General features: G+C 42.7%; 3 protein-coding genes across 4 annotated transcripts; 1 reads left to right on the forward strand and 2 right to left on the reverse strand.

Annotated features, from left to right (window-relative positions):
* The first annotated feature begins 14,319 nt into the window (after positions 1-14,319).
* LOC128974248 (L-lactate dehydrogenase A chain) lies at positions 14,320-20,712 on the forward strand. The gene is made up of 8 exons (XM_054390803.1): positions 14,320-14,345; positions 15,974-16,109; positions 17,119-17,236; positions 17,938-18,111; positions 18,548-18,721; positions 19,681-19,798; positions 20,214-20,337; positions 20,515-20,712. The coding sequence occupies exons 2-8, from the start codon at positions 15,984-15,986 to the stop codon at positions 20,677-20,679; spliced, it is 999 nt and encodes a 332-aa protein (XP_054246778.1). The 5' UTR covers positions 14,320-14,345; positions 15,974-15,983; the 3' UTR covers positions 20,680-20,712.
* A 1,944-nt stretch (positions 20,713-22,656) lies between these two features.
* Positions 22,657-35,337, reverse strand: TSG101 (tumor susceptibility 101). Of its 2 annotated transcripts, none has more exons than XM_054390506.1 (10): positions 35,254-35,337; positions 31,397-31,481; positions 29,530-29,595; positions 28,951-29,114; positions 28,344-28,470; positions 27,390-27,456; positions 25,691-25,782; positions 24,670-24,872; positions 24,121-24,360; positions 22,657-22,978 (listed from the first exon to the last, which is right to left on the reverse strand). In XM_054390506.1, the coding sequence occupies exons 1-10, from the start codon at positions 35,293-35,295 to the stop codon at positions 22,889-22,891; spliced, it is 1,176 nt and encodes a 391-aa protein (XP_054246481.1). In that variant the 5' UTR covers positions 35,296-35,337; the 3' UTR covers positions 22,657-22,888. The 2 variants fall into 2 exon arrangements, with proteins under 2 accessions (XP_054246481.1, XP_054246480.1); XM_054390505.1 differs by having other exon boundaries at positions 25,691-25,785.
* A 1,059-nt stretch (positions 35,338-36,396) lies between these two features.
* On the reverse strand, positions 36,397-47,700 carry UEVLD (UEV and lactate/malate dehyrogenase domains). The gene is made up of 11 exons (XM_054390301.1): positions 47,645-47,700; positions 46,953-47,015; positions 46,063-46,226; positions 44,996-45,131; positions 43,469-43,593; positions 42,767-42,872; positions 41,794-41,964; positions 40,707-40,880; positions 39,986-40,070; positions 39,233-39,356; positions 36,397-37,575 (listed from the first exon to the last, which is right to left on the reverse strand). Exons 1-11 carry the CDS (start codon positions 47,655-47,657, stop codon positions 37,411-37,413), a joined length of 1,326 nt encoding a protein of 441 aa, XP_054246276.1. The 5' UTR covers positions 47,658-47,700; the 3' UTR covers positions 36,397-37,410.
* Between the last annotated feature and the right edge of the window lie 5,705 nt (positions 47,701-53,405).

Here is a 53,405-nt window from a genome sequence, read left to right on the forward strand (position 1 = left end):
GTGCTTTGTACCAATACTTTCTGCAGAATCAGACCTTCAATGTATTGGATGCCCAATGCCTTAAACAGTCAAAAACTTATCCGTTTGCAGCAGAAGCCTGTACAGACACTGACCCTATTAAAACCACTATCATGCCATTTTAGAGTGCTGATTTCTTAAAAATTATTTAACCACCTGTACTGTTTGCAAGCCTCTCCCCCACTGGTGAAGCAATTACCTTGTGATCTGATTGCTGTGTGCACCAGGAGCCATTTATTTGTGATATGCAGCTCCCTGGCACATGCAGCCATAGCAGGACTCAAACAATGGAGCTACTATTTCAGCCTTGCCTGCTGGCCTACCTTCTCAGCTAAGGATTTTGCCTTGCAGTGCTACTAGATCAGAGAAATTGCTGCAGCCTTCCTTAAGATTCTGCTTCATGCAGTCCTGGGACTTTGCTAACAAACTTTGCTGGCTTATTAAAAAGAAATAATAGAAAAGAAAAAAAAAAAAAAAAAGGAAAAAGAACCCCAGCAATTAAGATTTTGGAAGACAAAGACAATTAGAAGTATGCCAGATGGTAAATTCAGAATTTGTAAGCCAGTCACATAACTGGGAGCTTAAGCCTGGTTTGAGGGAGGTAGTGACAAGGAAAACTATGTCTGTATTTGTGCAACTGACAGCTCTTTACCTGGCAGTATCAGGCACAGAAAAGCCTTCTGTTAACATGCAAAAGATCTATGAGATCTGCTCTTTGGATCATGCTGTTGCTTAGCCTACAAGTCAGACAGATTCCTTCATGTTTGGGTGAGCCTCCAGGCCATCACATCCTGCACTGTTCTCCTCCAAAAGGCAGGGTGGATGCCCACCTCCTTGCACAGACCTGGCAGCCTCCCAAAACCTGCTAACCATCTGCTCCAACAGCACTCCCACACACACCAGCAAGGCAGACTCCTACACCTCGTACAGATTTGGACCAAAGCTGCTCCTCGCAGAGCTCAGCTCTGTCCCCTCCCTTCACACACCATCACTGTCACTCTTGCAGGGTGGGAGGGGGGATGTTGTGACCATCCCCTCCCACCTACTGTCATTAAACCAAATGGCACCTCTGTGGAGCAGCTCAGCCTTCCTGCTCTTTGCTGCTGCAAACAAAGATTGCACAGAGGAGGCCCAAGCACAGCAAAGCTTCTGTAGCATGCGGTGCTGGCCAGCATCGTACAGCAAGGAGCAGCCAGGCCATGGCAGCACAGCTCTGGGCATTCACCACAGCACCTGCTTGCCAGCAAGCACTCTGCAGTGGGAAAAAGACACCCAGCAGCCCCACGTGGCTTGTAGGCACCTGCAAGAGCTGGCTCTGCAGCAGCCCAGGGCTGCTACACCTTGCTGTTTCCACAGCTCTCTCCTGCCAAAGAACGGTTTCTGGTGGTTCATTTCCTGTCTGTCTTCATTCTTGTGGGAACAGGAGCCTGTGGCCTCCCAGTTTGCTCTGCTTTGCACTGGGGAACATGCAAAATCATGTCATGGCTCCAGGGTTTACTAGCCCAGGTCTGTATTTGCCCATGCTGATGTTTTTGGAAGCACGTCTCAGCATTCACCTGGCTCTGAACTGCAAAAACCTTTCTGATCCATGCCGTTAACTAAGAGGGGTGCTAAAAGTCTATTCTAATGCATGTGTCCCAACAGAACAAGGCACCATGATCTGAGCAAAGAAGCCAGCCCCAAGACTGAACCAGGCAATGCCCGTGTGGCTTGGCACTTCCCAGGAAAACTGAAAGGGGAGGCTGACATTCAACTGATCCTGAGCCAGCATCGGAGCGCTGGAAGAGCAGAGTTACGTACAGGCTGCCTGAAGCTGAAGGATTTGTCCTGGAAAGGTTCAGTTTTTAACTTCTGAATAATTCAACCCCAAATCACAGAATGCAGATGCATACTTGTGGATCTGCATCCTTCCAAATTATTTGCCATGCTCCCCAATTGACCCAAGTCATTACAGTAAATTCTCTCAAGACTTGCTCCTTTCTCCTAAACCTGCCCAGGCCCACGCTTCAGAACAAGAAATTTTTCAGGAGTGGTTTCAACTGGAAGCTTTGGGTTTAGATGCTGGTCACAAAAGACCTTTGGATTTCAGACTCCCAGTCTGATATTGCCCATTGTGATTGGGGATAAGAGCATTTCCAAGGATGCACCCACATGGAGACCCTCTCAAATCAACACACTCAGAGCTAAATTCCAGGCTTTAAAGGAAACTCGAATTTGCTGGCACTCAGATCAGCAGTGCTGTCTGTCTGTGCTGTCCCCTTGCTTCTCCTAGCTGTATTTTACTCTGGCAGGTCCATCTGTGCTATTTTCTGTGTCTGGCAGCCCAAGAGGATGAGTGCAGCAAGAATTAAAAGCTGTGTTACTGCACACAAGCATGCAGCACACACAGCTCTGTGCACACACGCGCACTGCTCCTCCTTGGAGTTAACCACTGAGCTTCAGGCAAACCTTAAGCTCCCCAGGGCATCAGTCACTCCCTCCCGGGGGCTCTGGGCTGAAACAGGCTGTGGAGTGGGTGTTGGAGGAGGGAGCTGTTGGCCGCAGAGACCACCCGTGCTTCCAGGCTGAGCACAGAGAGGCAAGCTCCCTTCACTGTCCTTGGGCACATGGATGCAAGACCATGCATGTCAGCAAGTGTGACAGCTCAGAGACATCCCACAGCCCCGAGGCATCCTGCTGTGATCTTGGGAACCCTGCCAAAGTGGAGCTTGCATTTCTAGAGCATCTTCACCCCCACTCTTGCTTTCATGCATGCCCTTCTCTTCCTCCCTCTCCTCCATTGCTAGCAACACAGCATTCTGCTTACTCCCCAGGAGAACTAGGGCAAACATAACCTGATTAACCAAGGGGATTTGGGCAGGAAGGGGCAGCAGGGGGAGATTAGGACACAGAGGAACACAGAGCCTTTCCCTCTCACATTAGCTGTTGCCTATTCAATAATTAAAGCATTCTGCAGTGACTCTGACTTTGGGATTTGCTATAAAAGCTTCCTGCAAACTCTGCCTCAGCATGCAGACATCAAAAGAGAAAGAACATTTGGTCTGACAAGCTGAACTGTCTTTCAGATTCCAGGGTCAGTCAGAAGCTCAGAATCACTTGGATGTGAGCCCAAGGCTCCATTTTAAAACATAAGGCTCCCTCTCACTGTTGATCCTCTATTGACAGTTTCAGTCCAGCCATTACTTGGCAAGGCTGTCTTGGAAGCATGGTTTAGAAGTTAATGAAGGCTTTCTGCATTTCACTTATGGAAAAACCTCCAAGGCTGGCAGCAGCTTCTACAGGCTTGTATGAATAAGCAGCATGTTACACAGGCTCAGACTGCCCTCCAAGCCCACCCTGATATTCTACCTTTCCATCCATTCTTAGAATCATAAAATCACAGAATCATCAGTTAGGTTGGAAAAGACATTGAAGATCATCATCATGTCAAAGTATTAACACAGCACAGCTCAGTCCACCACTAAACCATGTCCCTCAGCACTATATTCTCATTTGCTTACCACAACACACATAGATGCTTCAGGTCAGAGATGCAAAGCTATTCACATGCAGAAAGGATGCCTTCCCTGACCTTCCAAGGAGCTATTTTTGACTGCTCTTATATGCCTAAGAACTCTTACAGAGGTCATGCACTGAACTAACTAGCTTTGAGTAACCTTTGCCTAAGAGATTAAAAAAAAAAATTAAATATCTGTAACATTTCATAGTATTTTAATTCTCTACACAACCTAACCCCCTCTTGATTCCAGATATGGAGATATGGACTCCAGATGATGTTGTTGCAATGGAGCATATTTAAAAGGGAATGTAAGAGAGATGACCTAAGGAAAGCATGTTCAACATTACAGCTAAACATGTGCAGCCAGGAAAAATAATAAGGATCTATCCTTCATCCAGAACTAACTTTCCAAAGTGTATTATTCAGCTTCCTTCACTTCTCAAGATCATCTCATAGAATCAGAGAAGTTAGAATCATGGAATGTTAGGAGTTGGAAGGGACCTCCAGGTGCAACCCCCCTGCCAAAGCAGGATCACCTAGGGCAGGTCACACAGGACCATGTCCAAGTTGGCTTTGAAGTCTCCAGAGAAGGAGGTGACAGAAATGCTGTTTAGCTCCAGAATTCTCAAGCAAAACAGATTTCTTTCCTCTATTGTGTGACTCTAGGGGCACAAAGAGTTGATGAGATTAGACATGAAGGAACACTGGGTTAGCAGTCAACACACACACAGAATGATAGCTCCTTAAGTACAGACCTAGCTCCCTCTGTCTGAGCATACAAACACACCATGGCACATCCCAGCAGACACAGACCTGGGCTCTGGGCTGTCCTATCTCTCACAAAGCCTACTGCTGACATTCTTCCTCCAAACTGACACTGCTCTGTCTGAAAGCATTCCAGCCCAGAAGCTGAGAGCAAAGTGATGTGCCAGCCCCACTGCCCCAGCAGCCAGCCCAAAGCCTTGCTGAGTGGCAAGGAGTTAACACAGACCAAGGGGGCTGCAAATCCCTCCTGTCACTCCAAATATAGTTTGCCCTTACACAGTGAGCAAAAGATCAAGCATGCTGGTATGCTCTAACTTCTGACATCCCAGCACTAAATAGCAATGATCTCCCACAAACACACAAAGAATCCTCCACAGACCATAGCTTGCATAAGGCTGAAATGATGTGCAAGTAGCCAACAGGGTACAGAGAACACGTGAGAGGTGCAGCATTCAGGAGACCCAGCCTTCAGAAATCCAGCTCTTGTGCACATGTCCACTGTCTCCCAGCACCTCACATTTTCATTACGTTGGCATCTTTCAAAAGACTGCCTGCACTGAGATACTGTTCTTAGGGACAGAAATGCAGAAGGTCTAGGGACACAACTGAATCTGGACCAAATCATGAGAAAATCAGCACAAGGCTGGAGACAGCCAAGAAGAAATGGTGCACTTTACCTTTGCCACCAAAGACACAGGCATGCTGTTTCTCCTATTATGAGGCCCAAGCTAGAGAATCATCAGGAGATCAGTCAGGTGCTCATTCCCTTTGCTAACATTCTCTTCCTTAAACAAGACTCATCAGGGTTTGCAAAACAAGAAGGCCATGCCCTGCAAAAGTTTGCTAAACATTTGTGCAATTTCATCCAAATACAGGAACAAAGGGCCCACAATCCAGAAACTCCACACTTTGCACAGTGCTGGGGAAGTGTTCCCTTGGCAGTCCACAGGCAAGCAGCAACCATTCTGTTTCTACTTAAAATTTGAGTGCAAATAAGAAAACTGAATCGAGAGAGACAAGGATCAGTTATTTGTGTGATGTTCTGGAAAAACACAGCCCACTAAGACAAGCACCAGGTTTGGCAATTGTTTTGCCTTACACTGCTTCCACTTTCACTTCCCTGTTTTATTCTGCCCCTTCAGTTGCTGAGCTCTTTGCTGAGGAGAATTGCTCTGTGTGTCTGCACAATGCCTGAGCTGTGAGGCCAGGCTCCCAACAGAGATGTTCTGCTTGGTACCTGCTTGAAGTCTATTGAAGATTCCACTACAGCTGCATAAAGAAGATGAGTCAAAAGACCATTGCACAGCAGCAATGCAGGCTGCACCTCGACCTGCTTTGAAATCACTGCCACAGCTTAGCACTTTGGTACTGAGTCATGGTGCAGCCTTCCACCCTTCAACTAAGAAACATGGGCACTCAACATTTAAAAAGGCACAGAAGAAAATCAAGGCCACAAACAAATATTTCTCAAAAAAAAAAAAATTAGAAATCACCTCCCTTTTCCTCTCAAGCCACACACAAACTCCATGTGACCTCAGGGCTCACACCTATCTTTGCTATGAGGGGGGTGAGGACTTCATCCCCATCTCACAAGACTCAGTAAAGTGCAGACCTCTGAATACTCACAGGGCCAGTGAGCAGAGAGCTAGAGCAGAGAGCTAGAGCAGAGAGCTAGAGCAGAGAGCTAGAGCAGAGAGCTAGAGCAGAGAGCTAGAGCAGAGAGCTAGAGCAGAGAGCTAGAGCAGAGAGCTAGAGCAGAGAGCTAGAGCAGGGGGCTAGAGCAGGGGGCTAGAGCAGGGGGCTAGAGCAGGGGGCTAGAGCAGGGGGCTAGAGCAGGGGGCTAGAGCAACCTAGATGACGGTGTAAATCCCTAACAGGACAAGCTAGGAGAACTTGAGTATTAAAGAAATGGTGTGCGTCTTTATTTCTCTCCACCACCTTCTGCTTATAAAATCAAATTAAAATCAAGCAGAAGGTAAAAGCCCAGAAAGCAGAACTCCCCCAAAGAGATAAGGCAGCACCTTTGCCCTAGGGGATAGCTCCACATCTCCTCCAGCAGCAGGCTCTGCTGGCAGTACATAAGCTATGAGTGGTATGTGAAAAACCTGCCTGCTCAGCTCTCAGGACAGTACCTGCCTTTCACAGTCCTGTGTCCCTCCAGGGCTCTGCCTTCACCCACAGAGCTGCCAACAACCACCACTGCAGAATCAGAGACCTAAAAGAATAACTCATGCAGAAAACAGCCTACTTACCTTTTCCATCTGAGAACGGCAGAAGAGTTCACCTCTGGAACACAGGCCAAAGCCACCCCTCAGGACTGCTGTTACAGCCAAGCCAAGCCCCAGCTGCAGCTCTTTTGAGGAGCCTCAGGTGTGGCCCAAGTGAAATGAAATGACTGAAATGAAAGCAGTTGGTTGCTGGCATCCATTCTATTGCTAAGTTTGTGGAACTGCAAGTTAAACTTCATCTTCCTTCTCCAAGGAATGGATAATCTTTTATTACATAGTCATCTGTAGACACACATATTTTTGATGTTCACTGGGCATTACTGGAGGACACCAACATGTGGGATAGACTGTGAGGCTGTTATGGCATCCAAGCTTCAAAGGGAGACTGCAAAACTAGAATACAAACGTCTCTTGATCTCTGACCTTCCCACTCCAGGCACAGAAATGAGTTTTATTCACCAGGTCCCACAAAGAGCTACAGAAACTAATCCACATGTTGGGAGCTCCAGAAAATGCCAGGAGCTGTGAAAATTACACTTCAAAAGCACTGATGTCTTCAGTGAGAGCCTTGAAGAGAGGCATCCTGCATGCTGAAGTGTGTCATTCACACAAACACAGATCAAACTATTGCCATGTCCAGGACTTCCTTGACCCTGTAACTTTATGCTGCTGAAGTGAGAGCTTCCTTTTTTCAGACTCCCACCTTTAATGCTCCCATCTCCTAACTGGATAAAGCAATGAATTCACATCTTCCACGTGCACCTTTTCTGTAGAGCAAAGAGGGTAGGAAGTTCCTCCCCAAGCCTGTGCCTGCACTGTTGAGTTGTACTCTCAACTTTCTCCAGAGGTTGCATGGCCCAGTAACATCTCAACCACAGAATGCTGAGTTTCCAGCCATGTGACTTGGAATTTTGATTCACAGAAATGTAAGTTTGATCACAGTGATTTCTGGACAGGAGAGAATACATTACCTGCTATCATGTTCAATACACAAAGGGTCAAGCAGGTAAGTCAGTCCTGAAATGCTGGGTAAGTCTCTCCCCCCATAGGTGAGGCAACACTCTGGTGTTAAATGTACTGTGTCCCAAATGGCCTGATTCAGTAAAAAGTTGTCTTTGCAGGACTCTGTAGCTCTTTATCCTGAGCTAACCAGCCTGTGGCATGTGACGTGCTGAGAAGGGATCCTGGGGAAACCAAAACTGACAGCTGCATAATTACTACAAATATTAAAATAAGGGTGAGAGGGTCTCTGCTCCAGAGAGAATGCAGGGACCTGCCTCTGATGTTTTGTTGCTGAACCACCCTGCCCTCTTGAATTGGCAAGAAGCAGTGGCAGCAATGTGCAACCCTCCTCACAAATCCCTCCACCTCCTTACTGTGATTTATAGAAAGTCTCCACTTACTGCAACCTGCCAGCACTCCACCACAAGCTAGGTGACAGTAATAGTTCTGCTGCTGCAGGTTTAGAAGGCAACAGCAAAGGTGCATTGGGTAGCAGTAGGATTAGGGGGAAAGGAGCAAATCTAGAAGTGAGTAGGTTCAGATTGGATGTTAGGAAGAAGTTCTTCACCATGAGGGTGGTGAGACACTGGCACAGGTTGCCCAGGGAGGTGGTGGAAGCCTCATCCCTGGAGGTTTTTCAGGCCAGGCTGGATGTGGCTGTGAGCAACCTGATGTAGTGTGAAGTGTCCCTGCCCATGGCAGGGGGTTGGAACTGGCTGAGCCTTGAGGTCCCTTCCAGCCCTGACAATTCTATGATTCTATGACTAATGATTACATTCCTCCTGACAGATAACAGGAGGCAGGTGCTGAACTAGATGAGGTACCTTTGTGACTTTGTTAGGTGAAGACTGAAGAGCAGCCCTGCTCCATGGGAGTGCCTTTCCACCTCTCTGCCCATGTGATTTATCTGAGCAGCCCATTTCCTGCTGTTCCTGAGTAAATAAGTATTCAGAGTCGCATCAAGGGAATGGGTTTGGCATGGAGAATCCTGCACAGTGACTCATGCCTCCACGAGTAAACTCATTTCCTTAGAGAAGCAAGATAAAAGTCATGCATGCTGCTTAGTCCACCTACCCAGAGTGATCGTCTGAGGAAGTTATTGCAGGAAATAGTTTTCTTTAGCTGTGTATTGAGAAAATCACTGCAAGAAATACAGTTTTATCTGGCTTTACACTGAGTGCGTAACCCACCCCTGCAAACATAACTGACCTTCACAGGGGAAAAGAAAAGCTGGTGTCACTTCAAAGTTCTGCATATGAGGACAGACTGAAAGAGTTGGGGCTGTTCAGTCTGGAGAAAAGAAGGCTCTGAGGTGACCTATTAGTGGCCTTCCAGGATCTGAAGGGGGCTACAAGAGAGCTGGGGAGGGACTTTTTAGAATATCAGGTAGTGATAGGACCAGGGGGAATGGAATAAAGCTGGAAGTGGGGAGATTCAGGCTGGACACGAGGAAGAAGTTCTTCACCATGTGAATGGTGAGAGCCTGGAATGGGTTGTCCAGGGAGGTGGTTGAGGCCCCATCCCTGGAGGTGTTTGCAGCCAGGCTGGATGAGGCTCTGGCCAGCCTGACCTAGCGTGAGGTGTCCCTGCCCATGGCAGGGGGGTTGGAACTGGCTGAGCCTTGTGGTCCCTTCCAACCCTGACTGATTCTATGATTCTATATCAAAACATGTCAGCAAGAAAATGGTCTGCAATCCAAACTATACAACTGACCAAAGGGCTTTGTGGAAGTCTGAGATCTTCAGAAACTGGCCACCATTCAGACGGGTCTCCAGACCGAGTGCTCTGGTGCACAATTAAAACCGGGCGATAGAAACACATGGGTGTGGAAATCGGATTGCATCAGCTAGCTCCTCCTCCTTCCCCACAATGACAGTGCAAGGAGGGCGTGAGGCAGCAGGGGCACTGATCTCTGCAATAGCAGCGTCCTCACCACAGCATCCATGCATCGAAACAGCAGAGGAGAGGCACCTGCAGGCATGTGGACTGTGGCTAACCAGTTGTGTGCAGGGATACCTGCCAGTGTGAGCTGAGGTGAAACTCAGCTTTTAGTTTCCTTAGGAGACCAGTTCAAACGGTTTGATGTGGCTATACTGTCCCAATGTGAAGAACACAAAATGTGGGGGGGCTATGGAACATCAATGAATTTCTTCTGTGTTATCCTGAAAAGCAGTTTGAAATTACAAGAATTCTGCTTCTGGGAGCTTTTCTGATGTTGATAGTTTGGCAAAGCTCACCAAAGTTTTGGTGCCAAGCTACTCCACTTCGGGCTCCAGGCATCTCTGGTTTAGGTAAAGAACCTCCATCATTTTTATTTTGCTTTATGAAGCGGAAGTGTTTCATAATTAACTAATCCCTACAGTACCACCATCAGGTTGGTAGATAAAGACCTTCTTATCTTAGGAGAAATGAAGCCATTAAAGCTGGAGGAAGTTGTTCAGGCTTTAGAAGAAATCAAAGGGGGTGTCAGGACTGGACCATGATGAGCCAGATCCTTCCCTCACACACTGGCATCAAATAAAAGCAAAGCCCTTAATGATGTCAAAGCAAAAGCAGGACTCATCATGCTGGAAATAGCACTTAGGATTTTTAGAGGCAAATTAACCTCAAATTTCAGATAGAGCAGAGAGATTCTACTGACCCTTCCAGGGCTGGTCAGCACTGGTGGCTTTGGGCTACTACTAACCTCGTAGCTGAGCTGTAGCTCATGTGGCCAATACATGCAGGTCATGGTTTGGTGTCATTATTTGTCCCAGCAGCACCATCCTATTTGACATAGTCTTTCATGAGCCAGGACCTGAGCAAATGGCAAGTGTAGAAATTACATATCACCATGTAAAACCTCTTGCATGTTAGCAAAATGGAGAGGCATTTACTGACATTTGGTACATGTTTCATTGCAAACAGCAAGCCACACGTATTTAACTCACCTTGTGTAACTGTCTCTGGACTTCATGTCTGTGATAAAGGTTTAACTGGTATCTCACAGTTTAAAGACAAACAGTGTTTAATAAGAATGGTGCATTTTTTCCTTCTGTTATCAACCAAACCCTGATCAAATGCCACCTGAAGCCAGTAGAAAGGCTCCACTTGTAACTCCTAGGGGAAAAAAATGTGAATGTTTCCACATTCAGCAACTTCTATTGCTTCATTTTTCATGTTTAATCTGCAAAAGCTAACATGGAAAAGAGGGCAAGCAGGCTGAGGAAGAGCCAAGCTTCCTTGGAGAGACATCTCAAACATTGCCATCACTCTATCAGCAGCACCTCCTGCTGCTGCAATGAAAGGCAGCAGCAGAAAAAGAACAGGAAGAGCAGAACTCCTTCTGCACACAAGTGAGGAAAGTCAGCCCCATCCCTACAAACAAAGCTTTAATTTAAAAGAAATATGGCCCCCGTCTTCCAAGAAAAATGCCCTTAATTTGCTCACCCTGTTCTGTTTGTGTTGTTCTGAGCCCGCTCTGATTGAAGCTCTCCGAGGCAGAAAATCAATGTCAGTCATACCAGATGACTGCTTTCCTCCTGAGCATCTGCTGCTGCTACTAAGATCACAAAGGGCACATTAAAGGAAAAATTTGGCAGTTGTGGTCTTCTTCTCAGTTTTGTAGCCCAGGTGAATTAACACCAGCATTATTAAAAGCTGATAGTACTTTTTCTTTTTATTTTTTTTTTTAACAGACAAGGTTTCTGATCTGTTTATCATCACTGAGGACATCTTGGGACCAGGATGGTTTTTAAACATCCTTGCTTGCTTTGGCCTGCTCCACTAAAGGTAGGGCTCCTGATACCTGATGCCTTACATGATAAATTACAGAGGTCTGGTTGGTCTTGGATCTGTTCTCAGTAACACAAGCAACACAAATACAAGCAAGTAAAGATTTTATTGGAACTTACACCTTGAAAACTATGTCCAATTCTATTTTATTTGAACCACAAGATAAGAAGAATGTTATAATTTAATTATTCTCTTAGGAGCTTTGGTCTCACTGTGACAGTAGTGAAATTCCACTTGCTCTACATTAGTTACATGTTTTTAAAACACTCATGAATCTATCCAGCCTTAGAAACCTCTTAGCTTATATTTAAACTCTTCAGAAGTAGAATTTTTTTGTAGGAAGAAAATATTCCTTCTTTATCTTCATTCCTGTCAAATGTCCATTTTCTATCCTGCCAGATGTCGGGAACTCAAACTCTGGATGAGATATTTAGTCCCATTCATGTAAAGCCACTGGAAATACAAATTCCTGGGATGCAGAACTAAACTTCCTAATCCATCCTTGAGACTGCTGGTAGAATGGGATGCTCAGTGAACCCAGCATGATGCAGAATGACAGAATATCATTAGTTAGGTTCCTCCTATTCTCCATTCCATCATTTGGATTCCTTCTATTCTCCATTCCACCATTTGGGTTCCTTCTATTCTGCATTCCTGAAGCATTAGGCCTACTCAGCACAGACCCACACTCTCCCTCCCTTAGCTACCTGCCTGCTCTGGCATCACCCATCTCACAAACATCACTCATTCCTCAAGCAGCAGCAAGGAACAAAGCACATGTAACTTTGTAAAGGATTGGACATTATATTAACCTCCTTTGCTAGCAGTGCTGGTCTTTACAAGAAGAACCAAATATTTGTGTGTTTCTGGCTTGTTTCATGCAAATCTCCTTATTCTATGTTTCAATCATTTTTAGATGTTTTCTCACCTCTTTTTTTGTTTTGCCAATGGAGTACTTCAGGCTACTGTTCCTGTCAGATCACCACAGCAGAAGGGAATTGTCACTGGGATGGTCTGTAACAAGGCATCAGCATACCTTGAACAGCATCGGAAAATTCCTTCAACTGTAAAGCAGAGCTTGGTAGATGAGTACAAGCCTCAGGTGTGATGAGATCTCCACACCATCTGCTCTGATCTAGCATGACCATGGGCCATATTCTATGCTTGCATGGACTGTGAGTGGGATAAGGTGGTGGAGAGACCAGAATCTCCCTGACAACCTCCTCATTTGTATATTGGCTAACTCTAGTGACTAAGAAGCAAACTACAGAAAAGTGACTTTAGAAGAGAGAAGACATCCCAGACAAAACAGAAATGGAAAGGCTGGCATGGGTAGAGAAAGACAAAGGGGTTAATTCGTAATGAAGGCCTTCTGCCACAGCAAGATAAGCACCTCAGAAAGGAAGTCAAGTACATCCTTGAAGACTTGAATAGACATTGCCAAAAATCAGCTAGAGTCAGAGTCCCAAAAGGAAACCATGGCAAACATCACAAAGGTGCTTGCAGCTATGAGAAATAAAAACAAACTGTAAAACAAAAAAGGAAAATAAAGGTAACCCAGCTACTTACACAAGATGAAATTAACATTTCCCTGATTTTCATTAGGGGTGAACATGTGGATCCATGAGGTAAAGATGGATGTCTCAGAGGAAGAGTAGAAAGGAGACAAGGATAACAACAAATGCACACAGATAGCTGGCCAGCAAAACTCAGGGAGTCTACTGTGCTCCAACTGGACGAACCAGACACTTTCAGACCCAGAATCCCAATGCACAGTAAAACACAAATCCAAGTGCAAAGGTTTTAAGTAAATTAACTGACTTGAAGGTATTGCCACAGGACCAAAGAACAGCAAGTATGTAAGTGAGCCACGGTGGAAGCAATCTCTGTCTCTGCTCTGTGCAGCTCTCCAGGAAAATCTGTGAAGGAATGCTTAACTAAAGACATGAAAATCATTGCATAATGGGATAAAAGGTAGCACTGGTTTACTGAAAGACAACTTTATGGGACAACCCTCTAGCACAGTATAAAATTCAAACTTCAGGCATCCAGGAAATATTATTTGTTCTTTGTTAGTATCCTAGCAAGAAATAAGTCAAGAGGAGGACTTGGCTTTACTAACCAACTACAGAGTGAGAGCGAGCTGACAGTGTGGCATGATCATGGAAAAAAAGCTAATCATGGTATTTCCAATAACAACAGGCAAAGATTAGTGTTCCCGTTTGAGGCATCACCGAGAAGACTGCCTGAAACACTCCACACGGCAGCCTCTCTCAAGAGAAAAGCGTGCAAACTGAGACAGACTCCCGATGGCCAGGGCACAGCTCACATCATGCAAAACTGGAAAGGTTTAGCTTATGCAACTTAACAAACAACAAACGAGTGGTAATTTGGTAAGTCAATACATGGAAAGGGGATGTAAATGCCAGAGCAGGATGTGTGTAAAAGAGCTCCAAACATCTATAGATTTAGATGGAAATTAGAAGCAAGTTTCTAGCCGCCAGACAAAAGGCTCCATTCAGAACTGCGGCCGCTGCCCAGACAGCAACAATGAGGCCGGCAGCCGGGGCAAGAACGCCTTCAACTCCCCTTAACTCTCCAGTACCGGTCCGGCTGCCGGTCCGTGTCGTGGCAGCGCACACTTCCGTGCCCTCGGGAGCGGTTAATAACGGGAAATCTTCCCCGACGGCACCCGTTCGCCACGGCTGGCCCCGCCAGACGCCAGCCCCCAGCTTGCCTCTGTCCTCAGGCAACCCCAGAGGGGCTGCGGGGCAGAGCCGGGGGCTGAGCCCTTCCTCCGCTTCCCTCACGGTGCTGAACCTTCCAGAGCAACCATCAAGGGGCCCAGCGTTCCCGCCTTGCCTCCCTTCACCCCTCCCAGGTCCCCGGTACCGCTTCCCCCTCCTCTCCTTCCCTCTTCACCCCGACGTGTCGGCGGGCACGTCTCCACCATCGCGACCCGCCCGTCTCACGTCAGCCGCCCAGCCCCTACTTAAGGCGGCGGCCGCCTTCCCCGCCCCGCCACTACATCCCCAGCCGCGTTCGTGTGAGGACTCTCGGTATGTACGAGCGCCTTCGCGGGATGGGAGGGGGGGATGCGGGCAGCGCTTAGCCACCAGCCCCCTTCGAGGGAATAGATTCGGTGGAGCACCCCCTGGTCCGCTCGGCACTGCGTGCCCCGCCGAGCACCCCTGGGCGAGCAGCTGCCGGGCACGGCCCTGGACTTCAGCCTGGCTCCGCCGAGCACCCCTAGGCGAGGAGCTGCCGGGCACGGCCCTGGACTTCAGCCCAGCACCGCGCCCTGCTCGGCCTTGTGCAGCCGGCGTGATTTTAACGTCCGCACCCCCCGCCCCCGCCCCCTTCCGTCTTGGGGCGGCCGTGCTCCGCCGTCATCATCATCCTCCCCCGTAGCCTGCGGGGATTAACGTGCTTCCCCTAATCGGCGGTGAAGGTGGGGGCGGCTCCAGGGACTTGTTGGGAAGGGTGCTGGAGATCAAGCCGCAAAGGGCTGTGAAGATGGGCTCAGGGATGCTATTAATATACTGCCTTTGCCACTGGCTTTCCCCTAACCCGCTTCTTCCAAGGGAATTGCACTCTAAACCCCAAAATTTTGGGTATTAAATGTAACTAAATGGGTGCTTCTCACCAGCCCTGTACATTAAAGTGCTTATAGTGCAAAGGGAGAACTTGGCACATGGATGTACTACACTGGGCCATGCTTCAAGAGAGTGCAAAAGAGTGACTTATCTTGGTTAACTTTAACTAAATATGGACACTGCTGGCTTCCTACCCCCCCCCCCCCATCCCCCAGTCTCACAGTCTTTACTTGCTTTGCCAATGTTACTTGGCCTATCCTGCTCTGAGCAGGTTGCTGCCTGTTCAGCACGAATTTTAGGATCGTGTTGTGCCTCTGCATGCATCCATCTGAGAGGCCGCCCCTGCCTCGGGCTTTTCAGGGAAGGCAGGATTTGTGCAGCATCACAGACAGGCATGGCGTCAGCTCCTGCAGGGCCCCTGGGGTGAAAGCACAAGACTCCGTCATCGTCCTGCCATTGCAGCACATCTCTGGCCGTCGGATTAGAAGCCATATAACCGGGCAGCTGTACAGCTGAGAGCCAAAAAAACGGAGGGTGGGAGAGATGAAGAAACCCAAGTAGACATCTGAATTCAAAACTATGTACTTTCACTTTAAAACAAACGCATGAGGTTCGCACGGCTGACTTGGGAGGATCAGACCGTGCATAAGAAAGGCTTGCCTGAGTGTTGCACAACTTCAGCTGGGGAAAGGAAAGGCGTCAGGGCACAGAGCACCAGTTTTTCAGGGCAGCAGAATGGAGACTGCCAGGCTGTGCTATGCCCAGAAGTGCTAAAATGGCTTCCTGCACTTAAGTGTAATATGGATGTTCGGTTAGAGCATTCTATTGATGCTGCTGGGGTGCCATCCAGCTATGCAGTCAATGGTTCTCAGGCTGTATCTGAGGGAAAGCAAGCTGAAATCATACATTGCCATGAATAATTTAGCTTTTCAATCATTTGGCTGCTCATGGGCAGCTGGGTGGTTTTGGCATATAATTTATATACCTTTTCTTACTGACCCAGAATAAAGTCCATTTTTCATGATTATAAATATTCTGGTGTCAGTAAAAGCTGCAAAACCTGGAGAAATAATCTGTTGCTTTCCTTGCAGCAAGTGCATCATGTCTCTCAAGGATCAGCTCATCCAGTGTGTCCACAAACAGGACCAGAGTCATGCCCACAATAAGATCAGCGTGGTTGGTGTGGGTGCAGTTGGAATGGCCTGTGCTATCAGCATCCTGATGAAGGTAAGAGTCAAACTGGGGAAGAAGTAGCACAGTTGTGACTACCTGGGGCCCAAAAGAGGAGCAAAAAGTAATTTTCCTTATTAGACTAATTGGGCCAGCACACAAAATGAACTTTTGGTTGTACATTTGTAGAATCATAGAATGGTCTGGCTTGGAAGAGACCTCTGAAGGTCATCTAGTTCAACCCTCCTGCAGTCAGCAGAGGCATCCTCAGCTAGATAGGTTGCCCAGAGCCCTGTCAAGCCTCACTTTGAACCAGGGATGGGGCCCCAACCCACCTCCCTGGGCAACCTGTTCCAGTATTCCACCACCCTCCTAATAAAGAATCTGTCCCTAATGTCCAATCTACATCTGCTCTTCTCTAGTTTGAAGCCATTGCCCCTTGAATCCTATCACCTATTCCTTTGTTTGGGCTTGAAATGAAGCAGCTGTCCTCAAGCTATTGACAGAGAACAAGTATCTGCAGTTCTTGTAAACCAAATTTATCTCAGTATCAGACAGAAGATGCAGTCCATGTTTCATCTTGACTTAAAAGCTACATTTACTTTTGAATGACTTCCAGACTCCTAAGTAGGAGTCCTCTGACACTCTAAACATATCAAAAGATTTAAGAGCTGAGAAGTCACAGTCTCAGAAATAGTGTGCTGTGGAATAATTGTTTGCAGTGTGGACTGGAAAGTGATCCTATTGCTCTGAAGAACTTGTGCTCTGCATTGCATCATTATATTGAAATGTTTATGAACACCTATTAAATGCTTCTTCATCATAGTCCTGCTAAATTGTACAAACATCCCACACAGCGTGGATATAGGAAAGTACAAAATTTAACTTAAAGCTGCTATCCCAGGAGAATAATTCAATTACCCTGGGGACAAGTAAAGTGATACAGAGGGGTAAGGTTGCTTAAATAGTTCACTGCTTTTAAAATAATTGTAACTTCACAGGTCACAAATTGGCTACTTTGCTCAAAGAGGCAGTAAACTTACTATTTGTTCTTGGTCTTTTGTAGGACTTAGCTGATGAACTTGCTCTTGTTGATGTTGTGGAGGACAAGCTCAGAGGAGAGATGCTTGATCTCCAGCATGGCAGCCTCTTCCTTAGGACACCAAAGATTGTCTCTGGCAAAGGCAAGTAGTTTGGTCTAATGTGCTTGTTATTTCCAAATGGAGATAGCCACTTCACATCTCAAACTGGCCACCCAAGTCTAGGACTTAACCTGCCACCTGAATTGCTGGGAGGAAATTTAATTTCTGTTCCTACAGAAATACTACTCAGCTGATTGTTTTATATACCTTGTTAAGGCCAGCCCAACTAGGAATCCTCTTCTAGAGATTACCACTCAGGACAGAGGTTATTTTAAGGACTCCTGCACCTCTAAGAAATGTATTTCACAGCCAGTTAGTCCTCGAATGCATTGCTGACTATTTCTAGGCTGTGTCTGATAGCCCACATTTAGTAGCAAGTGCAAGTAGTCTCATACCTTACTTAATGTGCAACTGCAGTGGCCATAAGGGGTATGAGGGCAGAGCTTTATTCCTCTTCTACACAGCACTTGCACTGGATGCCATCCCAACAGCTACCCCACAACCCACCTATGCCTGAGAAGTACAGACCACCACTGCCCATATTCTTATGGTTGCCACTTGTGCCAAATGAGCCACGGACTTAAAGGTTCAACTTTCTATAGAAGGTCCAGGGTAACAATTAGCAGGAGAATTTCCACACCCTCAAACTTGAGAATTGTAGATGCCAATAGTAGAAGGAACTGAGATCTGTTCTGAACCATGTGTAGAAAGAGGCCATGTTTGACACAGCCTTTTGCCTGCAGATTACAGTGTGACTGCACACTCCAAGCTGGTCATTGTCACTGCTGGTGCCCGCCAGCAAGAAGGAGAGAGCCGCCTGAACTTGGTCCAGCGCAACGTGAATATCTTTAAATTCATCATTCCCAACGTTGTTAAGTACAGTCCTGACTGCAAGCTGCTTATTGTCTCCAATCCAGGTTTGTCTTGTGTGGCTTTAACAAGAGCATTTGTCTTAAGAGAATAGTTTTCTTCAGTAAGGTGACATTAAGTGTACTAATATGAGCAAACACAGGCTTTTACAATACTTATGCCACAAAACCACATAGGAAGAAGTGTTATCTTCCCTTTCTACACTCAGCAGGCTGGTCCAAGCCTGCCTTCAACTTGGGTCTTCAGTTGCCTTTGAAGTGATCATTAGCTTAGAACAGTAAGGGGCACTGATAATTGTATGCATAGCATCAAGAGCCTTTAAACCAGTCATTGTTAGCCCACTGCAGGGCCTGGTGGTGGCTGTTACATTATGCTCTATTCCACGTAACTAGAATCCAGATAATCCTTACAGAAGAACTGAAGATACCATTCTAGTTATCAAACTGCTCAGAGTGGCATTTGTTGTTATTACTCTACTTACAGTGGATATTTTGACCTATGTGGCCTGGAAGATCAGTGGCTTTCCTAAACACCGTGTTATTGGTAGTGGCTGCAATCTGGACTCTGCCCGTTTCCGCCATCTCATGGGAGAAAGACTGGGCATCCATCCTCTGAGCTGCCATGGATGGATTGTTGGAGAGCATGGAGATTCCAGTGGTAAGGATGAAACACTGCTGGCTGTTATTGAAGATTGGAACAGGCTGCCCAGGAAGGTGGTTGAAAATCACCATCTCTGGAAGTGTTTATAAGACGGAGATGTGGTGCTGAGGGACACGGTTTAGTATCAGACTTGGTAGAGTTAGAGAGTGGTTGGACTCAATGACCTTAAAGGTTTTTTGCAACTGAAACGATTCTATGATGCTTTGTTTGCAAGAAAAGCAACAGCAAACATTACTCAAAAACCTTTGCACAGCAGCACCCTATGAATGTAAGTCTTCTGGTGCACAGAGTAACCCTAGATGATCTGTATTTGACCTGAATTACTCTGCTGGGAAAAGGTCACTACTGCAACCTAAGGAGGCTAAAAATTTCCAGGCTAAGTTATTCCTGTAACTCCCAAAAAAACCCAAACTGATGCAGCAAGAGTAAAGGTCTCTGCAAGGGACTCCCAGAGATCTTCACCAGAACTGGTAGTTACTCAGTTGTCTTTAGTGGTATCTCGTGATGACTTCAGAACTATATATAGGAATTGAAGCACAGAGGCAAGTCTAGAGGACAGGAGAAAGAGCAACTTTCTCCTTACTTACTTAACCTGTTCCTCCTGTAGCAGCACCAGAGCAGTAGTATTTGCTTCCTGACTGAGGAGTACTCCTTTGGAATTGATTCTTACTTTGAGAAACCTGCAATATAGAGTTACTGTCATTTTACTTCATGTTGTCTAGATGTTTTGCTCTGGTAAAGGTATAGTCAAATCTTTTGTCATCACATACAAAGGTACTTAAATGCTCTTGGGTTTTCAGCTTGCAATTTTGGCCTTATAGGACATACCACATTTAAAGTCATATCAAAATCACAGTGATGTGTTGCAGATTAACTAGATCTTAAGTCAACTGTTAATTTGAGGAGGACAAAACTGAGTGTTCTTGTGAGATAATTCATTTATGTGCAACCCTTAGTACCTGTCTGGAGTGGAGTGAATGTCGCTGGCGTCTCCCTGAAGGCTCTTCATCCAGACATGGGAACTGATGCAGACAAGGAACACTGGAAGGAGGTCCATAAGCAGGTGGTGGACAGGTAAATACTGGTTGTTGGTTGGTTTGTTGTTTTCCAACATGAGAGCAAATGATAAAAGAGCTATAGTACCTCTGAACTGTAATATCCATACCTGGTTTCATAAAGACCATAGTAGCCCAAAAAGATCAAGACGCAGACATAACTGAACTGGAAAAAAAATAAGTAGAAACGTAGATTTGGCAGAGTTAACTTGTCATAGTTAGGGAAGTGCTGTAATCTCCAACTGTCCAGTTTTAAGTACTCCAGCGAGGAGCAGTGTGAAATGCAAATAGAGGTCCTCACTGCTGAGTTCATGTCACCCCTGTGAAATCAGTTAAGCTTCAGATGTTCCCAAATGGATTAAGGCACCTCCAACAGCCCTTCTTACAAACTCTAAGTATTTCAGTTGATGGTTACCTGTTTGTTGTCTCTGCAGTGCCTATGAGGTCATCAAACTGAAGGGGTACACATCATGGGCTATTGGCCTCTCTGTGGCAGATCTAGCTGAAACAATAATGAAGAACTTGAGAAGAGTGCACCCAGTCTCTACAATTGTTAAGGTAAGATGAAGGAGCTTTCAGCTAAGTCTTGTCTTACTAAGAACTAGAAATCTTGAATTCTGAAGAACAGTGATAACTTCATAGTTTAATTTCAACTAGATTTAGTTGAATGTTGCTTGTAGGATAAAATACATAGACACAAATTCTAGCCTAACTATGTCCTTGCCTACTTTTCAGGGCATGCATGGAATAAAAGAAGATGTCTTCCTAAGTGTTCCTTGTGTACTGGGCAATAATGGCATCACTGATGTAGTGAAAATGATCCTAAAACCTGAGGAAGAGGACAAATTAAGGAAGAGTGCAGATACCCTGTGGGGAATCCAGAAGGAACTACAGTTTTAAATCTGCCCAAGCAGTTCAGTCGTTGCAGCTTAACGGGTTTAGTGGTTTGTCTTACGTTGCACTTTCCAAGTAGGTCAAATCTTTCAATGTACTTATCTCAACTAGAACATAAAAGCTCAAAACTGAACAAATGAGTTTCCTGAAGATAGCATTAGGAAACTATTCTAGGGTTCTCCCTGTTCAGACACCCATGTTCTTAGCCAGAGCTAGATAACCTAGTCAGCCTTGTCCAGTGAAGTGGTATGACAAATCCAGCACTCCAAGCAGCACTGCCTAGGAAACCCTTTGCCTTTTCCTCATCTTGTCTATGTTGGTTCAGAACAGTTAACTATCACACAATGTGAAACCAAAGACTATTTCTTGCAGTTAAAGGATTGTCAAGCCAATTGACCCAACTTTCTCTGCCAGCTGAATAGCTTAAATATTTCACTGTTGGTAGGTCCAAAATGTTATTTTCCTAACACTGCTTGGGAATTTTTGTGTATATTTTTTTTAGAGAACCTTATTTTTGTGTACTGTATCAGCCTAGTGGCAAGTGTCTCCTGAGCATGTCTAAAAAAATGTTAAAGTTTCTGTATGCAACAAAACAGTGACTGTTGAACTGTAGTACCACCACCAAATAAACCACAAACTGTTATTTTTGTCTCCTTGTTTTTCTTTATAAGGCTTTGTAACCAAAATGCAGCTCCACTTGCACCTAAAGCAAACAATTCTATTTCTTCACTTACTCAAAGCTCACTTGTGTAATAATCTGTTACAGGCTCCTGCTGTTTAGGTAGTGAACTTCAGAAGAGTCTCCAAGTAGGAATTTAAATACTCAGAACTTAAACTTCATTCCTGTCTTAATGCAAAGAAACAGGCTCAAGTGCCTGTGTTAGGGGAGTGGAGAAACAGTGCAACAAAGGAAGCATCTTCTTTACCTGTACACAAACTCACCAAGGAAGAAATCTGTCCATATGAACTACTTGGCATCTGTAAAAAGCCAGCTTGGGACTGAGCACAAAAAAGCATTTTTCTTGGAATAACAGCTGTGCATAGAAATGATGACAACACTTACTCCTCAAAGCCAGGCAGGGAGCTTGGACTAGATCTTTTGAGGTCCTTTCCAACCCCTAACATTCTGTGATAAGGAAGAATTAATTGTGTCATTAATACTTTGAAACACTACACCTCATTATGATGAAGAGGGAAAAGCCTCATTCTTGGCTTTCTAGCATTAGGACATAGCATGCAGCTTCAGAATGGAAACACAGCCCCTGATTTAAGAGCAGGGTAGATATTTAGTGTGGACTGCAGCTGGTGATAACTTTGCAAAATAAAGCATTTTAGAGGAAGCTTAAAGTGCTTCTCAAGAAACATCAGTAACAAAGGAAAAGCTGCAGCTACTCTGCTGCTTTCTCTTACATCCATGAGACCAAAATAGCACCTGGAAAGAGCACACAGCAATAGTGACTGAGTAATCACGTTTGATGGTACGAAGTAATTTGCTAAGTTTTCCAAAGGATTCAGAGGACTTGCAAGTCTCATCCAACTTTTTAATATGAATTCCAACCTCTCCAGATCCAATGGTAACGGGAAAAGCTGTAGAAGAAGTGCTGATTTTTGAGCCCAGCTGATTACTTCAGTTTTCAAGCTAGCTTTGCTGAGGCAGCCTGTAAAAGTGAATGGAGGCAGATAGCAGCATGCTGCTGAGAGATAACAGGACCAGCACCAAGAATCCCTGCAGCACTCCATGCTGGGAGATGCTCTGTACAACACACCCTCTTTTGCAGACAGCAGAGTGTTTAACCACCAGGCCCATGTCACTACAGCTCTGTTCCAGCTAACAGAGCCAGGACCCATCCTTCCTGTGGCATTCTGGTGTGAAGTGTTTGCTGCCTGGCCGATTGTGCAAACAGGTATGGTTAAGCTGACACTGCATAAGCCAGGCCTGCTTGTAAAGAAAGCACAATGTAACACAGGGCTGTAGAGGAAGAAAATATGCAACAAGTTTTATTCAGCATAAGTCCACCAGCACAAAGATTACAGGAGTTAGAAAGTGCATTAATAAAAGCTAGTCTTTACCAAAAAGAAAATATATTATTGATTCAAAATATCTTACACTTGAATGATGTAATAACTTATTCTGGGCACCTACTGATTAAGAGAAATATCAAGAGAATGGCTGCTTCACAAGGAAATCTAAACTTCCCCACTGAAGTCTGAGAATTTAGTAGAGATCACTGAGTCCAGCAGTCTTCCTGGCTTTCTGCATCAATGCCCTCAGCTGGAACTGCTTACGGGACAGAAGACGTACATGCTGCAGGAAGAAAGAATAAGGAGAGCTGGCTATTGGCAAAGGTTTGATATCATTGTAATGACACTGCAAACCAAATTTCCAAAGCATAACACATTCCATGGCCCAAACAGGATGTTAAGTTTTCTGGAAACACTGAACACGTTAGGCTGCTAAATGCTAATTTCCTGACTTAAAATGACTTGCAGATGCAATCACTATGGTGGTTTGGGGTTTTTTTTTTTGGTGGTTTTAATTAACTCTGCACATATTCTCAAAGAGAAAAGTAGGAACATGTACTGCAAGGTGAAGTCGGACTAATGTACTTCCCACGAGGCATAGAACGATGCTTGTAACAGTAGATAAACAGAACTAGCAGGCTATGCAAGAAGGAAGCAAAAAGTTTCTCTGTAGTGTGCTGTACACTGGATGTTTAAAGCAAAGCTTGGGTGGTAACTTGGGCAAAAGCTCAACTGTTAGAAAAAGGAAAGACTGGTAACCCTTGTTACCCAGTGGCCCTAGTACAGACTATTAACACTTCTACACAGTGACAATGTTACTCTGACATACAAATGAGTACCTTTATGCCACGTTAAAAAAACAAGAGAGTTTGTAATCTTTTCAAAATAACTTTTTGGGTTTTATTTCATGTGCCATCACCATGCACAGAAGTCCAAATGGAAGGTTATTAGATCAGACATGAAAACTTTCAGCATTAAGGATAGTGAAGAAAGGGAACAAATTATCTAAGGTCTCTGCTAGAGACCCAAAACCACCTGGCTTTCCCTGGTACCCCCTTATGATTCTAACACTCCAGTGGCTGCCTCAGCAGAGGCTTCCACAGGCTGTATGGAATATTCCAAACACCCTTCCAGTTAGTCTCCCCTGAATCAGCATGCAAGCCCAATGGGAAGCTAATGATAAATGACTTTGTCTCTATAATGCTTTTCAAATTGGTCTTTTATCTTAATTCTGAAATTCCTTTTTTGAAACTTACATTCATCCTAACTATTCACATCCTTACAGGATCCTCTTCAGTGAATTGATCACTAACATTAACAAAGATGAACAAAAGAGTTCAAAGTCTCTGAACACATTTAAAATGCACAATGATTTTTTTAAATGATATATGCACAATGATGTTTTTAATATCCCAAGAAACCTACCTTCAAAAAGACATCTAGATCTATCACTCCACGTCTCAGTGCTTCTCCAAGATAGAAGATGGTATCTTCAATTGCATTTTCCTCTGCGTATAAGTTCAGGATCTGCTTGTAAAGTGGTGCTGTAGGAATAATAACTTCATCTATGTCATTATTTTCTGACTGGTTTTCCATTTTCTCTAAGGCAGAACTGAGCTCCTCATCCTTCTTCTTGAGAAGTTCAATGTTCTTGTCAACTTCAGCCTAAAAGCAATGAAGATGTTTACTTCTAAGGTCACCACTGACATTTTTCATAGGGAGGATGGGACCACAGTGGAATACTGTTCCTCCACCACTAGCAATGACATCTGTAAGTCACATGCAGGACAATGCATTTTATGGTCACTGCTGTGTCTGAACACATGCACCTGAACCGGGAAAGAGAATATATATATATTCAAAAAGCAATACACTGGAAGCTTTAGCATTCCCATTATGCTTAAGAATTAATTGCATGCTTTTGTTCACCACTAGGAATATTCAGACACAGAGCAGTGTTTCATCTCAGCTTACCACTTCTTGATCCAAGCGAGTCACCATCTCTTCCAGTTTCTGGTGTCCTTTCTTCAGGTCCTCTTCTGTCCGTTTCAAGGCGTTGAGCTCAGCTTGGGCACGATCCATTTCTTCTTTCATCCTCCATCTCAGTTTATCACTCACTGCTGAGATCAGGGATGCTCGAATGGTATCCTCACTGATAGTTCCATCTCTGCTGGGCCCTGCACAAGAAAATTCACAAGCAGAAAATTAAGTCTCACCTGCACTGGCTTCAGTATAAAGCCAGCCTGACACAAAAGCGTACTTTAGCAATACAAGATGGTAAAATTGTTTCCCATAATAATTTTCAGAAGCAGTGAAGAGACAAGAGACAAGGAGTTTATTCACTGGTTAGGAGTTCCTGTTTAAGGCAGACAATTGTAAATATAAATGTTTCAAATCAAAGCAAAAAAGGTCTGATTTCACTTCAAGAATAGCGTTGTCATGATTTCAGTTATTACTTACTTCACAAAATTCATTATTCTCTACTCATTATTCTAAGCCAGAATCAGCCAACAGTTCTGCATTTCTCCCACCCCAATAACCCTCACTCTGGGAGGTTTTATGCAAGGATCATTTTAATAGTAAAGTAGGACTGAGAAAAATAAAATGAAATCACAGTACACCTAACAATGCAAGTTCACACAGACATGCCAACAGATAGGATGGCACATATAAACATATAAAGGATCATTCTAACACAGCTCAGACAGATTTTCTGTATCTTCTTACACAGCATGAACCCTTAGCATTTTCTGCCACTTCTATAATTAGCCCAGCTTGGGGAAGATTCTATGGCACATAGTGATTAAATACACAGAGCACTAAAACCCTTAACCTTTACTAGGCAGAGTCTGGTTTCAGAAGTGACCTTACAGAATCATCAAACTAGTAGCTGCATCAGAAAGGTGATTCATGGCAGATGATTGAACAGAAAAAGCCTGCAGGACTGTTTGAAAAAACAGGTATTATTAAAAACTTAGGCTACTTTGCTACTCACCAACAGTAGTCACAGGGGGCTGAGAAGGGTAGTACTGAACACTGGTTGTTGCTGGAAATGGAACACCACCCGGATAAGGATAGTTTGGGTAGCTGCTTTGACAAGGAAAGATACACCAATGTTATGTAACTATTTGTACCATCCATGTATATTAACTTTGAGAATATAAGAACAGTTAACAGGATGACTGCTGAACTGCTTTAGGTAAGCCTAAAAATGTGCAAAATAGGGCTGCAAGGTGAAATTCCTTCAGAAATTCTTAGCCCTGCTCTGAAGGATAGCAAACTGTTAATTTGTTGCCTGGAACAACCGTGAGACAAGATAACAGGACAGTCTATAATACCTCTCTAAAATACATTTGCTATGACTTACAAGCATCTGCATGCAGCTAAGTATTCACTATGGCTATAAGCAAACAAAATGGTCGAGAAAAACATGCAAAAGATAAAAGAAATACAATCAGTACCTCTCTAGATATCTGCAGATTTAGTACTTCTTAAAAACTTTGTTCATTCAGGAATGGTTTTATAAAGAAGTTCTTGTGCTAGTTACTTTTATACAAACATTAGGAGCACTTTAAATAAAGATATTTAGGAAGAAAAAAAAATGCTCTAAGAATTTATCAAAACCTCATTTGTCACTTAGAATCATAGAATGGTAGGGGTTGGAAGGGACCTCTGAAGATCATCGAGTCCAACCTCCTTGCCAAAGCAGGATCATCTAGGGCAGGTCACACAGGAATGTGTCCACATGGGTCTTGAAAATCTCCAGAGGAGACTCCACAGCCTCTCTGGCCAGCCTGTTCCAGTGCTCCATCACCCTCACTGTAAAGAATATTTTCCTCATGTTGAGGTGGAACCTTCCATGTTCTAGTTTGTATCTGTGCCCTTCCTAAAACGTATCATTCTGTCTTCCTAATGCTTACAGGAGTTTAAAATTTGGAGGAGGATGATGATTATTTAATTAAAAATGTTCTATATTACAGCAACTCCTTATATGCTCCCAACAAAATCAAGACATAAGTATATTCATAATAAAATGTATTTATTATGATGTGAAAAAATGTAGGTACCCACTAGGAGGCAGCAATCAGTATCTCACTGTTTGCTAAAACAGAACTACAAGTCTTCTGGAAAAGCTTTATCCTCAACCATTATGTGATATACTTAAAGAACAAGTCTTGGTTTATATTAATAAAAAGCTTTGAAAATCATTTTGTGCCCTTTAAATTCTCTTCAGGTGTTCTGAATTAAGTCCATACTTATGCTGGAGTCAAGGTTTGTATTAATCCAGCAATTCACTGTTCTGAGTTGCTAAATACAGGCTTTGATACTAAATACCCCAAACAACAGTAATAAACCCCCCTTAATTGTCAGGGTACTTTTCTTTCTATACCATGTAAAGATATAAACCTTATAAACCCAAATCTATGAGTGAAGGAAAGTAACATCTGGGAGATGGGCAACAATTTGCAAAACATGTTAATCCCCCAAGTATATTGTGTGTGAAGCAAGCAACACTAAGCTAAACCTTTCTCTAATTCTCTTTGGCTGTTCACAAGAATTCAGTCCTCACTTTCAAAACCCCTGCTAACACAGCAATTACACAACAAATCTACCATAAGAAAACATGACTAAGAGTGGATACTGTTCAATGAAACTGTCTTCTATAAACAAGGATGGTTCAGAGGGGTTCTTACCTTGGGTTAGGAGTGCTTCCTGCTGGATAGGCTGGTATTCCACCTGGAATGCCTGGCACATAGGAACCTAAATAAAATAATGATTTTGCCTGGTTTTACTTTCCAGAAGTTTTGTATATTTTAAGATCACATACATAGTAAGCTGCAGTTAAGATGCTTTTCAAAATATACAATACAGGCCATGGTCTCTATTAAAACTATGCTTGTACTGACACCCACTGTTCTTGGAACATCAGAAAAGCAGAATCACCTACTCCTCTTACAGGTAGGCTAGAGCTGGACAAGCTAAAAAGTCCCAAACATTTACCTTCAGCCAGCTATCCCTAATGGTCCCATTTATGTTTCCTATCCTGTTTCTCATGTGTTAAGAAACCAAGACCTCATAATTTCCAGCAGAAACCATTTTTAACTAATGAACAGTACTCCATCTTCTCAGATGGAACACTATGACCTGATAAAAGCTGTATTTCAATAAAAACCAGCATTGAATTCCTAGGATTTTCTGTTTCTCACTTCCCTTCCCCCCCCCCCCCATTCCAGTCTTTCAAAAAAGATGCCTCCAGAAGGCTAAATAAATAAAATACTTCAGAAGTTTTGAGAAGAAAATAAATAAATAACTATATATACAGTTATCTGAATAATCTTTTTTTTTTTTTTCAGGATATCTCTGGTTGTTTTGAAGGACCTGGGGAGAGCTGTTTGTGTGCTTTGTTTTGTTTTGAAATATAAATGCAATTTTTTTCCCTCCCTCCCAGAAGCCAAAACCCCAAAACCCCACATTCTTCTAACAAGAGTTTGCAAAGATGAAGTACAGCACAGGTGAATTCATGAGCCAGCATACAGGAAGTCATTCTAGAGCAGAATGCATCATTTGTTGACAAACTACATGGAGTAACAATCACTTCAGGATATTATTAGGAGTAACTGTAGAAATTAGTAGCCATGACCACTTACTAGTTGGTGGACCGGTAGCCTGGTATGGTGAGTAGCCTGATGAAGCAGTGGGCCGAGAAAAGACTGGAGGCTCCTCAGCAAACACAACAATCATGACCTGGATCAATTCCAGCAAGTCTGACTGGGGCTGTGAGGGTAAGCAAAGACAAAGAGAACTGCTACAGAACAGTTTAACAGACTGTAATAACAAAATGTTGCCATTCCATCAGCTCTCAAAAGCCATCCTTTTATTTCTGAGGTTTAAATAAGCAAACAAATCAACAAATGTGTATATTTAACAAATCAACAAATGTGTATATTTAACTTCCTTTCTGGATTTCTTTACACATACCAAAGGCAGCCAGCTGGTGTTCAAAATAGTGGAGCAAAATACAGCTGCAGCAGCATTTCCACTCAGAATAAATTGGGCAACACATGGATCTGTATCAAATGTAGGGCAATAAGTGACTGAAGGTGACTGTGCAATGATGGATTACAGTAATGTTTAAAATACTTAAATCCACTTTCCAACAGGAAAAAAAGAACAGGTCATTGAGTTTTCAGACATTTAAATTTCATACATCATAAAGCTTCAGCAATCCAGGAATTTCAAGTTCCCTATACTTACATATTTCCACTCATGCAGATAAGGAAGATATATCTTTCCATTTGCATCAACATGCTTCCCAGTTTTTATTGTCATAGAGCTCGTGGGTTTCACAAAACAGATTGGGGGGTTGAAAGGGTAGGTGTCCAGCAGCCACAAGCAGATTGGGATGTTGTATGTGTTACCTAGAAAAAATATTTGCAAAGATTTTAAGAGTTATTCCACTGTCCTCTTGTATCCAGATTTGTGAAAAACTCCTAAACCAAAAAAATTCAACTGCATAGAGTCAGAAGCTGAAGCCAAAATCTACTAATAACACCTAAAGTACTCAGAATATGGCGATGAACTCAACATTCCTCAGAAGAATTTAACTTGGATCCATGATTACCATTGTGCAGAGCTGTACAGCACCGAAGCAGCAAAACTCAGTATTAAACTTTAATCCAGCAGCAAAATAGCAAAGAATTTCTTTGAAACATCATACTTTTGACAAGTACAGGACTTCAGGAAAACAGTGATCACAGAAGCAGTGAAGTTGAGATAGGACAAATCTAAAAATTTGGGACAATAATGGTGGTGGTGATAACAGTAACTGCATACCTCTGTAAGGCACAGGAATGGTTCCACTGAGGCTCATCAACTCCCTAGATGAGCCATCATTAAACACTGGAAGGGAACAAACAGTATTGTTAAAGCAAACATCTGCCACAAGCATCTCTGCTCAGGTTACTCCCCACCTATGTATTAGTGTAAGTTTTCAGAAGTGACAGAGACAAACTCAGTTTGAGAGGTTCTGCTCTAGTACAGTTATGGACTAGCAAATGACTGTCTACAGTCAGGTAACTGCTTATGGAAAAGGTATTTCTGAGAAATGAAGGACTAATTATTGCTAAACCACCTTTGCCGCAAATAAAACTGCTTCCTCATTCAGGGACAAAGTAAACCATGCTGGAATCACAGAAACTGCACATCACACACACGGCTGCAAAGGTAGGCTGAACTCAAACTTATTTAAACCACAACTGTCATTTCTGGATTACAAAGAATTCCTTATGTTTGCTTCAAACAAATAGGTCAGTGAGAATACTGAAAATTACTGGGCCACAGGCATTTATGACATCATCAGTAAAGGTAGTTTAACCACACAGTACCAGACTGAAAAGGAAGAAGTGCCATATCTCAACCTCAGTTCACTAACTGCACAGGAACTGCAACCTCAGTTTACTGAGTTGCTGTTTTCTCATTCAGTTTTCTCATACTTTCAATCCAATAAATTATATCTTCAGCTGAATAAAGTAAATTCTGCTAACAAAGCTTTCATTTTCCTAACTTCACCTAAAAGTTTCTTGCCATGCTTCAAAGGTAGCTTATCACGTCCAATTCCTTTTGTTTTGTAAAGGCAGGTAGAACATGCTGGGACTTAAATGGGGGTGTGTGTTTCATTATTGATATAAACCTGAAAACCATCTCAGCAGCAATGTAACCATTTCCTTGTTGCTCCTTTCACTGCTCCAAATAACATCAATTATCTGCAAGTGGTTCTATGCTCAGCCTTCCCCCAGCAGCTTAGTAAGAGTTAGGTAACACACAAATGGGCTTCCTGTTGCAGCTCAGAGCTATCTGGGATTTGATCCCTATCATTATGTACACACTACTCCAGTCACAGTCCTTTTGCTGTATTTTGATTCTCCAGTCACTGCATCAATTTTTATTTCTGTGACAGCTGCTGACCTGCAGCTATTCAAGTCAAAACTATTTTTTTTTTTACCCGTTTGTGTCCTTTCTTAATACTTCTCAATCCAGACCTAGAAAGCAGAAGACTGATCATGCAGTAGTAAGATAAATTAGCTCACAGATGAATCCCACAGGTTGAAAGAGATGGTCAGGAGGATGACCTGAGCAGTTATGCTGGCTCACTGTGTCTTGTGAAACCATGCCCTCAGGACCTGGAGCTGACCCTAGGTATCATCTTTGTTTAATGCACTCAAATATATTCAGAGTATTTAAAACATCTAACAGTGACTGTCATCATTAATCTACATTATGAATCCCCTCATTCCAATTTTATACATATCTGACTCTTTCCTTCATAAAGACTGCCACAATTACTGTAAATGATTTGTTCAATGATTTACAGTTCTTTCCAAAGAGAACTCTACAACAAAAAACCTTTGCTGAATCTGTAAGATACCAGCAGTCTCAGCACACCAACTTATATGACCTCACTGAGCAATGAACTAAAACTTAAGCTGTAAAAAGCACAATACTTTTCAGCACATCACTCAATAAATACAGAAAGGTTCTTTTAGAACACAACTGTGTTTCTAAGGAAGTATTGATGTAGAAGAGCAAGAAGAGAAGCTCAAACTGTTTTCTACTTTTATTCACCTTTTGCCCCACAAAAACTACTAAATATATCTAAACTATCAGCAATTCAGTTCACAGATTTTCTCATGCCCAGACTAACCATATGAATCCATGACAGGTTTGAGGTCCTTGTACTGAGTGATAACACTGGTTGTCTCCTGTACAGTTAGGTCTCTATACTTGTACTGGAAAAGAAAAGAGAAACAGTTACTTTAGACACTAAATTTTCAGTGTAATTTAATTTTATTTTATCCAACAGATTCCATTTATGAGAGCTTACACTGAGATATGAGCTGCCTTCTCCACTGTTATTTTGGAATAAGAATTTATTTCTCCATATTACTTAACTGAACACTGCCTATATAAAACTTACAAAACTTTAGTAAGGTGTTAAGATGCTTTTAGGGTTCCTGCATCAAGTGATCTGGGGAAAGCTATTGCATTTTCATTCATGTTCTACCATAACCAATAGTGGACTTTAAAACCTCACATCTTCAAACAAGCATCAGTGACATTCTGAACGTGCCTGATAACACAGCTATCTAGGATCTGAACCTCACTGACATCTTTCACAGCACTTTCCAAAGTATCACAGTATTTGACAAACACTGATGAGTGTTTTCATGTAATTAAGCAACCAAAAGCAGACATTTCAAGGTAGAATATTATCAGTGATAATACTGGTTTCATCCCCTTCCCTTTGCCAGGAGCAGGGAGTAACTCATAGCACAGATCTGTAAGCTACAGATACAGTACTACAGAATTTAAGTCTCAGAACTATAATCCACAGGCAACAAAAGAGATGTTCCTGGGCAACACTGAGCTGGTTCACCATATGGTGAAGCTCTTTAACCTTGTGGCCATTCCTCCTGGTAACTACCATTAAAAAGAAAAGCTAACAACGTAGGCCCTTTGCAATACTTTTCTTGTAGTAAAACGTAAAAACCATTTACAAACTTCAGATGTCTTAGGGAACATAGGGAGCATCCTTTTGTTCAACCATGGCAGGAAGACAAAGGGCCCAACACAATGAAATGTGTCTGACGCCCAAAGCACACAGATGTTAACATCATCTGAACAAATTAATTCAGACATTATCCAAAGTGTGGTGCCACAGCTAAAGGTCACCTTTACTACAACAAACACTCATGAGTTGTGAAGTTTAGAAACTAACTCTTCTTCCTGTTCTCTACAGAGATTGACATGGATGCTACTCCTGGGCATGGTAACTCTCATTTAATGAGCAGAGGTGAATACATGATGCCACTTCTCAAAACACCACCTTAGTCTAAAAAAAAAAAAAAAAAAAAAAAGGCACTTGTGCTTCGGGGGATGCTGTGACTTATCTTCCTGAAACGACCAAGGTAAAGCCATAAAGCCAGTCTGCAAAACACTGCTCTGTGAGAAAGCAAACAACCTCTGCAGCAGGGATGCATGTGCAGGGAGGCAGCAGTGTAGAGGTTAATCAGGGAGAGGGCCAGGGCAGCCCGAGGATGCTGTTGTGATGAGGGGTTGCAGCAAAACCTCTCAGCCCCTTCTGGAAAGTGGGTGCAGGACTGAGAGCATGCAGGAGGACACAACAGAGGAGACAGCTTTGCTAGCTTTTGAGTACACTCCTCCCTTCTTCCACAACATCTCACAGAAGCGAGAAACATAGCAGGCACTGCTAGAACAGGGAGACAGAGGTCTGAGAAGCTTTGATTAGGCCAGACACAGACTGGCAGCACATACCCACACCACCAAATGTGTTACTACAGTACAAATGAGAGCATGGCACCAGCTGCTCTGAAAAAAGGGGGCCATTTTGTAGGAATATACCTTATGGTGCAGGCTACAGGCTCAAGGAGATTGGTATAACCACTATTAAAAACAGAACTGGATTCTACAACAGAAGCTCTTAACAGGCACATGCATTCAGAGTCAGGATTTAACTGCACTTTTGGCACAAGAATCTCAAGTCAGTTTAGTCAAGGAATAAATAAAACAATGCTGGCCTGTCCAGCAGACATACTGGAAGCCTGGTATACAGTGGTTTATAGGGCTGCTAAAATCCAGATTTGATTATTCAGGGTGCTTTTAAAAATTAGGCGCACCTGAAAATTTAAAAAAAAAAAAATCATACATCTCTTGAAACTAAGAAAAGGAGTATTGCTGCAATTAGTTTTTACGCCTAGTGATGAATAATTACTTAATAGATGTAAGCTTTTAAGGTTCCAGCTACTGCTACAAGCAAAATGAAGTGCTACATCAGCTATTAATTCCAGTATTCAGATCCAGTTAAGCACACAACATCAAAGTTCTGTGTATGAAAGTGAAGTACAAAGCAGTTTCTCCTAGTGAGAATGATGGCTTTTCTAAATTGTTTTATTGTTTAAAGCATGGAGTGTACTCTCTTGTGCTCACTCCTCTTTTTCACTCTCAGGAATACTAGAATATGAAAGGGAAATCTTTTCCTGTATTCATACAGCAAGTAGCTCTGTATTTCCAAGAAGTTTTAAAATCTGTTAAGAAAAGACAAGATCTTAGTGATCTCTACAAAGGTAAAGCTGATTCAACTGAATTCTTAGTTTCTAAACTGTTTTCTCCTCCATTCTCAGATGGCACATGCATCCTCCTCATTTTACACATCAAGGAACAGATCACAGAGAGATGAAGCTTTTCAAGATCAGTCAGCAGGTATATAAGTTAAGTGCCTATGTTCATTCAAACTAGGGCTTAACTTTTACTATTTCACATACTGAACTATTCAACATGGGAAGTATCAGAAAGCTTCCCTTTGTAGAACAGAAAGTGCAACTATTTTTTGAAAGAAAAAAAACCACTGTAGTGAAAAGGCAATTTCATACTCATCAGCTATTAAGTACACTTCCTACATAATTTGAGCTTGCCTACACAAAGGCAGACAACAGTATAAAACAGGACAGTGTGGGGAAAAAGGAGACATATATATACACACACAATCAGTACGTCAGCCCTCATTTTCAAGCTGCTAAAACAATTTTCTTAGGATTTCATGCAGGTTAAAGACCGTTTAGTAAGATTTCTTCAGTTTTGATCAGATCCTTGCCTATAACACTTAATTTTATAATTGCGCAAATACAATGATCATGTTATTAAAAAAACTCCCCCCAAAGCTGTAACTCCCCTTAAGTATTCAGCCTCAGGGGTTTTCGTTTCAAGGTGCCGGCTCTGTATGATTCAGTGATTAAGGATTTACCTTTAAAGAGATTTTCTTGTTCTCTTAAAGAAGGGTCATGAAAATCCCACCCTCATCCTAGTCAATGAAGTTGAACCCGCCCTCCACCTTCATTTAAATTCAAGTGACGCTATACAACCCAACAATCCACACCGCAGCTCTGATCACCTCGACGCACGACCCCCTCAGCTAAGCGAATGGTTTCTATTCAGCTTTCACTGGCAATATCCCAACCCACAACTAAACTTTCGTAGCGGTACAGAGTGACGTATTTTAGGTTCTGATGCACTATACAGCCCTTTACAAATCACACTTCCCTTTACAAACTAACTCAATTCTGCACCTCAAGTCTGCAGGTGACCTGACACAGACTTTCTACCACTGCTTTGCCTGGCCGTCATCCCTAACCCCTTGAGCTCTCCGTAAGCTGCCGGTCCCGTAGAAAGCCGCAGGCCGGCGAGTGTCCATGACCGTCCGTGAGGAGAGAAAGGGAGCCCACCGCTCCCGGGGACCAGCGCCACGGCTGAAGGAGGCACAGGGCCGCGCTCCGTCCCTGGCCCATGCCAGGCGCCTCGGCCCCACGCCGAGGACAGGACTCAGCTGCTCCCCACCCAGCTGAGACTGCCACCGCCTCGGCCCAGCGTCTGCCAGCGAGGGCGGCCCGCCCGATGCGCCAGGCAAGACAGAGGCGGCCCGCAGCCACCCAAGCCAGGCCAGCGGGGAGAAGAAGGAGTTCTCGATGTCCCCGATCGCGCCGCTACCTTGGTGAGCATCTTCTTGAGCTGGCTCTCGGAGACCGCCATGGCAGCCGGCCCCTCCTCCACTCCCGGTGCCGCTGCCACACACCAGCCTGGCCCGGCCGCTTCTCCCCGCCCCTACATAAAAACAGGAAGCGGCTGCGTGCCCGCTTCCGGCAGCGACGGCCGCTTCCGCCCGGCCGTGACAGCACTTCCGTCAGAGGACGGGCGAGAGGCAGGCAGCGGGTCGGCCGCGCCTGGGCCGTGTGCGGAGAGCTGAGCGCAGCCTGCGAACAGGACGGAGCTGCTGGACCCTGTACCGCCCGGCGGAACCCAGTGTTCTGCCAGCACCTCCACCGCTCCCGGCTGGCAGCCGCTCCCCGCCCTGCCCTCAGCGACGCCGCGCCCCTGCAATACTTCGTGCATCCAAAGTACTTCAAGGAACGTCTAAAAATCTCTTTGCAGTGCAGTTTATTGTTAAAAAGTATTGCTGGGAGTTAATTTCCCGTGAGAATGTAAAGTGCCGTCTCCCACCACAGTGAACGAGCTCAGTCTTTTAGTTGTTTTTCAAAGAATACAAATAGGAGCAATAAGCCACATTTAGTCACTTTACAGCATCAACAAGCTAAAAAACATCCCTCAAAGATTTTGCAGCTTTTTATGGTTAAAACTATGCATTAAAAATAACCCTTACAATGAAAAATACCTTGACTAGTCACTTCAGAATATGCTCAACAGATCAAACACAGGACCTTGAAAAACAAAGTAAAACCATAATTCCATTCTGTTTGTTACAGAGTAAGAGAAAAAATTCAAATCCCAAAGCCCAGTCATGATGGTGGTTGTTTTTTTTGGTATAGCAGCAAAGTTGGTCACCTGCAGCCATCACTGATTTTGTCCTATCACTGACCACAAAGAAGGAAAACAGTATAAATCTGAATTACTGAAGTTTTTCTTCCTTTCTATTTTATTTTAATTCTGAGATAATATAAACTCAGAATTCCTTGTTAGTTTGGCTCTGAGAGATACAACTGGAAGGCACAAAGGAGTGTATCTGCTCCAACAGATCCTACTTTTGCTTAGGAAGCTCCATCAGTATTTACCCAGTTACACCTCAAAACAACCATGGAATGACATTTCTAAGCTCACACAGCAGGAGCAGAGCCCACATCTCTGCCTACATCATGATGCTGAGATATAACCAGGATGAATACAGTCTTTTACAAGCATAGTGAATCAAGAAGTTATAACTCTCCCAAAGGTCTTTATCTTAAAAACATCTCCTTTGCCATTGCTTTTCCACCTTGGCCTGCTGCAAGGAGGGTTATAGGTTGCTTTCTCGAGTAGCTGTGTTCTCCTCAGGCTGATGTACAGCTCAATGAACACAATTTGGCTTTGGATCAAGGCCTGAACTCACAGGTATTTCTGCATGAGGTCACTGTGAGATTTCACTCTTTATTTGAGGCCCACCCCATCTCCTCCCTTTCAGGAAGAGCATCTGTTCCAGCACTGCACAGGGTAAGAGAGTAGCATGTGTGTACTGACTACTGCAGATGCTTGAGCACTCTGAACGTCCTTACAGAATAACAGCAAACAATCATGACCAGAAAGTCTCAGGTCTGGATACTGCTAATGTCCTGCTTTTAGCTTTTTTGCACTTAGTAATAAGCAACAGTCCATTGACATAAGAGCACCTATGATAAGCATGAAAGATCAAGCTATAGAATTGCATCCCCCATGCCCTGAGGAGCTGAGTGTGACCATATTCTGGACAAGCCTCTAATGCAGCAGGTAAAAAACAGTTCAGCTGGAGCTTCTGCAGAGCTGGATAATTTGCTCTCCTAGACTGTCCCTTAATGAGCTGCAAAGAGCTAACAAAACCCCAAGGACCAGGCTACAAGTAGTAACAACCAACTACAGGCAAAAGTCACCTGGATTTAAGTAAAACATTCTTGCACGTTACCCTGCTCATTTTGGCTACCAAAAGTGCATCTCTCAAACAAGAAATTACTGTGCAGTGCAGCATCAAATAATTTAAACCCAAATGGAGAAAGCACCTTTTAGAAGGGAAGTAAAACACCTTCTTGCTTTATGTGTAAATCCACGTGTACCAAGCAAGCCTTTCTGCCTAGCAGATCCACGACTGCAGTGAGCAGACCCCGTGGCTGAGGTAGTGCTTGCTCACAGTTTCAGTTGCTGCTGGAGGTCATGGATTGATCCTGCACTGCTCTGCAGTTTTTCCTGCACTAGTGAATCATCTTCTAGTTTGACCATTTCAATCACTCCATTGGCTCCAAGAACACAGGGTAGACTTAAGAATACTTCACTGTTTATACTGCAACATCCCTGAAACAAAATGCAAAGATGATTGTCACAGTTACTTATTTCTGCTCCGAAGCATAGAACTACACAACATAACTTGATTATATGAATTAAGCAAGGATGTTTAGGACTTTTTAGGATATCAGGTAGTGATAGGACTAGGGGGAATGGAATGAAGCTGGAAGTGGGGAGATTCAGGCTGGACATGAGGAAGAAGTTCTTCACCATGAGAGTGGTGAGAGCCTGGAATGGGTTGTCCAGGGAGGTGGTTGAGGTCCCATCCCTGGAGGTGTTTAAGGCCAGGCTGGATGAGGCTCTGGCCAGCCTGATCTAGTGTGAGGTATCCCTGTACATGGCAGGGGGGTTGGAACTAGATGATCCTTGTGGTCCCTTCCAACCCTGACTGATTCTATGATCCGTCATGGGGCATGCTTTGTATAGGTCAAAATCCATTTGGTTTAGATCCTGTGCAATGGATTACTGTATAGAAACTGTAAAATATTACAGTACAGAGAAATAAAAATATTGAACCATGCCACACTTAGAGGAGTTTCCCAAAACAGATACACTAAACCTCTAGCATGTAAGCAAAGTTCATACTACAAAACAGTTTCTTAGGTAGAACAAGCAAGGACACTTGATAGTACAGTATCATTTGTTCTTTTAGGAGTGAACAAAAGAAAATTTTAAATGCAGTCAAAGAGAGCTATCTGGGGAATATTTCTTGAGTACTGATCTCATATTCATTCTGTCAGAGACTTCATTAAACTTGTAGCCCTAGAATTCAAATACACCCTGTAGATTTTGGTTATTTTTAGGGTTAATTTGGTTATTTGGTTTATTTGGTTATTTGATTAATTTTGGGTTAATTTGGTTATTTTTTGGTTAATTTTAGATTCTGTAGTTACTCTGCAGTTTAAGAGACTTGTCACTCTGCATTTGGTTCACAAACAATTCAAAACTTTACTTGAAAACATAATGATGAAGTGAGGTTTGTGTCTATTTCATAGACATAAGCAGCTGGCTCAGGTTCCCTGCACTGGGACATGGAAATCTCCCTTCTGAAGCCTGTCAAAAGCCAGGAGAAGTAAATGTTTCTACATGACTTTCTTCCTCATATGAGATGACTTGATGCTTTAATGAAGCCTCTTAATATAAACTTTAAACAATATTCATTCTACAATTCTAAGTTAAATTCAGCTTCAGAATCTTCTCCTTGCTGTAAAGAAGTAAAGAAGCAGCTACTTCATAGCTGGTCAGATAAAATGTTGGCAGAAAATGCATTTTAAATTTTCATCCAAAATACCTGAATGTTTTTATCCCCTGGCAAAACCTCTGTTCGGTACTAAGCACTTGGAAATGGTGACACACAAAGTGCTCTTCATTTGCTAAATCCAGCTGCTCCAGGGGAGCTGGTCAGAAACCGTGAATGTATTTTCCCTCTGGACTTTAATACTCTTGGGAGCATAATCCACTTTTAATATTGGCTTCAGATTAACATAAAAATGTATTTTTGCTCATTTTTGGACTAGCTTGAAAGCTGTTGTTGGAAGAATGTAACAGAAGTAGTGCTTCTTAGAACAGTTGCTTTAAATGAGCTGTTTGTGCTGCCAAAATTAATGGTCATACCCAGAATAATATAATCACAGTGCCAACCAAAAGCTATTAATAACACATTTACCTTTGCCAGAGTGGATACAGAATGAACCTTTCTTTTATCTTTCAGTATACTGTCAGTCAAATCAGCAACAGAGAGCCCAACAGACCAAGACCTCTGACCTTTTCCCTTTAGAACTTCCATAGCTCTATATAAACCAGGAAAAGGAGAAAAACATGAAGTTTAGATTTTTATTATTTCTATTTTAATTTACAGGTAAAACCCAAAAGACAAGTTAAGTGAACCATATATGAGGTAAAAAAGTGTACTGGAAAAATACAGTTCTGTTTTGGAAAAAACTCTGCTTTAGAGAGTTTATGTGTGTTTTACCCACACTAGTAACAATTCTCTTTTCTGTCAAGAGGTGTAACTGATATGAGGCTAAATCAGGTAAATTGATCAAAACATGTGCCTTGCTTTGAAGTAAACTTCCACTCGAGCTCTGAGATAAGTGTGCTGGAAAGCTTGTCTACTTTTTTTTTTTGTTTTAAAACACACAAACTGGCACCTGTAATATTTCAGTGTATATTCTACAAAGCTTGTCTTACCCTTAGATCATCACAGGCACAACATTATTATTTCAAACTTCATAAAAAACAGTGGGCCTATTACATGTATCAAGGGGAATGACAGCCAGACCTACAATTTCCTGTAAACTCAGTGTGTGAACATTTTAGAGCAAACTTTGTCCTCTTCATAGACAGCTGAAGGAAAAAAAAACCTCTGCAATCATGAAGTGTGTAAACACGAAGACAATACAGACTGCAATGACATCACCTGTTAGCCACTGTTTCCCATGAGTTACGAGCAGCCACTGCTTCTGTCTGATTTGCAGCTGAATTACAACTGGTCCACGATGGCACTAAAAAGAAACAACCAACATTTAAATGCACATCTAAACAGTGACTACAATAAGCACCAGATAAGGTAAGAAGAATTAGAAAACCAAAACCCCAAATAAACAATAATTAAAAACTCAAGTTTTCCAATCTTTCTTCCCCCACAACCACCCAAATGTAGTTATGGCTTTTTCGGGTTCCCTAACATGCTAAAATAACACAATAGTAGCACCTGGCCAGAACACTTGCTTAAAAAAAAAAGTAACATGTAGTAATTCTTACTACAGCAGTAACCTACTATATATTATACCACATTTCCTTCCTCCTCTAGCACCTCTAACCTATGTTCTTGTACCAAATAAAAAGCAGTTGAATTTTCTGGGTTTTGGGGTTGTTTTGGTTTGTTGTTTTTTTTTGTTTGTTTGTTTGTTGGTTTTTTATTTTTTACTGTGACAAACATCAAATACTTTTGCTACCATTCCAGTTCTTCAGTCTTGGGAACAGACAAAAATTGTATTATTTAGAACCATTATTATGAGAATTTAGTGCCCTGCTATGCCCTATGTCCATTACTTTTCTTAATTATCCTCTCATAACTCAATTACTTAAGCACTTCCAGGATATTATATGCTCACAGTCATAATAAAGTGTGACTTTACCTTTGTCTTCCCCTTGTTCACCAATAATCCAAGCATCTTTTGCTGGGACCTGTGATTTCAAAAGGTTTGCCAGTATATACTGAAATCTCTCTGTATCCAGGTTGGTACCTACTCCAATCACTCTGCTTTTGGGAAATGCACTCAGCTTCCATGACACATATGTCATTACTTCAACTACATGTGAAAGAAAAAGGCATTGACAATGAAGGACCACTCAAAATTCAGCACAATTGCAAACCTATGACTCGCAATCACAAAAACCCCAGGACCAACTTGTTCACTTTAAAAAAAAAGTTTTAAGCATGTAAGAACATATCAGTGGTTTATTTCAACCTAAAACACCAAATCAGGTGGGGAGGAGGTGAAGAAAATTCACAGCCCACATAAAGTTTTAAGAGAAGTCAAGTGAAATTTCAAAATGAGTCACCACACCAAAAGTCTCACATGCTCCTAAATTTAATTCAGCCAATGTTTAATTTCTTTTTATTTGCAAGCAGTCTCTTCTCCCTCTCCACAGCCCTAAATGATAGGGCAGGCAAGCACTACTTGAAAAACAAGAAAGGGTTGTCTTCAGTGTATTTCCAGGACAGAGAGGCTAGCACTTACTTCTTTTGCTTTTAAGTAATGTTTTTGTTTTGTCTTAGGTTCACAATACCACTGACCCAAAACCAAAATATTGCTGCAGTATTTACTATCAAGACTGTATTCCGTGTTAAGAAATCTGATCATGAGAGGCACAGCACACATGTATCTATCTCTACTGAACAGGAAAAATGTATACATGACACAACTGACAAGACAACAGCCAATGAATACTAATCTTGGAGATGCAGCCAGGTTGAAACTAGATACAGAAACACACAGGAATACATACCTTCATACAAAACAAAGTATACTATTTTCTTTTATCTTGGTAACAGTAAAGAAAAAACCCTCAAAGACAGTGTCCTGCTCAAAGCTGAAAAGGAAAACATCTTTCAGAGTAGCAAGAATTTTTGACTGGGTGCATTTGGCATTAATGTATTTTCAAACAGGCCAAAGAGAAAGTCAGCTGGGGCACAGAATATTAGGCCACAGACTACCATACCTGGGTGAGAAGCAACAAGGAGAACACAGTTCTGACTATAATGGGATACTGTAGGGATAATTCCTCTGAACAAATCCACATTGCTCTGTATGGCATCAAGGTAAGTCTGAGCATTACCCAGAGAATTAACTGTGAGTACCACAACTTTTGAATCAGCTGAAGCAGAAAAATCTGGAAATAAAAGAAAACATAATTTAAATATTTATGTTATTCATTGTGTTTTGGATGGAAAACAAAGAGCTGTCCTAAACACAAAACTATAGTATCCAGCTTAATGCGGGATTCTCCAACCCCTGTATCTCCCAGTGTGGAATCTGGGACACTTCCATAGCACCACAGATCTCCCACCAAATACTGTCCCATTTCATAGATAGCAAACATAGAAGGCAGACTGCAAGGGCTCAAGAGCAGAAAGCAGAAAATATCCAGATGGGGTTAGCAGATAAACTTTGCCAAGATTTCATGGCTAGAGAGAAAAAAACGTTTTTATTCCCATTTTTAAAGAAGAGGAAAGATTTTTACTCCTTTATCTGAGGCTTCTATAATTTTGTTCTTATAGCTCAAAGGCATGTAGAAGACCATAAAAAGCATTAACACTCAGTGTAACTTGGTTAGCATTTGTAGCTAAATAACTGAAGCCTTAGGCTGCAAGCTATGCACTTTCACCTTCTGTATTTCTGTGTGAGTCCAGTTTCAGCACTACCCTCTAAACCTGGCAGTACACTCATACACTTCTACCTCTATAAACAAAATGAAAAAAAGGCTGAATTAAAAGCAATGCAAGAGTTGCTGAACCTTTCCAATTTTACTCTGAAAAGATGACAGAAAGCAAGGAGCTATAAAAAGACAACAGCATTTTAAAAACAATGTCCTATATGCAAGAGCTTCTGTATCTCCTCAGGTGTCCCACTCTCATCAGAATGAGCACATGCAGGACAGAACTTGCCCCTGTTCCAGAAACAACATCTAATACCTTTGCTGATCTCTACATTTGGCAGAGCAAAAATCTCCAAGTCCATGGTCCCTCCTTTTGCTGCACCTTCAGAAAGATCCAAAAGAACCACCTTGTCTGCAGCACCCTGTATGAATAAAAACAATGCAGATCAACAGTAAAACCCCAAACTTGTTCTTGTGGGGTGAGTAATAAAAACCAGTATTGCTCCAATTCCAGTGTTTGCTGTACTGTGCATGAAACAAAATTACTGACAAATCACAAGAAAAATAATTTAGTTTAGTGAGTTTAATGAGGAAGTAACACATTACAAACCCAAAAAGCTCACAACACCACCTCTGGGAAGTCATAAATGTTGATGTTACTGTTGTCTCAGAGCATATATAGCCATAATAAAGCACAGACCATCTATAGACTGTCCTTTTACAGGGGACCAGGAGATCCCAATTGGAAGAGGCTACCACTCAGGCAAGAATCCTTTAACTAAGGGGTTTCAAAATACATGATTTCAATATTCAATACTCTTTGCATTTAAAAAGCTGACTGAGAAAACAGGACAGAAACTAACACTTCCACGTGGCCACACGTGAACTGAAGAGGCAAATGAGATAAGCAGTGACGTGGCTATTAAAACTGATGAGTTATTTCTACACATGAGGTGCTAAGAACTAGACTGAAAGCCTCTGTGAATGGAGTCTATTGCTTTTAGTAATAATGATGTACCTTCGCTGCAACTGCCAGCACACAGGCAATGCCAAGATCTCCAGCCCCAACAACAGTAATCTTGTTAAAACACCCTTCAGTTTTGCCTCCACCAAACTTACTCTTTGATTTCATGTCAGTCTCTCCTGCAGTTAAAAACAAAACCACAAAGTTACATGCTGGTCTACACTGTATCAATACAAGTATTGCTGCTTGATTAAGGATCATGGTTGTGCCAGAGTTCAACCAAATTGCTTAAACCTCTTCAAAACAGAGGTCAAGCTGAACCACTGACAATTCATCACAACTTGCAAGGTGTAAAACACAAACACTCCTCTCTGGAGAGGAACATTTTTCACCAAGTAGAAATAACAACAGCAAGAAAATAACAACAGCAAGAAGCTAGACACCAAGACCATACAACCAATACTCCTTTTGCTACTGTTACAGATATGAATATATAACATGGCCATGACAGTTGTAAAAGATTTCATACTCTGAAGAGACATGAAAAATGATGAGACATGAAAAATGGATTTGGAATAAAATGCAACAATCTGAGGTTGTTTAGCCAATGGTATTGGTAACAAAATGATTCTCATTCCAAGTGTAACACAGAGATTTTTAACAGAAACATTGATTGCCTAGTAATGTGAATTGTGTGCACATGTGTGTGCTCACGAGCGTGTGCGTATGCAATTACCAGAAGGAGTATCAGGAAAAGGTTAAAAGAAAAGGTTTGCACCACTTGCCACAGATCATCAAGTCATAGAATTGTTTTGGTTGGAAAAGACCTCTAAGGTTGAGTCCAACCATCAAATCACCATCCATGATTTCAACAGTGAAGGAAGAAGACTGACCTGAAGAAAACGTGTCAAGATGCAAAAGAGGAGCACAGCCATAAAATACTCAGGTTAGATTAAACATAAGAACTGTCAAATTCAGAAATTGTGCTCAAGACTCACAACAGGTGAGATAAAGTAATGAGGCAAAAATGCCAGATAACTTTCACTCCTGAAGGGTATAAAAGACAAGGCCAAAATTAGCTTGTCCCCACAGAGCAAGAACCCAAGAGACATGGTACAGACTCAGCAGCTAGCACTCCTGTCTTCAATGTTGCACACCAGTGACTGTGGTCAGATGGGTCTTAGGCTTGCGACTGTAGATGTGAGAGTGTGAATAAGTGAGATCTGAGAGAACATCTGATTGTGACTGGGTAAAATTAACTTGCTTGTAATGAAATCACATTTCCTTTCCACAAGATCTCACACTGAGCTTTGCTGCAGTTGTTTCCAACAAATGAGTAATAGCAAGCCTACAGCACTTTTCAGTGGGCTTAAATGGGAACGTCCAAAATTAGCTGCTTACTCAGAGAATATGAGCTCTCTGTTCAAAAAGAGGCACTTTTAATTACAGAAAAACCACCAAACACTGTGGATGTGCAAGCACCACATATTAAAACTGTGTAGGCATCTTTATGATATCAAGTAATAAAAATAAATAAAACATATGAGAACATTACAAACAGATATATGAAAACATCCACACCTTCAGTAATCTTTGCAATGTAGGAGAGAAGTTCTGATTGCCTGGCTGCATCAGAAGATGACAGTGAATACAAAGGGAGCTCTTCCTCAAATTTTGCAATCATTTCCTTGATTAATCCAATGATAGTTGATTTAGGCTGAAATACAGCAAGACAGAAAACACCCCAACAGTTGACTTTCTGTTTCATGTAGTGGTATCAGCTGTAAGCTGCAGTAGTTTGTAAAGAACCGTGGCTATACAAAGTTTAATTAAGCTATAAATATAGACCCCCTTAAAGAAGAGAGAGAAAAACATCACTTTTTGAGAAGATACTTTCCAAACAGTAGTATAGATTAAAAGGAATTTAACAAAATGGAATTATAAAGTTAAAATTATGAGCACAGATAGTTTTTGAAGGCAGCAATGAATATATGGAAGCCTTTGATATAGCCACATCCAATATTAAAAATGGGACAAATCATAGCTCAAGAGAAGATAATTCAGTCAGACAAGCTTAACTGTCCAGAGTTTTGGCAATTCAGTCCTCCTTTGGGTAAACCACAGTGACATTAGTAGAAGTTCCCATGGGAATGTCCTATATCAAAAATGTAAAAATATATCTCTTCATTACATAATTTTTACTGGTCTGGCAGTCATATTTATGTAAGTTATTTAGTACAGTGCACAAGACCATTCAGCAACAGCAGTGGCTTTTGCATCTCTATGGCAATGTTTCAGAGTTCTGCTGAAAGAGACATATTCAACAGGTAGAAACTTCCACTGAACTTCTTTGAGGGATACTCCATTATTCACAGCAACAAAAGCCTCACGAGGCTTATGCTGCTTTGTAACAAAGCCAGTCCTTGTTTTCTTCAGTTTAGAATAATTCTCCTTACAATTGCTTACAACTTCTTTTACAAAGCTGTAATTTCATGAGACGTAACATCCTGCTTCCCTCTGCATAATGATTGTAACAAGAAAATGCAGAAAATGAAAAGCCCTGAACTCTACCCACTCCTCTCCATGGATATGATACTACGCCTTATTGCCAAAGACTTCCCTCCCCTGCCAGCCAATCCACCTCTTACATGGCTCCAGTTTTGCAGGTAGGGCAAATAAATCCTGCCTTGAGCATCAATGTGCTTTCCCACTGAAATGCCCATGTTTGCAGTTGGCTTCAAGAAGCAAATGGGAGGAGCAAAGGGATGAGAATCCAGAATCCACAGACGAACTGGTATGTTATAGGAATTACCTGTTCCAACACAAGATAAAAGCTGTTACTAACTTTGGCATTGAGAAGAGGCACTAAAAGCCAGGCATGTGTTCATGTGATTCATACTTCAAAATAACAAAGAAATAAAGCCTGACAGATCACTTTCTAGATTCATGCTGGAAAGTATTTATGTTACTTAGGCTAGTTAATAAAAACAGCTGAGTCTGGATCAACTTGAAATGCCACTGACTGTATCTTTCTTAATATAAAGATCTCTGTTGTTTTTTTCTCTCTCAGGATATTCTATCAGCCAATGGGTTCCCTTTTCCAGGCACATAACTCTCTTAAAGCTACCCATTTCATACTTATTTCAGGACTCAACAACTGAATCAAAGAGGCATGTATGAAGAGCTTTACCTCAGACATCAAGGGCTTTAAGTTAAAAATTTAAAATTACCTGCTAGCTATTTTTGGACACTGCCTATACAAGCATAGGGCTTATAGAGTTCATGCAGAAGATTTTGCCTACACTATCTCAAACTATATGATTTTTCAAATAGTTAATTGATTTACCTAATGAATATCACCTTATTTCTACATGAAGGCACTTGTTTATGCAGTAGGAGTGGCTTTTACCAGTTCATGCAAAAACCTTTATAGTTCTCTTTTTAAGATGCTGCACAGTGTATTGTTAAGTGGCACAACCCAATACATTTAACAATTAGATTCATTACTGGGAAGGAAATTATATTTCATTTGTCTTACCATACTTCACTGGAACAGTACCACTAAAATTCAGGAGATCCTTCTGGGATCCATCCTTGAAGGCTGAAATGAAATATCTGATTTTAAAAATCCTTTGAGATCTGGCATGGCAATCTTAGCCACAACTACCTATATCCACCACTATTTCTTTATTAGAAATCCAATTCACTGCTCCTTAAAGAATCAAGGCCAGTTACAAAGGTCCTCCCTCCCCCTGTAAGATAATTCCTTAATGGAATCTTAATGAAAATTGCATTGGTACAACTAAACATATCATTGGTCTGAAAACTCCTTGTCCTGGGTAATTCTGGTGTTGCAGGAACTTTCAGTTGGGCTTAGAGATTTTGGAAATTACACTTGTTAAGCTAAAGACAAGAAAACGCTTTCAATACAATCATGGGATATGCAAAAATGCTGTTACATATAAAGAATTTAAAATAACACCAATCTTCTATAATTACTGACAAAATAAAATGAAGTTTAGTGAGCTGATTAGGTTTTTGTATGTGTGGATTCTTGGAAGAGCTTTCAAGAACAATCACATGGCAAGAGAAATTTAACTGCAGGTCAAAGTAAAGATAGGAACACAACTGAAAGATATTCACACTGTTTAGATTCTATTATACACAGCCTGAATTTATAGCAAGCACAAATCCCAGAAGTTAGTTCAAAGTAACTGTATAATTTCTTACTGTATGTGTTCATGGAGAATGTGAAATTTGGGTAGGTCTCGTTAACATTCTTTAGTTCTTCTATGGTCAGGTCTCTGAACTTATACTGAAAAGGGGGAGGAAAAAAAAAAAAAAGTTTAACTTCAAAGGCTTCTTCTTAATTACCAGAGATAGGGAAAAGGAACTAAGAGAAGGTAGTAACATAAAAATGGCAAAGTAATAATTACTTGTATTACAGATAGTTTTGGTGCAAACTAAGTTCTCCAAAAATGGATTAAAAAACACAAGCAAACATTTTAAAAGTATCAAAGGTCTGCTAAATTAGAACTCATACTCTGAGTATCACTCCTTCTATACCATTTCTTCCCCTTTACAGCTGTATGAGCAGAGGCTTAATAAAACTTAGTTTTCTCTAGACATAACAATTAAACACAATACAAACCTCTTAGAAAAAAGAAGCTGCCTTATCACTGACACAGTTGCTACGAAAAAGTCAGACCCATCTGCATACACTTTATAAGAGTTTCCTAAGATGTTGATTTCCACAAACATATTGAGTATGTAACTAACCTCTGGAAATTTTGTTCCATATTTAAGCTGTCCTTCAGAGATAAGAAAATTCAAATAAATTAGTGTATCCCTCTTTCCCACCTCCAGAAAACCTCTCCACAGATTAAGAAGTACTGATGCTTGAAATGTGAGCTGGAAGAATCAGCAAGAATAAATCACTGCTTCTTCATTTAAACAGTCCCCAGCCACTCCAATACCTGACCTTCCAAGAGTCTGCCATCCTCCAACACCTGAAAATTATGAAGAATATTTTCTACTTCCTAGATTTAGAGCATCTGCTCCTCATTTTAGGAAGTCTGAAGCTGTCCTGGAAACCTTGCCGAAGCAAACACAAGTGCAGCCTGACAGTGGCTTGAAGAGCTGCCTGCTGCACTGGAATACATCCCATGAAGTCATAGTTAAAATCTACAATCTCTTCAGTAAGATACCCTACCAGAAACAGCAGCAGCAGCACTACAGCTATGTGGATGGCACAATTATTTTCCACTTGACCCAAGAAAATGCAAAGCTGCTGAACACAAACATCTTTTAGTCAGCTTCTCCCCATTCAGTCTTACAGGCTACTGCAAAGTCAAGCAGTAAAAAATGAATAACCAAGAGTACCCAAATTACAAAAGTCTACACATTTATATTTAGTATGTTTTCAGAAGAGTGGACACATCTGGTTATGACATCAAAGCCATCTTTCTCTAGCTGACCCCCTTGTTATTCATAACGCAGAATGAGGCATTCCTATTAAAACAGTTTGTTCTTCTCTAAACATTACAAGACTTAATAGGTGAGTCAGCTACAGCCCTTTCTCATTTTGCACCTAAGATTACCTGGCATGCCCAACATTTAAATACACACACCTCTGCTTCTCATATGGAAATGAAAACTCCATTACCTCAGAGGGACGCTAGACAGAATAAATCTGTGCTTCTAAGGCATGGAGACACTAATGAAAGGATTGTCACAGACGGGCCCACAAGGAGATTAGTAACTCTTCATTCAGGGTGAGGTTTCGATTGCATGCAGCATGCCACACGCGTTACCGTGTCCTGAGCCACAAGGATAAAGTTATGCAGGGCACAAGTTTAAACTCAGCTGCAGCAAGGGGACGTAAATCCTGCACCCTGGCCAGAAATCTTTAACAAGCGGTGACCGCGACATTGCAGACGGCCCCGTGTCCCCGAGGGGACACAGAGCGGCTTCACCTGCCCTCCCTCAGCGCTGCTTGGCTCTCCCAGCGCTGCCCTTCGCGCCCAACACCGCGTTCGCTGACTCGCAGGAACTTCGCGGGCCAGGGGACCCCCCGGCACAGCTGGTGCAGGGGAGCGGCCCCGTCACCTCCCATCAGCCCTGCCTGCAAAGCTGCCATTTCCCGCAGCCCTTCCCGCCCAGCCGCGCGCCCCCCCAGCCCCGCGCGCACCTTGCCCAGCTGCTTCTGCAGCGCCAGCTCCGAGAACGCCATGGTGGGGCGGGGCGGGGCCGCCTCCCGGCAGCCCTTGCGCCGGGCCCTCAGTGCGTTGTCCCTCTGCCTCCGGCCCTCCCTGGCCTGCTCCCGTAAACAGAAGGCCTATTGCAGCTTTCCTTCTAATGGATCTGCGAGCCGGAGGTAAATAAACGCTTCGGTACTTTACTGCCAAAGCTGAAGGCAGAGAGCTCTCGGCTGGGTACCATTTCCACTCTTCACAGTATACACCAATCTGCCAGCCAGGCCGCAGCAATAAAAAGGGTTGAAACCGAGGGCGGGGGGGAAACCTCACAGCTGTCCGGGAGCCCACTTAGCTGCCAAAGGTATGCCACACATGGCAATTCTAGCTGGAGAACCAAGGTCTTGCAAGTTCCCCACATGCTGCTCTTGAGGCATGCTCGGCAGGTGCAGATCCCAGACTGTCTTTGCCATTTCCTGTGTTGGAAAAACGAGATCTGCAGAAAAACATCACAGTGCCCACGTGGGAGATGAATTTGCTTCTCCAGGAGGTTGCTTCTAATGGTTGACAGCACCACACAGTTCTTGGCTACTGTCCTCCTTTCTGTCTCTCACATAGCTAACAGGAATTTTGAATGTAATCTGGCACGTGCATTAACAGAAGTAATCTCAGGTATAAAATCATACAGAGATATTACAGGGATCTTGAGATTTTTTTTTTCCCCCCTCTGTGTTGATGGTAATGCGACTAAGTTTCAGGAAGCAGCCCCTGGCAAGTGACATCTGGGGCTTTGTGAAACCACGGATGAGGGGGACCTTTCAAATGGGTGAGACAGGTTAAGATACCAAGGTCACCCTGGACTGGCTGTGCACAGAAAAATCTGGTGAGAATTGCCTTCCTTTGTGGTGGTCTGCTGGTGCTTGGTCCTGCCCTTGCAGCCTGTATTTGTCCAGAAGCTGCTGATCTCCAAGATAGTGTTTGCGGGGCAAGATTTCTGAAGAGGAGCAGCAACCTGGCACATCACCACTAAGCACCCAGACCTCTTCTGCGCTCAGCATGCAAGGCCAGCATCATCCTAGGTGCTTTGTCCCCAACCCCACCAGCCCAGAGAGGCCCCTGCCCCAAAGAAGGGAGGGAAGAAGCTTTTCTTGGGGACTCTCACCAGTATAACCTTGCATGCTGTGTTCTCCGAGGTGGTGGGCCCTCCATAAGATGAACTAAGTATTCTGGGCAACCTGGGTTTTATAGTAAGAGGAGTAGGAAATGAAAGCTTTAGTGGGAGCCTGAGAGCTCTGGTCTGGGACAGACCAATGCCAGGTGACTTCAGCCCAGCATCCTACAGACTCTGGGGCTACATGACAGGGTTTGTTTTTTTTTTTAGGAAGTATAGCCTTGTTACAAGCCATTGCAGGATGAGCTGCATGGAATTTATCTAAGCCCTTTAAAGAAATTATTTGAAAATCAGTTGGTTCTACAAAAGTCCTAGCACAGACTGATGTCTGAGAATACTGCAGTCCTTGTAAATTTTTAATCGTAAGCATTTAAATTTTTAATTTTTCCCTATTTTGCAGTAAAAACAACTAGGAAAGTCTGATAGATATTTACAGTTATGTTAGGTGCTTGGAGCCACTTTTAAAAATCTGTGTGCATACAAAACCAAATTAATAATAGAAACCAGATGAGTAAAAACACACCCTTGGTGGTGACACATTGCTATCGTCTGAAGAACTGAATCATAGAATAATCTGGGCTGGAAGGGACCTCCACTGGTTGTCTAGTCCGACCTTCCCACAGTCAGCAGGGACATCCTCAACTAGAGCAGGCTGCCCAGTGGTAATACCATTTCCGTGCAAGGCTTAAGAGACCACCTTTGACTAAACCAACACCCAAAACACAAGTCCCAAGTTTCTTAACACTCACTGTTCAAACTCTTTACATTCAGAGCTGTGTCTGTGCTCTCTGACTCAAAACCTGCTCTGAACATCATCTGCAACGAGTAACTTCATGTTCAATGAAGAAATCCTAACGCCAAGTGATCTCTAGGTAGTATCTTGCTGGCAGGGTAACATTCTGCCCACACAGAACACAGCCTTGCTACCCTCTCAAAGCACCCTGTACAAGTTCTCTGGTAGTTCCTCTCCCCACAATATCTACCTTTCATTATCAAAGTTCCGTTCCATATTTCAGTTTCTGAAGCTAGCTTGTCTCCTCTATTTGTTGTCTATTGCCCAGACATGTCTATTTGACTAACATCTCCTTGATTTAGTGTCAGTTCTAAGTGTACATATATTCTAGAGGTAAAGATACAAAACCCAGCTTTCAGGATCAAGTCATCTATTATCAAACATGGTCTCTGCTCTGGAAAAGCTTTCGAATGCATATGGAAAACAGTCTGGTGAAGCCAGTGGGACCAATGAGACTGTGCCTTTCTGAATGAGGAGATATATATATATGTATATATATTTTCTGATATTCTTATCAAACAAGCTACACAAATTCACCAAAATGGCAATACATCCAACTCTTACTTCATTGCAACTCCTTTCTCCATAAAAGCTCACCCTGTGTAACACAGGTCCTCTTACTGACTGAGATGTTTTCCCGGAGATTTGGTAGAAAAGTTAAGATGGTCAGCAATACAGCAGAGGTGTGTTTTGGTTTCTCAGATGCTAGGGGAGAGGGCAAAGGGACAGCCTCCTAGAGTGCAAAGCTAGTTCTACAGCATGTGACTTTGGAATTCTAGTCAGCTCCACAGAGAGGAAAATGACACCATTTTTACTTACTTTCATATTTGAAATACTGCTCTCTTTCTTCTGCCTTCCTGTGGGCATCCTCTATCTCTGGGTGTGCCAGCTAAGAGCAGAACCATGGGAAAGGGTTCTCAGTAACACAAAACTACAATTCAGGAAGCATTTCAAAGAACTCCTGAAGTGGAGAAAACCATGAGTTGTCCAAATTCAGTAACGAATTGTCCAAATTCAGTAATGAAACAGCAGTTCTGAGTTGAACTTCAGTCAAATGGGCAAAATTTGCACTTCTGAAACATGCTCAAGTGATTGTGTCATACTGAAGTTTGGGGAATCAATGAGGACCAACAGAAGTGGCAGGAGCAAGTTTCCTCACAAAACCAAACTGGTTTCAGCTCTGGAAATATCATCATCAAGCGCATTATTTGTCTCAGGCTCACCTTTGATGTGAACAATTAGTAAGTCACGTGTGTGTGTGAACTACACCCTGACTATTTCATAATCGTAACTATCAGTTTACATCCAGGCAGGGCTGGATTTAAATCAGCAGTTCTGATGTACATCAGGCCTCATTGCCAATTGGAGATGGCAGCAAACAGTCTCTCACAAAAGAGTTAATTTTTCCTGCAAGTTTCAGCATCTCTCACCCTGCACACAAAGAGGCTCCCCATAGCCCTGGGCCACATCACACACTATAGCTGCCATCACCATGCTCCCTTTGCACACGCAGCTAGCAAACAGAAGCCAGACTAATAAAGGGTTTGCTGGTTCACCCACTTTGGCTGGGGGAAGAGCCAAATGACAACGTGGCACTCTGAGGATTCACCTCATGTGACTGGGCTGCCACCCTGGGTGTCATTTACAGCCATGGTTGGCACTGCTGTAGAGGGCTGAAACCAGACTTCCTGCACATTCTATAGCAATCAAGAAAGTGTATTGATTCATGTTACTGCCCCACCTGTGCCAAGATAATGATAAACAAGTCCTTTAGCAAGTGCAGAGCAACAGGTGTAGTGCTCTAACACAGACATCACTTCTTTGGCAAATCTC

This window comes from Indicator indicator, chromosome 21, assembly GCF_027791375.1.
Source record: "Indicator indicator isolate 239-I01 chromosome 21, UM_Iind_1.1, whole genome shotgun sequence".
Taxonomy (NCBI): domain Eukaryota; kingdom Metazoa; phylum Chordata; class Aves; order Piciformes; family Indicatoridae; genus Indicator; species Indicator indicator.

Excerpts from the sequence above, each read along its gene's own strand:
- LOC128974248 (XM_054390803.1), top strand. The coding sequence starts at position 15,984 with ATGTCTCTCAAGGATCAGCTCATCCAGTGTGTCCACAAACAGGACCAG. Across the intron at positions 17,237-17,937 it reads AAAGATTGTCTCTGGCAAAG|ATTACAGTGTGACTGCACAC; the intron begins GCAAGTAGTTTG and ends TTTTGCCTGCAG. Across the intron at positions 18,112-18,547 it reads GCTTATTGTCTCCAATCCAG|TGGATATTTTGACCTATGTG; the intron begins GTTTGTCTTGTG and ends CTCTACTTACAG.
- TSG101 (XM_054390505.1), bottom strand. The coding sequence starts at position 35,295 with ATGGCGGTCTCCGAGAGCCAGCTCAAGAAGATGCTCACCAAG. Across the intron at positions 29,596-31,396 it reads ACCTGTCATGGATTCATATG|TGTTTAATGATGGCTCATCT; the intron begins GTTAGTCTGGGC and ends GTTCCCTTCCAG. Across the intron at positions 28,471-28,950 it reads ATCTGCATGAGTGGAAATAT|CCCCAGTCAGACTTGCTGGA; the intron begins GTAAGTATAGGG and ends TTACCCTCACAG.
- UEVLD (XM_054390301.1), bottom strand. Across the intron at positions 43,594-44,995 it reads CATTGCAAAGATTACTGAAG|GAGAGACTGACATGAAATCA; the intron begins GTGTGGATGTTT and ends TTTTAACTGCAG. Across the intron at positions 40,071-40,706 it reads TGAACAAGGGGAAGACAAAG|TGCCATCGTGGACCAGTTGT; the intron begins GTAAAGTCACAC and ends GTTTCTTTTTAG.